The sequence below is a fragment of the Salvia hispanica genome, chromosome 2, assembly GCF_029641045.1.
Source record: "Salvia hispanica isolate PSC_SH4W2 chromosome 2, Shi_PSC_v1, whole genome shotgun sequence".
NCBI classification, from domain to species: Eukaryota; Viridiplantae; Streptophyta; class Magnoliopsida; order Lamiales; family Lamiaceae; genus Salvia; species Salvia hispanica.
The window spans coordinates 33,983,707-34,038,056 of NC_142693.1; the positions used below are offsets into that span (position 1 = coordinate 33,983,707).

General features: G+C 34.9%; 8 protein-coding genes and 1 pseudogene across 15 annotated transcripts in view; 7 read left to right on the forward strand and 2 right to left on the reverse strand.

Moving 5' to 3' along the window:
• Window positions 1–2,142, forward strand: part of LOC125211973 (purple acid phosphatase 17-like) — a 2,714-nt gene extending 572 nt beyond the window's left edge. Inside the window, exons 2-7 of the mRNA XM_048111953.2 lie at window positions 1–47; window positions 328–435; window positions 654–781; window positions 1,239–1,367; window positions 1,473–1,540; window positions 1,786–2,142. The exon at window positions 1–47 is cut by the window's left edge and continues 110 nt beyond it. Coding sequence (XP_047967910.2) covers window positions 1–47; window positions 328–435; window positions 654–781; window positions 1,239–1,367; window positions 1,473–1,540; window positions 1,786–2,002 — 697 coding nt within the window. The 3' untranslated portion in view covers window positions 2,003–2,142. The remainder of the gene's footprint in view (window positions 48–327; window positions 436–653; window positions 782–1,238; window positions 1,368–1,472; window positions 1,541–1,785) is intronic.
• Window positions 2,143–6,200: 4,058 nt separating this feature from the next.
• Window positions 6,201–12,282, forward strand: LOC125221807 (alpha/beta-Hydrolases superfamily protein). The gene is made up of 7 exons (XM_048124071.2): window positions 6,201–7,085; window positions 9,218–9,256; window positions 9,373–9,443; window positions 10,978–11,042; window positions 11,142–11,231; window positions 11,326–11,418; window positions 11,593–12,282. Exons 1-7 carry the CDS (start codon window positions 6,454–6,456, stop codon window positions 11,992–11,994), a joined length of 1,392 nt encoding a protein of 463 aa, XP_047980028.2. The 5' UTR covers window positions 6,201–6,453; the 3' UTR covers window positions 11,995–12,282.
• Window positions 12,283–25,479: 13,197 nt separating this feature from the next.
• On the forward strand, window positions 25,480–27,440 carry LOC125219271 (type IV inositol polyphosphate 5-phosphatase 9-like). Of its 5 annotated transcripts, none has more exons than XM_048121202.2 (7): window positions 25,480–25,625; window positions 25,700–25,807; window positions 25,890–26,229; window positions 26,459–26,643; window positions 26,711–26,819; window positions 26,875–27,047; window positions 27,135–27,440. In XM_048121202.2, exons 1-7 carry the CDS (start codon window positions 25,552–25,554, stop codon window positions 27,271–27,273), a joined length of 1,128 nt encoding a protein of 375 aa, XP_047977159.2. In that variant the 5' UTR covers window positions 25,480–25,551; the 3' UTR covers window positions 27,274–27,440. The 5 variants fall into 5 exon arrangements, with proteins under 5 accessions (XP_047977159.2, XP_047977177.2, XP_047977168.2 ...); XM_048121220.2 differs by having other exon boundaries at window positions 26,896–27,047; XM_048121211.2 differs by having other exon boundaries at window positions 26,714–26,819.
• A 368-nt stretch (window positions 27,441–27,808) lies between these two features.
• On the forward strand, window positions 27,809–31,543 carry LOC125202557 (cyclin-dependent kinase D-3-like). 2 transcript variants are annotated; one of them, XM_089063510.1, is made up of 8 exons: window positions 27,809–28,181; window positions 28,538–28,836; window positions 28,907–29,015; window positions 29,184–29,309; window positions 29,438–29,673; window positions 29,742–30,056; window positions 30,774–30,852; window positions 30,955–31,138. In XM_089063510.1, the coding sequence occupies exons 1-7, from the start codon at window positions 28,071–28,073 to the stop codon at window positions 30,781–30,783; spliced, it is 1,206 nt and encodes a 401-aa protein (XP_088919636.1). In that variant the 5' UTR covers window positions 27,809–28,070; the 3' UTR covers window positions 30,784–30,852; window positions 30,955–31,138. The 2 variants fall into 2 exon arrangements, with proteins under 2 accessions (XP_088919636.1, XP_047956930.2); XM_048100973.2 differs by lacking the exon at window positions 30,774–30,852 and adding an exon at window positions 31,171–31,543 and having other exon boundaries at window positions 27,813–28,181; window positions 30,955–31,087.
• Window positions 31,544–33,646: 2,103 nt separating this feature from the next.
• Window positions 33,647–35,254, forward strand: LOC125193351 (alpha-1,3-arabinosyltransferase XAT3-like; annotated as a pseudogene).
• A 2,479-nt stretch (window positions 35,255–37,733) lies between these two features.
• Window positions 37,734–38,949, forward strand: LOC125222031 (uncharacterized). The gene is made up of 2 exons (XM_048124425.2): window positions 37,734–37,926; window positions 38,320–38,949. Exons 1-2 carry the CDS (start codon window positions 37,765–37,767, stop codon window positions 38,854–38,856), a joined length of 699 nt encoding a protein of 232 aa, XP_047980382.2. The 5' UTR covers window positions 37,734–37,764; the 3' UTR covers window positions 38,857–38,949.
• A 65-nt stretch (window positions 38,950–39,014) lies between these two features.
• LOC125222023 (small ribosomal subunit protein RACK1-like) lies at window positions 39,015–41,114 on the reverse strand. The gene is made up of 2 exons (XM_048124411.2): window positions 40,156–41,114; window positions 39,015–39,315 (listed from the first exon to the last, which is right to left on the reverse strand). The coding sequence occupies exons 1-2, from the start codon at window positions 41,041–41,043 to the stop codon at window positions 39,211–39,213; spliced, it is 993 nt and encodes a 330-aa protein (XP_047980368.1). The 5' UTR covers window positions 41,044–41,114; the 3' UTR covers window positions 39,015–39,210.
• A 2,911-nt stretch (window positions 41,115–44,025) lies between these two features.
• Window positions 44,026–47,597, forward strand: LOC125202412 (5'-3' exonuclease family protein). Its single transcript, XM_089064438.1, has 12 exons — window positions 44,026–44,221; window positions 44,314–44,350; window positions 44,455–44,633; window positions 44,720–44,794; window positions 45,323–45,367; window positions 45,610–45,759; window positions 45,851–45,965; window positions 46,060–46,160; window positions 46,372–46,469; window positions 46,561–46,653; window positions 46,769–46,989; window positions 47,108–47,597. Exons 1-12 carry the CDS (start codon window positions 44,144–44,146, stop codon window positions 47,557–47,559), a joined length of 1,644 nt encoding a protein of 547 aa, XP_088920564.1. The 5' UTR covers window positions 44,026–44,143; the 3' UTR covers window positions 47,560–47,597.
• Window positions 47,598–51,386: 3,789 nt separating this feature from the next.
• On the reverse strand, window positions 51,387–53,468 carry LOC125210702 (zinc finger (C2H2 type) family protein). 3 transcript variants are annotated; one of them, XM_048110279.2, is made up of 4 exons: window positions 53,348–53,468; window positions 53,074–53,152; window positions 52,913–52,968; window positions 51,387–52,833 (listed from the first exon to the last, which is right to left on the reverse strand). In XM_048110279.2, exon 4 carries the CDS (start codon window positions 52,790–52,792, stop codon window positions 51,692–51,694), a length of 1,101 nt encoding a protein of 366 aa, XP_047966236.2. In that variant the 5' UTR covers window positions 52,793–52,833; window positions 52,913–52,968; window positions 53,074–53,152; window positions 53,348–53,468; the 3' UTR covers window positions 51,387–51,691. The 3 variants fall into 3 exon arrangements, with proteins under 3 accessions (XP_047966236.2, XP_088920250.1, XP_088920249.1); XM_089064124.1 differs by having other exon boundaries at window positions 51,387–52,803; window positions 53,074–53,465; XM_089064123.1 differs by having other exon boundaries at window positions 51,387–52,808; window positions 53,074–53,465.
• Window positions 53,469–54,350: the final 882 nt, after the last annotated feature.

Genomic DNA, 54,350 nt, shown 5'->3' on the forward strand with positions numbered 1-54,350 from the left:
TACAAATGTTTACACGCCCAAGAGCCTCCAAAAGCAGTGGTTTAGTGGTAATAATTATTACTACTGCAATTTCTATTATTTTATTTGAAATGGTCAAATAAATTATGATACTACTCCTTGTTTATGTGATTGGTGATGTTTTTAAAATTGATTGGTACATTTTCACAAATTTCACTGAAAATAAAATGATGGGATGATCGTAAAATTTTCATCTTTCGTGATATAATTTTAAAATTTTGATTAGTGTAGGACGGATTGTGATTTATTTGATAATTTATTTTTGAATTTAATAGTTTAATAAAGAGTAATTGTTTAATTTGTATGCAGTTTTGGGGAACCATGATTACAGAGGCGATGCGGTGGCTCAGTTGAGCCCATTTCTTAGAAAAATCGACTCTAGATGGCTTTGCTTGAGGTCCTTTATTGTTAATGCAGGTACCTTTTCATATCAATATCATTATTTCTCGAACATAAGTGAGACGTTTCATTGGCACCAGAATTAAGATCACCGATGTGTAGTAAATCAACTGAGAATGAAAATAAAATCATATAACTTGGTACATATGTTTTCTTCATTTATTTTGGACAAAAAATGTGAATCAATTAACTAGGAAATGGTGTATACATGATTATGGTTGATTTATTTTGGACAGAGGTGGCAGAATTGTTCTTTGTGGACACATCTCCCTTTGTGGAAGAGTATTTCACAAATCCAGGTGATCATGTCTATGATTGGCGTGGCGTGTACCCTCCAGAAACCTATACTTCCCACTTACTAAAAGTAAGTTTCACCTTATCTTATCCACTTTATGTGCTACACCTCAAATACCACTAAATTATGTATCACTAGTATTGCTCTATGAAAAAGTTAAACTGGAAATGATCATAGAATTTTACTATTATAATGAAATTAGGTGCGGGTGGGGTGCATTCTGACAAATCTCAATTGTTTTTAGTGTCATTTTGGCAACTAAGTAAACAAAAGTAGTTAAGACATTGATGTATTAAATTGCAACACGTTTAGGATGCATTTATTGAATATAGCTCAATTAAACTTATCCAATTATGTCACACGTAACTCTTAAAAATAGACACGTTTATTGAATCTAGCCCAACATTTGTAATATTGAGGGCTCGCCTAAAAATGGGGTGAGCCTTTGGTTAAATTTAGCTGGATTTGGCTTTTTGATTAATTAAATTTCCCAATGCTAATTTTTATTTGTTGGTGAAAAAAATAGGATCTTGAATTAGCGTTGAAGAATTCGAAAGCAACATGGAAAATTGTGGTGGGTCATCATGCTATTCGAAGTGTGAGCCACCATGGCGACACTCAAGAGCTTGTGGATCGGCTTCTTCCAATTCTTGAGGTAAAATAATAGAAAAAGAATCATAATTGGGTAAATTTATTTGCTATTACACTTGCATAATTAATTAACCTATCAATGACTCTTAAATTTGGGATTAATCTACAGGCTAACGAAGTTGATCTTTATGTGAACGGACATGATCATTGTCTTCAGCGCATTAGCGACACCAAAAGGTAACACTCATCTTTTCATTCCACTTTAATCATAAATGTTATTCTATATTTAGTTACAGAAAAATCATTTGTTTCATAGTTTGTTTTAGTAAGCAAATGTGTGTTAAAGGACCCTTGTATCACACATTGGTTATATAAGATGTGGGTTTTAGACCAAATAAGCTATATTTCTTTTTTATACACGGATTATTTGTTATTATTATTGTTTAGTTTATAATGGTGTGTCGCATTGGACTTTATTGCAGCCCGATCCAATTTTTGACAAGTGGGGCCGGGTCAAAAGCGTGGAGGGGGGATGTGAATACAACCAACGAGCAAGGTTTGGAATTCTTTTACGACGGACAAGGATTCATGTCCGTTGAACTATCACCGAGTGATGTTGCAGTTGTATTTTACGACGTTTTTGGTGCGGTTTTGCATAGGTGGAATATGTTCAAATCCGTACTCCATTCGATTGTATAAATGTCTAATTCAGTTTCTAATTCACTCTTTTTTTCCCGTAAAGTGATTCGCTCTTCTTCTTTTTTTTTTTTTTTTTTTTTTTTTACCGTGACTCTGTTTATTATTTGTCTATCAATTTTATGATAGGAAAATATTTATAAGCTCTGAAAGGTGACATCAAAGCCTTGTACGATATAACTACAAAGTTTGAAGTTTGTCTAATAAATAAATGAATTGGGCTCCCCCAACAAACACAAACTATGGGTCGGTAACTGGTTAGAATTTATAAATTGGTTGATATGTAATCGGCCCACGTTTCATGTTAAAATTGAAAATTTATTGCGCACGATTAATTTCATGGTCTACCGTCTACTACACTGCCGACCACTTTCCCATTTTATTAAAAAATGTTTAATTAAATAAATTTTATTTTGAAGTTAACTATATATTCTAATTAAGAAGTAATTAGTTGGAAGTAACTTAAGTAATTGTTAATTTATAATTCCTGCCGACCACACCAAAGTGTTTCCTAACATCACGACCAGTGACCATATAAAATTATAAATATTGTATAGCTGTCTTTTGCAAACCATGACTTAAAAGAGCCATGTTTGACACTTAACTGAAGTACCATTATTATAGAAACAGAGAAAAAAATACTCAATCCGTCCATAAATAAGAGTCTCATTTTTTCATTTTAGTCTGCCCATGAATTATAGTCCCGATTCATGTATACTACTATAAATAGTAATAAAATCTCATATTCCACCAACTCATCTCATTCACATTTCATTTAAAACTAATACATATAAAAGTGAGACTTATATTCCATCAACTTATTTCCATCAATTTTTTTTAACATTTCTTAAAACTCGTGCCACTGTGAAATGAGACTCCTAATGATAGACGGATGAAGTATTTTAAAAGAATATTTATTAGAAGAGAATTCATTTAATAAACCATATATGAGTTGTTTCCTACAATTGATTTGAGATATTTCACTACAACAAAAAGAATCACTTAAGAATATTTTTAGTGCAATTAAGGATACTAATTTGTGTATCTAAATTAGGGCTGGGGAAAAATACCAAAAAAATGATATATCGCTCGTATCGTATTGAAAAATATCAAAAAATTATCGAATTTTCGATATATCGTAATTTTCGATACGATACGATATCGTATCGTAAGTTTTCGATACGATAACGATATGAATTTCCTTATATCGCGATATATCGTTTTATATCGAAAATACGCTATATATCGAAAATACGACAACGATATGAATTTTCGATATATCGATATTTTATTTTCGATAAATATCGATATTTAACGATATATCGAATTTCGGTACGATATATCGAAATATCGATACGATAACGATATGAAATTTTTTTATATCGAAACTTTCGATATGATAACGATATGAAATTCTTTCATATCGATATTTTCGATACGATACACGATACAACGTTTTCGATACGATACATCGTATCGACCCACCCCTTCTAAATATACCACAAACGCTTCAAAAAGCGTCATTATTATTAGTGTCTCAACTAAAATTAAAGGACACAAGTGGAAGCATCCTTATAATGCAAAAGATTAAGTTAATTTATCTTTCATTTAGGAACGCTTTCTTTTGCATCCTAAATTGTTGTTATTTTAAAAAATTTCCAACGCAGTTATTGGGTTGCAATTTTTAAGTCCCAATTTTTGTAGTGTTCCCTATATGTAATCAATTTTCTATTTTGAATTATCTCAATTCAAATGATTGATTTCATTTTTTTTTTAAAAAGCAACACTGTATATTCTCGTAGTTTATTGATTCGTTTATTTTATTATCTCTTTATTTCACTTATTTTATTCTTTTTATTTAACTTAATAAATCATTATATGACGTGTTAGAAAAGAAATTGACCATTTGCGGCGGGATGAAGATATAGTATCAAAGAAAGACATCACGTCTTAAATAAGGAGTGGAGTTTATGGATTCCTTTTCTTTATTTGTTGGAGGGGAATCGGGACTTGGACGGCGCCAATTAAAAGCAGTGTTAAAGTATAGATTTCACTACACAATTGTGGGTTCACTAAAGTCATTCATCAATAAATTTTCACCCATAAGTGGGAGTAGTAGATTATAGGATAAGGATCACGATTCCTATACTACTAATAGTATTTATCTAAAATCTCATTTTCATTGTCTTTTCATATACACGGCTTCTAATTTTCATCATCATTTCTTCTCTCTCTTACTGTCATTGTTTCTTATCCTTATTCTTATTCTTATTCTTTGTTGTTTTTAAATGAACCGTTGATCAATGCTAGATTTATTAAAAGAATCTTTAGTTCCATATCCAAGCACCTACGAATATGAACAAACCATATGGTGTGAATGCGAAATTTCTAGTTATATTTATGACTTATTTATTTTCCAAAGAAAATAGTACTGTAATGATTTCAAACGTGATAAATCTCATTTTTGTTATGGCGATGCTACTTTAATAGATGCGTCCTAGATCACAATTTTTTTTAGTGGCGTAAAAAATGAGGGTCTACCATGGAGGCCCATAGTGCATTATACAAATGAGCATCTATATTTTGTTACTTACAAACTCTAAATAATCAATATTATTAAAACGCACTTGATAAGCAATGATTTAAGCAATTAAACTGGTTTGATCACGGAACTAACCGGAATATTTTAGAACACAAATCTTATACTTCATCACCTTAAATTAAATGCCAACTAAGTCTACATTTTACAAATAAAGTTCAAATGATCACGTATTAACCCTTATTTCCAACTTAGATTATAAACTCAAACCATGATAATTCAATAATCACGCATTCACTCTCATTTCCGACATGGTTACAAAAGTCAAGTAGTCAACCAAATTATTATTAGACTACTGTGAGAAGAAAAAAAAAAGGTTAAATCGTCGAACATTAACATCAAAAATGTATTTTTATAAAAATACCCTTATAAAATAATTAAAATTATTTTTCACATCCCTCCTAAATAATAGCATCACATTTTTCAAAAATCATACCAGTATTCTATTTATTCATGAAATACTAATATTTATATACATCATTTTAGGTCGTCAATGATTAAAAAATATACGGAGTACTAAACAATATTTCTCTTTTTTCATACTTTACTTTATTACTGAGAGACAATGGGAGTACTTTATTTGCATTTCATAATATTAATTAGACGTGGCCACAGTTCAAAGACCGCCAGTTCCGGTTCGTCGAATGCTGGAACCGTAACCGGCCTGGATACTGGTTATCCGGAACCGGAGGTCCTGTTCGGTTTCGGTTCTTTTATTTATTTGTTTATTTAAATCTTATAGTTATGTGAGTAGAAGTGATGAAGAAGGGGATATTTATAGATGAAAAATGGGGGGAAAATCTGATATTAAAAAAAAATTGATTTTCAAAATTTGAAAATGGTCGAAAACTGTCGGTTTTCTGACCGAACCGCCGGTTTGTGTCAGAAAACCGGCGGTTTCCGACACCTTTTCAGACCCTACGCTGCAATCCTACGCCTACGCCTGAACCCTAGCCCTGAACCGTCGGGAACCGGTGGTTTTGTGTCAGAAACCGCCCGTTTTCCAACACAAACCGGCGGTTTTCCGACCTTTTTTAGCCATACGCCTGCAACCCTAGGAACTTACCGGCGACGGCTACATATTCCCGATTAACCGGCGGTTAACCGCCAATTCCGATTGCGTATTTTTTGACCCGTAACCGGCCCGTTATAACCGTGAAACCGGATTTCGAACCGGAACCGTCGTCGGTTTTAATTCGGCTCTGACCCGCCGGTTGGGTTTGGCCACCTCTAAATTATTAATGCGAGTTAGTTAAGTTGATAATCACTATTCTATTTTTTCAATATGTCGAGATAGTTCCACAGAAATGTATATACACATAATCAGACAATAATACCCCTACATATCACCCAAATTTCCAATCATGCCCACTCAACCCTCACCACGAGATGGTATGACGCACCATCTCCTCAACCCCCACAAATCCACTACACCACCGCCACGTGTCCTCCAAAAATCCATCATCCCTCCTTTTTCCCATAAAAATAAATAAAAAATAAATACCGACCGCCGCGTAATTCGAACACGTGGCAGACCGTGGGCCATCGCCCGGTATGCTGACCCACATTGTTCTCCCACCTATTTATTCCGCTTCCCAATTTTTTTCGGCCCCAAAAACAGAAATCAAAATTTGATTTCTCCTCTCCATTCATATCCGAATCAATCTCAATTTTTTTCCTCTGCATTTTATCACAGGAGGAATTCGTAAAGCGGTGGTTTTTGTGTTTTGTGTTTTTGTTTATGTTTTTTAATCCGTTGTTTTCACGTCCGCTACAGTAGAATCTAAAAATTCGCTGCCAGTTTTTGTTGTTCGTTAAAATCGCGACAATTTCTCCCCCAATTTTCTGGTAGTATATGATTTGCTCAGCATTTCCGAAACCTAGAATTTCAATTCCGAATGATCGTGTTTCCCGATCAAGTACCAGCGCAATTTTAAATCCGAGATTAGAATTCAACAAAGCTCCATTAATCGCGAAAAACTGTTACCTCAAACGGCCGGAGGCGATTGTGGTTGAAACCGGGATGGTGACGACAGTAACCGACGGAGCCACCGTAATGCTGACCTCAGGCGCGAGCGGGAGAATCAATGCGCTGCTGTCTCTGCGCGCGCTGAGGAGCGTGTTGCGGCTGATCAGCGCGTTTTTCCTGATCCTCCTCCTGCCGTTCCGCGGGAGGAAGCGCTGCGCCGTGGTGGGGGCGGCGCCGGAGTCTCCGGAGAAAGGCGGCGGGAGGGAGGAAAAGGCGGTGGCTGCGACGGGTAAGGTGGTGAGGGTGCCGGCGGCGATGGTGCCGGCGGCGATGGTGCCGATGAAGAGCGCGGCGGCGGTTGTGGACAAGGATGTGGCGGCGCGGAGGGCGCTGGCGATTAAGAGGGTGGAGGAGGATAATGGAGGCGGCGATACGGCGAGGGATTATTCGTTGTTTGTTACGTCGAGAGGTGACACCATTTTTACTCAATCATGGACGCCCATCATGGTTCAAGTCAGGTAATATTAAATTGCTGAAATTCTCTGTGAATTGTGGATTACTTTATATAATGATTTGATTTACGTTTTGCTTGCGTACCGTCATTAATTGTGTTTCTGTTTATGCATCATTAAAATTAACCAAATTTAGTTAAGAATATATTAATTCCTTATTAAAAACATACTAATAAATGTAATTTAACAATACAATGAAAATAGTGTAATGGGGGCACGTTTAGATAGTGTGAAAAGAAATGTTGTTTGTTTCCTTTTCTTTTCTGGTAGTATTATCAATATTACTGGATATACTTCATTTTAATGTCTTTTTCTTTCCCAGTCTTGGATATATCTCTTTTTGTCTTGTCTCTTTGAAGTGTGGCCGCATTTGAAGCTGCTAGAATAATATCAGCTAATTCATGGTCCCGTTTCAGCTTCACCGTCTATTTTGGAATCTTACCAATTTAAAGTTACTTGACTGTAAAAAGCATTGATGGCGAATTGGCAATATCAGTTGGTAGTAAAAGTTAACGAACAGAGGAGTGAAAATTGATGCTTATAAGGAATAAAATGTCGCAAAATGCACATTTTAGATAGAGCGAAGGCGAAACAATTAGCATATGAACTGATTAAACTAAACAACTCAAATATAAGGGTTCATGTGCCAGGGCCTAACTAATTAAGAAACTAAAATATTGAACTTAATAATTACAAATAACCAACAACTTATATAAGGAAATAATCTTCTGTTCTAGGTGTTGTTCTTGCGCTGCCCCCTGCTACCATTTTACTTAGTTGAATAGTATTGCTAGAAAGAATACATTATAGGCTTCTTTTGTTTTGGTAACTGCAGCATTAAATTTAAGTCCGCCACATATTTTGTCCACACTACAGGTTGATGCTAAAGTCATTGCAAATATCTATGCGTGAAGGTCATTACTGAAAACAAGAATATTCTCCGAATAAATTGATACAGACAGACTTAAACTGATGTTCATGTTTTTACTTTTTAGACACCTACTAACCAACATGATCCAAGATCCCTAGAGTTTGCATGATTCAAACAGCTTTTCATGAGGCTGTCTCTTGTTTCTTCCACAAAAGATATTGTACAGCATACTGAAACTGAAATATTTGTATCTACTCCATTTAAACACCTATTCCTTAACATATCAAAAAGGGTGCATAATCTTGTAATTTACGATGATGTTTCTTGTTTTCTTCATCAAAGTAATTTCATTTCTTTGGAATAATTCCTGGGATTTCACTTTGGGAGCAATTGTTATTGCCATTTTGACATTATCCTACTTCTAAAAGTCAAGGAAAACAACAAGCTGGTCACAACCCTCCCGTGCTGTTAACATAGTTTTCACTTCCACTGATTTTAATGGTGTTAGTGTTCTACACTTCTTTTCATGACCAAGTCGTCCTAGCCTATCATTTTTATAAAACGTAACAATTTGGAAATGTTAACAATGAATTTCCAACATACATTGCACTGTAATTGCATTTGTACTCCTCAGGTCCTAGTTGACTGGTAGAAAGTGATGCTCAATATCAAACTGGAAGTTAGATTCCAGTCTTACATCATTGTACATGTCATGCATTTTTGAATTAATTGGTTCTCATATCTACTTAATTGTGAAGATCTTGTAGTTTTAACAGCTTTAGGAAAAGTAACTTTTGTGTTGTAGATAACTCGAGTTCCCAATGTAATTAGCATCCTAGTGCAAGTCTGCACAATAGAGTGAGTTCCCAATGTAATTAGCATCCTAGTGCAAGTTTGCACTAATAGAGTATTCAAATTACATATCTTATTCCTCTATTTAGTAAAAAACTGAAAGTTTGAGGAAAACGAATCGAATAAGCACCACAATTCAGTGCTCTATTAACTGGAGCATGTTAAGGATAGCCAGGGATATATGATTCACGCCATGACTACTAAATGAATTCAAGGGGTAATTGCATGTAATGGTGCACAATTCTATTCACATTTCTAATAATAACTTGTGATAAAACTTGCACCTTGTTGGTTCAATACCTTTCTGCCTTCAATTGTGGTTCCATCTGTCACACACATTATCTTGAATTTGTATCCCTAACATTTTTCTTGGTATCCAGAATATTTCAAGTCTATTTTGTTTTCTGATGTGCAGGGGACTGGTTGTTCTCTTGCATGGTCTAAATGAACACAGGTCTGAGCGTTGCTCTAGAATCATAGTAATGGGTCTGATGCAATATTATTTCATTTTGATTTGTCGTTTTTCATCTTCCTTATATGTGTTAAATGTTTGTATTTGTTTTCAAACAGTGGAAGATATGATGCTTTCGCCAAGAAACTGAATGCAAATGGTTTCAAAGTTTATGGAATGGACTGGATTGGTGAGTTGAAATTACTGAATTGATTTGATATTATGCAGAAATAATTTCATTGTGAGTAGTACTGAAAAAGAATTCTATTCTAATTTGGATTATGAGAAGGAAGAGCAGAGTAATGATTACTATTTTCTATATTTCTTACTTTCCGCACCATGTGTTTCTACTTCATGCTCATTATTTTTTGGCTATCCAACAAAGGCGCGAGAACTACATAACAGCAGAGGTAGATGTCGTACTACCTTTAATATGATCTGGTATCTAACTGTGCTAGTAAAATTGATATTTCTTGAGAGCTGTCTCAAATGTGGTGCAACAAGAAACACCATTTTTGGTATGACAGAGGATGCATCTTGCATGTGCCCCTTTTACTCAAATCGTTCAGCCAATCTCCTCGAACTCTATTTTCAATGTAAAATGTTCACTCTGGGCACTTTCTTCCCAATGTAAGAAAGTAAAACTTGTCGAGTAGGGGAAGGGAGACCTTTTCTGTAACTTTTGTAGCCATTGAGGACCTGGTAAAATTGGGTATTTCCTGGTCAAGTACTGCACAATTTATGGATCTTTGTGCATTAACTTGGAGAATATGTATATGTTTGTGTTGGGGTGTTTTTTTTGTGTGCGTGTGAGAGAGAGAGAGCGCAATGACGATCATGAACACAATTATCATCCTTGCTGTTTTAAAATTAAAATATTCATCATATTTTCTATGATGGTACTTGCGATCATTTCAACACTAGGTGAAGATTAATCTTTTTCCTGAATTTCCCAATTTTCACAATCCTTTCCAACAAGTATTCTTTGCCTTCTTCAACTACTGGATGATCACAGTGAAAGCCCTGTTTGTTTTACTGTTTTATAGTCTAGAATCTAGATGTAATAGAATTCAACCATGCACATATATTTGGATGATGCAGGGTATGAATAATTTTCAATGTGGATGCAATTGGTGCCTAAAAGTAACATGCAAAGGCTCCTTCATGAGTAAGCTTGTTATTTGAGTCTTTACATCTACCTTAAATGTAACAATTGGTGGAAGAAGTCGTGCTTCTGACATTTGGACAAGGAATACTTTACAAGAAAAGGAAAAGCGAAATGAATATCTGCTTAAACATACATAGTTATTAGTACTTATTACCGCACTGGCCAATGCATGTAGCAATGTAACAACTGCCCCTATTAAGTGAATTTGTCCAAGTCCGGGAATTGCAATTTACTGGAAGAAATAGGCCAGTCTTTGTTGATGAATAAAATTACCATGACCCAAAACCCACCTTCATGGTAACTCAGTCCACAGCCTTAGACTTTGGTCTTATGTGTTGTTTGGTTTTTGCTGTGATTCGTTGGCGTAAATGTGTTAAGGTTACCTCTGTTCTTTCGTTTAATGAACAACAATTCAGTGACTAATGAGTGAGACACTTGTATGTGCATAGATTGCAGCAAATTTTGTGGGTGTGCTCATTTTGCTTGCTTTATAATACAAGTTCTGTATACGAGATAGATCTATGCCTCATTAGCTCAATCCGTAACCTCATTGCAGGACATGGTGGCAGTGATGGATTGCACGCCTATGTTCATTCTCTGGATGATGCAGTTAGTGATATGGTATGATATTCACTTGTGTACAAATATCTACTTGGTTTTGCAAATACGTAGATCACTTCATAGATTTTGCTGATTTTCCCCATCTTCTACGGTCAACAGAAATCGTTCCTCAGCAAGGTTTTAACTGATAATCCAGGACTTTCATGCTTCTGCTTTGGACATTCAACTGGTGGAGCTATAATCTTGAAGGTAGTATATGGATATGATATTGATATTTATATTTTATACTGTCGTGGTTATGAGTCTGTTAATATTACACCTGACGAATTTACTACGCATGCAGGCATTACTTGATCCAAAAGTGAAACAGCGCGTAGCAGGCATTGTATTGACTTCGCCTGCCATAGGAGTTCAGCCATCCCATCCAATTTTTGCTGTAAGTTCAACTCTTTGACATTTACTCATCGATCGTTCAAAAACAACAAATTATCAAACCTAAAATTCCTAATAGACCTATTTGGATAAATGTGATCACATGTTCCTTCACATATATTTCTGGAAAACTTTATATGTAGCTTTAGCATGAAGCATTGTTCCTCCATGGTTTCAGGTGCTTGCTCCTGTGTTTTCCTACTTGTTTCCTCGGTTCCAATTAAGTGCAGCAAACAAGAGGGGCATCGCAGTCTCAAGAGATCCAGAAGCATTAGTGGCAAAGTATTCCGATCCACTAGTATTCACTGGATCCATTAGAGTAAGAACGGGCTACGAAATTCTCAGGATAACGGCGTACTTGCAGCAGAACCTAAGCAGGTTGACAGTGCCATTTCTTGTCCTCCACGGCAGTGATGATTCAGTAACTGATCCTGAAGCAACCATGAAGCTGTACAAGGAAGCTTCATCGAGCGACAAAAATATTGTGCTCTATGAAGGTCTCCTGCATGATCTACTTTTCGAACGAGAGAAGGAAGAGATCATGGAGAACATAGTTTCATGGCTAAACAGCAGAGTGTAAGAGTAGGGATGGAGAAGTGGGCATCGATATGCAAAGAGGCACTTGGGAGTCGAGAAGGCGATGAAACACCGGTCTTGATGAATAACATCCCTCCTCCATATATAAAGCCTTGTTAAATTATGTGTAGAGGAGCAGAGCAATCTTTGCTCCTATTTTTTCCTGGGTAGGAATCCCAGGGAATGTAAACTGAATTTATCTTGTATTAGAAAGGTATAGAGTAATCGATGATGCTCATTCATCAAGATTGATTTGGTTTTAAATTACAAATTTTTTATTTTGTTAGCTGAATTTGCAGAGCCCATGAATGCCTTGCAAGAAGCCAAGTACTTCAAGTTTGTGCATGTGATTTTAGAATAAAGGTTCTGAATAAGAAATGTTTTTTGTATTCTAAAAAAATGTAGTAGGCACAGCCCAAATTCTATAAAAAACTTATCTTAATATGTAAAAGGAAATGGCTATTTGGATTAATATACTAACAACGGTAGATATGGATATGTTAATTGGCTATGTCAAAAGATATCTAATACTACTGCTATTATAGTAGAAACCTTAAAAAACAAAATTTAAATTTGAGTTCTATCACTACACTACACTCATCGATGGAACGCACACAATGACTTTGTATTTGTAACAAATTATGCAATGCCACGTTACTACAATATATATGATCTTGATCATAGTAATAATATTTTGTTTATAAATACTTGAGAATTCGGCTACATTATTAATATTATCTGAACCATTAAATGGTCCTCACAGTGTCATCCCAACCACATATTTTATAAATTATAACCACTTGACATTTCATATTGTGTTTTATAAAACATACATTTCATATTGTGTTTTATTTTTATTTTTACTTTTTTTTAACTCAAAAAGATTATTGATGATTAGCCGATTAGGTAAGCAATGACGTGAAGGCCTTGGCTTGCACCTGTTCTTCTAAGTGTTGGATTTGTGTAGTGATTATGTTAATGCTTATTAAAATAAATATAATGTGACATGTTATTTTAATGTGTGTTCTATTTGTTGATAATACTATCAATTACTGGCAGGGGCGGACGCAAAAATAATCATCCATGGAGGCTGAGATTTCTAAATTTTACTTTGATGTATATGTTGAGTAATTTAGATAATTTGTAGGGACTTTTACACTAAACTTGATTAAATTTTTAAAAAAATAATGAAAAAAAGTTTTAAAAATGTTTCATTGAGGGCTTAAGCCCCTCCCCCTTACACTTTGGGTCCGCCCATGAATTTACTGGAGTACCAAAGAAAAAATTATGTATATTATAAATTTTTTTGTAAAAGAAAGGGATTATGAAACAAAACTTTAAGGGGAGAATTCTCTTATCCTTGATCTGATGATAAATTTACAATCAAAGCGAGTACTAATATAATATTGTTAGGTCACACATGTTGACATAGCTTGTAGTAATTGTTAGTAAGCGAATTATTAACATTCTAATTTACAACTCATACGCATCTGAGAAAATTTGAGCTTTCGACTTTTTGATTGAAGAGAAACGTTTGATCAACTAAGTGCAATATATGAATATAGAAAATTGAAATTTGTTTAATTAGAAATACATACTAGTATATTGTATATCATGACTATGCATGAGTGGGATATTTCCTTTCTTTTTACGTATATATTTTTAAGACGCTAGATATTTGCATGGTCAATGTGAAATTGATGTCTGCATAAGGATATGTATAGGTTTATTCAAATTTTTTATTTTTTTTTAATAAATATCTTCGTATGCCCTTAAATTATCCTTCATTCCTTCTTCTTCTTTGACGGATTAAACTTATCTTATACTACTCCACTAGTTATATATATATTGGAGGTTGGCTAAATTATGAAAATTGATTGGTTGAAATGCATAGAAATTGACCCAATACTTTCTTATATCTAAGGTAAAAAATATCAAGAAAATATTGAACTTTTTGGAAATCCCAAAGTTGATACTTGATAGCTTGTACCCCCATTGGCTTAATGAAACTATTAGAATGTTTCATGCACTGAAAAGAACATATACATATATCATATTCCATGATTTAAACCTTTTAATTACTTAATATATATTGACTTAACATATGTCGTTATAATCAACTTTATGAGTATTTTAAACATGGTCCCCTCTCCATAATCCATCCTATCAAATCGCCTTTTTTTGTCTTACTTTCGTTTTTTAATTTTAAAAATTCATTAACTTTCTCCAAACTTTCTGATCTCTGTGATGATTGGACTATCCACATAAAGAAAATATTTTCTTAGCCAATAGCAAAATTAGTTTTAGTAAGACAATACATCAACTGTTTCACTAGTGGTGATGGTGATTGGCTTGATTTGAATTTTAATGCAAATTTTAACGTCAAAAATTAAATTAATCCCACCACCATCATTATGTCTTAAGTAATAATATTAATATATCTGCACTTTTATGGTTACCGGCCAGCCAATCAGATTGCAAGAATTACATAAAATGACAATAATGGTCTATACTGCATGAAATCAAACAGAGTAATCTGATTTGCTGAATAGTTGCCAGATTGTCGATTGGTGATTGGTTGTTCATTACTTTAATAAGCACAATCACATTAAAAAAATATATAATCATTTTTAAATGGAAAGTGGAGGCATAAAATATGCATTGTAATAATATAATTCAAATCCGACAAACTTCTAAGAAAAGAGATATCAGATAGTCAAAGATGATATTTATCAAAAGTAAAAGCTCATAATTATCTAAGGAGGAAAAGTAAGTACACGCTTGGTACGAAGAAATAAAATGGAACGAAGATATATGATGTGATCATCATAGCCCCCAAATCATATAATAACTCTATAATCAAATCTGGACCATACATATTTGATAATCTTGTGGTTGAGATTCAAACTTAGATTTACTTTATAAAAAAGGCGCAGAGGGATAAAATGTAATTTCCTCATTTAATTTCTGAATTTTACTCTAAACGCGCGATTCACGCTTTCATTCTGTTTGAACTCAATTCTCTCACCTTCATCTTCATCTTCATCTTCACAATTAACAGATCGATTCTCTCATCTTCATCTTCCATATTTCTCGCCTATTTTATTTCAACATCTCCAGATTTTCTTCGATTTGTTCATTATTCCGTAGTCTCCAGATTTTGTTTCCATATTTCTCGCATAATTGTGATCGGGAAGATGTTTTGAATTTTGCGTTCTTATTTTCATTGATTACCTCTTCAATTGCTGTGAAAATTTGCTTCGATGGAATCTGTAGCAAATAACGAAGGTAACAATCATTATTGATTGTGTTCATATTCATGTATTGAATTTGATTTTAGATTAATATTAGTTGTCGATTGGTTTATGTTTCTGATGTACTGAAATTCTTATTTGATTATATTATGTATTGTCGATTATGTGTTAAAATGATACTTTTGGCTTATAAATATTAGGTTTACTGCATAACATGATAGTTTTGTCGGATAAAATGATACTATGATAAAATGATACTATGATAAAATGATACTTTGGGCTGATAAAATGATAGTCATAGCTGATAAAATGATACTTTTCAGACGTGTCATAGCTGATAAAATGATAGTCCTAGGTGATAAAATGATAGTTTTGGCTGATAAAATGATAGTCATAGCTGATAAAATGATACTTTTGGCTGATAAAATGATAGTCATAGGTGATAAAATGATACTTTTGGCTGATAAAATGATAGTCATAGTAGTTGATAAAATGATACTTCTTACTAATAAAATGATACTTTTGGCTGATAACATGATACTTTTTGGCTGATAAAATGAGCAACCTTGGAACAGAGTTTCTACAACGGTTTACATCTACAAGGAAACTTCTATGACAAACTATCTTTGAAGAGGGCTTCCAAAATAATTTCAATTGAACAATATAGAAGAGTTCTCTTCACATTGCACAGACCTACAAATGAAAAGTCTAATCTAGTTCAAATTGAACCACAAACAATGGCAAAATAATGTTTAAAGCCTACATAAGTAAATGTCTACCAATAGAATCTATGCTGAAGTATGGTAATTAAAACAAGCGCTGAGTTTCAGTTAGAGATCCTATCATGCTCGCGCTTGGCTTCACCATCTACGCACTTCATGCCTGTTGGGCGGCATCTTCCTGGGCGCCATTAACAGCAGGCGCTGGCTGTTCACTGTCAGCGACAACAGCTTCTGTTTTCTTCCGCTTTGTGGCGGACTTCTTTCTCGTTTGAGCCACAGGACTCTTCGAAGGCTGCGGAAGCAATAAGCACCAAAATATTCAGGAAGCAGAAAAATCTTGAAAGAAGAATTCAACATCACGAATGTTCTTACCTAATAAACAAAAGATTTCAGTGTGTTAAACAGTTTATGTAATTATATAAAGTCAAAGTATTCACAAATTATCATTTTATCATTTTCAGAAACTATCATTTTATGCACCCAAAGTATCATTTTATCAAGCAAAAGCACAATTTCTACATTTAAACAGATCATCCAAACACAAAGCAACACACACACACACAAAAACACAGAGACACACACAACAACACACACAAACACAGCAGCAGTAGCCTCAGGACACACACACACAAACATAAAGTATCATATTATCCCATGAAACTATCATTTTATAATCTGAAACTATCATTTTATCTTCTGAAACTATCATTTTATCAAGGGCAATTATCATTTTATCAACTATCATTTTATAATCTGAAACTATCATTTTATCCCATGAAACTATCATTTTATCTTCTGAAACTATCATTTTATCAAGGGCAATTATCATTTTATCTTCTGAAACTATCATTTTCTAAATTTCAATGAGTTCAAAAAAGCAGAGAGGGCATAACTTGTCACTTAAGTAGAACAAAACACTATTCACAAAGTATCATTTTATCATTTTCAGAAACTATTATTTTATGCACCCAAAGTATCATTTTATCAAGCAAAAGCACAATTTCTACATTTAAACAGATCATCCAAACACATAACAACACACACACACAGCAAAACACACATAAACAAAGCAAAACACACACACAAACGCAGAAAAACACACACCAGCAGCACACACAACAAAATGTAAATCTAAATATATAGATTGTTCTCAATATTATTATGCATGAATGATATTGTATAAATATAAGAAATATCTACACTAAAAAACTACAGAATCTAAAAAAATCGAGAAAATCTCCAGCAAAATGATAAATCGAGCAAAATCAAAAGTGAAATAAGTAATAAACTTCATCCAACCTTTCTTCGATGATGCTTGATCGTTTTCCTTCGACATTTTCCAGAATCGGATGATTTTTCCTTCGATTCGAAGGCTTTGAAACGCGATTCAGAGGGTTTGATTGTGAGAGAAATTGATGCAGGGTTTGAGTGTGTGAGAAATCGAATGGAACGTTTGAGTCAAGTTTCCTTCTTTCCCACCAAATTTTAAAACGAAATGACAATTTTGCCCTTAATATATCCGAAAATGATAGTTTTATTTGATAAAATGATAGTTTTGTTAGATTAAATCTAGACCACATATTTTAAAAATGTGTGGTGGAGATTTAGTTATAGGGTTATCACACAAATTGGGGTTATCATTATAATGCACCCCTATATATATATATATATAGTCTCATTATCCACAAACCCACTCTTAAAGACCGAACCATCGAACCCTACCAAATTAGGGCTTTTAGATCTAGTTTTTTATGGATGAGATTCACAAATTTATAAATTATTTTCTCCTTCATCACCAGTCTATTTTTATTCATCCGAAGGTAAATAAGTCATACTAACATGTTACGAAGATTTAACTTCGTCCAGAATATATTACTTCATTCTAGTAGGTTTTTACTTCATTCTAGTAGGTTTTTACTTCATTCCAGTAGGTTTTTACTTCATTCCAGTACGTAAATGTGGTTTCGCCGTCGCGTGCCGTTCTTTCTCTCTACAATATCTATCACCACCGCCATGGCGCTAATATGGTTTAATAAACACATGGAATAATATAATAAATTATTGGAATGAAGTATGTGTAGAAGCATTTGAAGTCCTACTGGAATGAAGTAAAAATCTTATCCAATGAAGTAATAACGTTTCTGAATGAAGTAATAAACTTACTTGAATAAATTGCATATTTAAATGTTAATCAAGCAAAAACCCACGTCAATGAATTTGAATGAAGCATATAAACCTACTGGAAGCAAGTAAAAACATGTTGTAGTTTCAAGGTATTACGTACAGAATGAAGTAATAAATCTATACAATGAAGTAAAATGGGCTAGTAATGAAGCAGAAAAAAATTTCACAGCAGCACATCTCATCAAAAAAACTAGATCTAATGGCCCAGATTTAGTCTCTAGTTCGTTCTTTAAAATTGGTTCGACATTGATCACAACTGAGGAGTGATCAAGGTCTAACTAATTTAAGTGTATAACTAGAGAATAAATCTCAGCCACACATCTTGTTACTCCAATTTAATCTTAAAGGTTAAACAAATTTTCAGATTTTTGTTAAAAATAATAGCCCAAGGGCATTTTTGGAAATTGAATGTCAACATCTCAAACTCAAGCAACGATTTCTCCCAAATTCAAAGTGCAATTTCTTCCAAAATTCAAGCATAGATTCCTCCAGAATTCAAGCGCCGATTTCTTCCAATCTTCACCAAATTTGTTCGCAAAATTAACGTGAATTGTGTTGCGTGATTTCTAAACCAAATTCAGCTTCCTGTCCAAATTCGTTCACGTTTGATCGCGACGTCACTTCCCGGTCGAATCGCGACGTCTGGAGTCAGGACTGACGGCGGGCATCATCCAATGGCCGAAGCAAGAAGGACAGGATGGCGTACCGGCGGCTGGCTCAAATGCCACAGCCAAGCTTCGTCTCTGATTCGCAATGAGGCAGGAGACCAACACCGTGCGCTGCCGCTCACCGACGACGGTGGCGGTGTCGACTAGGCCTGCGTTGAGGTCGAGAGAGAAATAGTGATAGAGTGAGAGAGAGGGCAGTCGGGGGAAAGAGGAGGGAGACGCCCGCATCGCCACACGCCGGTGACGGCGGTGGTCCTCCGCGACCAGGCGAAAGAGAAAAGAGGCGTTGTTGTTGTGAGAGAGAGAGATAAAAGTTTGGGTGCATTGTTCAAGGTTTAGGAATATACTTCACTCTATGAGAATATACTTCACTATATGAACAATATACTTCACTGAAATGAAAAAAACGGTACATTATAAGGCATGCAAAATATACTTCACTATAATCATAATATACATCACTATATAAAAAATATACTTCACTGAAATGAAAAAGGGTACATTATAAGGGATGCAGAATATACTTCACTATAAACACAATATACATCACTATATGCTCAATATACTTCACTGAAATGAAAAAATTGTACACTGTAAATTATATTCTTCGCTGAAATATTAAACATCATATTTTTAGTTCACTTCTTACTTATTTTTAGTTCACTGTGTACATATTTTAGTCCACTAAACGTGAGTTTTATTTCATTGTCAGCTTATTTTTAATTCACTTTTTACTGGTTTTTAGTTCAATGGGTACATGTTATGTACGTGAGTTTTATTTTGTTGCAAACTTGTTTTTTGTTAACTTCTTACATATGTATAGTTCACTGCGTACTTGTTTTAGTTCACTACTATAGTTGTTCACTTCGTACCAAAACTTATCAGATTACAATTTAAGTTGTGAACTATAGTTTGTTAAATAATTAACAAGTATTCATACGTGAACTAAATAGATTGGACATAAAGTGAAGTATATTGTGCATATAGTGAAGTATATTGAGCATAAAGTGAAGTAAATTGAACATGCCTTATAGTTTACTATTTTTTTAACTACAGTGAAGTATATTGTGCATATAATGAACTATTATATGCTTATAGTGAAGTATAATAATTTTACAGTGAATTACAGTGAAGTAAATATGTTTTATAGTGATGCAAATATGTTCTACAGGAAGTATATAGTCTAACATAATATTGAATTTAATTGAAAATGATGAGCTTTATATTGAACTAAATGACACATATTATGAACTATATCAGTTTCATACAAATGGTCATGAACGCTTGAAGTTTACAATCATTTTTCCACATCTATCTCCATGTTGTTGCTACATTCTCGATAATGTTTTGATGTTGTTGTCAAGATATTCAATGACTCATGGTTTGTTTCCAACAACATTAATGCGCTGCAATTCTTTGCTCTTAGCCTTTGGATATTTCCTTGCTGCTTCTTTTAGGCAATACATTTCCAATCTTGTTCCCGCTCACCATAGTAACAATCATCATATACTTCACTCTAAGGTCTATTCACTTCACTGAAATAAGAAAACACAAAACACTGTAAGACATACATCGTATACTTCACTCTAAACATAAACTGAATCACGGCAAAGGTAAAACACTTCACTCTTAACATTTATTAGTTCACTTTAAGCTTTATACACTATAATCATGGAATACTTCACTCTATGCACGTTTTACTTCACTGAGATGAAAAAATAGTGCACTTTAAGCAAGGATCACAAACACTTCACTCTAACCATGGAATACTTCACTCTATGCACGTTTTACTTCATTGAGATGAAAAAATAGTCCACTATAAGCAAAGATCATAAACACTTCACTCTAAGCATGAAATACTTCACTCTATGCACGTTTTACTTCATTGAGATGAAAAAATAGTTCACTATAAGCAAGGATCACAAACACTTCACTCTAACCATGAAATACTTCACTCTAAGCAAGTTTTACTTCACTGAAATGGAAAAACAAAGCACTTTAAGCATGGATCACAAACACTTCACTCTAACACTAGAATACTTCACTCTAAGCAAGTTTTACTTCACTGAAATGGAAAAACAAAGCACTACAAGCATGGATCACAAACACTTCACTCTAACACTATAATACTTCATTTTAATCATGTTTTACTTCACTGAAATGGAAAAAAAAACACTATAAGCATGGATGACAAACATTTCACGCTAACACTAGAATACCTCACTCTAAGCAAGTTTTACTTCACTGAAATGGAAAAACAAAGCACTATAAGCATGGATCACAAACACTTCACTCTAACACTAGAATACTTCACTTTAATCATGTTTTACGTCACTGAAATGGAAAAAAAAAGCATGGATGACAAACATTTCACTCTAACACTAGAATATTTCACTCTAAGCAAGTTTTACTTCACTGAAATGGAAAAACAAAACACTATAAGCATGAATCACAAACACTTCACTCTAACACTAGAATACTTCACTTTAATCATGTTTTACTTCACTGAAATGGAAAAACAAAACACTATAAGCATGGATGACAAACACTTCACTCTAACATTAGAATACTTCACTCTAAGCATGTTCCGATCAGAAACCCTAGATTCAATGATTCCTCATCCGATTTGCCGATAAATAATTCAACTTAAGAATCAGAAGATGCAGTTCGATTGACGCAGACAGAAAAACCAGAGGGAAAAAAAAAGGAGAAATAGAATCAATGAAACAATAGTCGTTTAATTTAACGAAAAGCTTCGAAACTCAAAAATATCAGTGAATGCTTGTTAATCAGAGTTTTACTGTATTAAAGAAATGGATTGAAATCGGAATGAGAAATATAAATCAGTTGAAGAAACCAGTTAAAAAACTCACATTTTGAAAAAAAATTCTGATTTTAATCCACCTGTTTGACGACAGATTGCAGCGACGGGAACACGGCAGCGATTGCAGCGACAAAATTTCGAGAATGGAAGAGAAGACGGGAAGAGGAGTGATGGCGGGAGATGAATTCTGCAAATGAGAAATTAATTCAAATGTTAACCCTATTTTTATTTGTGAAATGTCCATTATACCCCCGCCTTCTTATAGTGAAGTAAATCTGTGATAGAGTGAAGTGATTTCTCTTTCAAATTCAAAAATTACATGTGTTAATACTAGCCCTGCAGCCCAAATCTTGGCCCTAGGATTAGATGATCTAATGGTCAATAATTAACCTAAAACACTGAAGGTCATAATTAAGTAGTTTTAGGTCATATTATAATATTTGGATTTATGTCATGTTAAGATCATTTTAGGTCATGCTTTGTTAGCATGACCTAAAAATAAACTAACTATGACCTAAAAATGCCTTACGTATGACCGTGTTCTGTGTTTCTGTATTAAAATCTGGTCTTCATAGATCAAAACCCTATATATATATATATATATATATATATATATATAAATGTAGTAAATGAATGACAAATTGGGTGAGTTTTTTCTGCTCGGAAGGTAAATACCAAAGTAAATGAATGGAAGCAATATCAATATTTAGAATACAATAAATCAATATTTATAAGAGCATCTCCAAGGGCTTGGAGAAATGTATATTGAGAAGGTATATTTTTTATTTATCTTCTCAAAAAGGTATATTTCTTGTTTAACTTCATAAAAAGGTAATTATACCTTTTTAAAAAGTAATGGACTCCAAAGAGAGAAGGTAAAATAAAAAGGCAAACAAAATAACTAATTTTTTACCTTTTCTATCAAGAGATAAAGATACCTTCTCAAAATGAAAGAAGGTATATTACCTCCTCAAATACACTTTCCTTTGGAGCAAGAAATTTTAAAAAGAAAAGGTAAATATGATAGTTATTTCTCTTTACCTCTTCATTTACCATTTCCCTTGGAATCTTAAAATAGTAGTAGGATAATTTTATCGGAGAACAAAATTTGAAAGACAAGAAATGACTATTCTAATGAAATGACAAATCTTGCAAAAATTACTGTACCAATAAAAAAAAGAGTAGTGCTAAATGGCCACATTATGGCCAGCCATAAACTTAAAATATTAATAAAAAATTGTACATTTATTGCTGATTCACTTTAATTTATTTCATCTAGAAAGAAGCAATTTATTTTGGACTATATTATCCGTTAACATTAACACTCCAATACATAACAAAGAGAAATTTAACCCTCTTTTCAATTCTTTTAAGTTGATTTCGTATCACTTTTTATATTTTTTTATTATTTTAGTATTGTTATTTAAATTTTGAGTAAAATTAATTTTAAAGTAATAATATAAATATCTAATGATATTAGAATTCAATTGTTACTAATTATTTTTGTTCTCCTTTATACTCCATAAAATAAGTCAACTATTAATAATTAGTATTTACATAATTATAACAAAATATATGTAAATATTATATTAGTATACAATGCATTTATAAAAAAGGTAATTCATTTTTTAGAGGGGACAATGTTTCAAGACTAAAAGTATACATAGAAAATATCTTATCCTGGAAACATAAATTTGAAAAATGGAAATTACTTAATTGAAATCCATTAAATAAATTTTAAAATCCTAGATAATTTATAAAGCTAAGTTATGACAAAGACTCATATATAGTTTATAATCAGTTTAATATATTCAACAATTCAATTTAATAAAAAATGAGTAGTATACATTATTATTTGAAATTAATATCGTTCAATTATATCTTAATCAGTATAAACCCTCAATTGTTATGACGTCACATCTTAATATTATCAATTAAAATGTTGAATTGAAACATAATCATCCAATTAAATAAATTAAATTAAATCTCCCGTTGAATCTAAGATCAATATAAAACCATAATTATTATTATTATTTGTATATCATAAATTCATAATACAACGTCATATATACTAGTCCAGTTTAACCATATATTAACTCAATTAGTAATTGGAACGATCACACACTTATACCAAGATAAGTAGATTAATCATATTTAGTTTCAATTTTGATCACTAATTTAATTACATGTTTCGATGATTATAATTTATAGGTTATTTATTACTAAGAGATTAATTCAATTTTTACAACAAAAATATTGTTAAAGATATTTTTAATACAACTAAACTAAAAACAGTTAATTTGTGTTCTTAATAAAATGATCTTTTGTAGTGTATGAATCATTATAGTTTGTGAATATCACCATTTTATATTTATAAGTCAAACTAATTATCGATAATTTAATTTACTATCACTCATGTTAATTAGGATATCAATTTGAGTAGTATATAATATTTTTATTAAGTTATATAATATCATGATATGAAATTTCCTCAAAGAGAGAGTTTTTATTTTTAAGAGACGACGAATTAAAAAGGAATGTTTTTTTTGGGGGGACTGAGGGAGTACTTTAAATCAACGATAGTTTTATTCAAATAGTTTAATCAACAGTAATAATACTACTATTATTACATCTAATACACTAATTATCATGTACATTATGTAATAAGAAATTTTAGTTGATCTTATCTTTTATGGAGAATTTATATTAATCACAGATTTATTCAAATAATGGAGTGTTTAAACAATTCACAAAATATTAAATAGTACTAATATATGCGTATGTAATACTAGTAGTTAGTATATACATATCACTAGTATACAAATAAATATATTGATTTCGAAGCTATTTTAATATATATTTCAATGATTAATAACAAATATTTATTGTTATAAATAAATTCAATCAATATAAAACTATATTAATCAAAAAAAAAAACTGAGTTGAAAACAAAAGAAATATAAATAACAGATTGTAGAATTTGAAATTTACTACTGCAGTTAAATAAAAGGATAATAGTGGAAATATTGTTTGAGCATTAAATAAAGTAATTAAATGATTTCAATTCATAGTCTTTATATTTACTAAAATGCCATTTTATGGTCAGCCACATTATGGCCACATAGCATTTCCCTAAAAAAAATAGAATGAAATGAAATGGTAGTAGAGAAATGGTCAGTTCATTCTCAATCCTGTTATACTCCCTCCGTCTCATTCAAGATGTTCACATTTCCTTTTTAGTTTGTCTCATTTAAGATGTCTACTTTCTATATTTGGAATTAAATCTCTCTCTCTCTCTTTATTAAAATATTCAATCACTTTTTTCACTCTATTTTATAACAACTAACTATTCCACCTAAAACTCCACGCCACTCAAGTAAGCACGACATAAGGTGTTTGGTATGGCAGAATGTATAAGGAAAGGAATATAATGAAGGTTGAATGAAATGAAGATAGACTATTTCCATGGATTAAGGAAGAAATGACTATACATAATCTAGTAGGAATGGCGAAAGAGTCATACCAAACAAATAAACGAAATAAAGGTAGAATCAGCGATGCATTCCCATCTTCATTCCATCATACCAAACGAAAGAGCTCCAAGACTCTGATCTAGGCTATTGAGATCATTGAATGCAAGTTAGTCCTTCTTCCAAGTTGAGGTTGTCTAATTTTCTTCTACATCACTTTCACTAATAGTAGTTTATCTTCTATTGCTATAACAACATTAACTTATCCTTTCTATAGGAGCCCACTGACAAAAAAAAAAGCATCTTCCAACAGCCCAAATAGATCCCTTTCCATCTCTATAAAGAATACTTCTTCACAACACAAAAACCCCATCACAGAAGTAGGAGAATGCAGCTTGTCTCTACTTAAAAAAACACAGCTTACCCGTCTTTGAACACCATGGTCGCAGAGGCAAGTAAAATCCTCACAAAAAGAGTGATAGATGATCATACTTGTATTCAACAATCATTCAAGTAGGTTCAACTTCTACATGCTCAAGGCTACCTATAACCATTATGTTAGTTCTAACTGTCTCATCTTTGAAAAGACTCTTTGTAGGCTCATGGAATGTAGGAGGCATCCCACCTCCACACAACTTCAACCTTGACAACTTTCTCCACACTCAAGACTCCATGGCAGATATATATGTGTTGGGGTAATCTTCAACTTTCATCAACATGTGAAGGAAATTACATAGACTATGGTTTATTTTTTTAAAAACAAATAACTCATGGCAGGTTTCAAGAAATTGTACCTCTCAATGCTGGAAACATATTGGCAGCAGAACACAGTAACATTTCTATCAAGTGGAACTCTCTAATCAAAGCTGCCCTCAACAAGAGAACACCAACAGAAGATGCATTCCACAAGACAGAAGCAGGAGAGTCGCAGAGGGTTTATCCATTAACAACACAGAGCTCCATCAAGCCCGGTGCCATGGATTATAAATGCATAATAAGTAAACAAATGGTGGGAATATACATCACCATATGGGCAAGAACTGAGATAAGCCAATATATCAGCTATCCGAGTGCCTCGTGTGTCGGATGTGGTATCTTGGGACGCCTCGGAAACAAGGTAGAATTTTCATGAAATCTTTTAAAATGAGAACTTATCAGTTAGCAACACAAAATATATCAGTTGTTCCAACTGATATGTTTGCACTGGAAACTGATATGATTTGTGCCACCAAGTGATATGTTTTGTACTTCCAACAGATAAGTTCTTAAGTTCTCATTTTAAGATAGTTCTCAACTGAACCATTCGTTGGTATAATATAACTAAGTGAAGCTATATGATATGACAGGGTTCAGTCTCCATCAGATTTTGTTTGCATGAAACAAGCTTCTGCTTTGTATGTAGCCATTTGGCTTCAGGTGGTAAAGAAGGCGACGAGAGGCACCGGAACGCAGATGCAGCAAATATATTATCGCGCACCCTATTCCCGCCCGAGCCCCTCCAGCATTTGCCCAGAAAAATTCTAGACCATGAGTATGTACATCAGATTAACTCCATACAAATTAGAAAACATTACTTAACGTCGATCCTCGATTCACAGCAGGGTGATTTGGTTAGGGGACTTAAACTACCGGATTCAACTGCCTGAGGAAACAACAAGATCACTGGTGAAGAACAAAGATTGGAACCTGTTGTTACAAAGTGATCAGGTAAAGAAAAATAAAACCACAGTGGATTGATTGTGTGCTTATCCTAATAATTCAGTTGTGCAAAAATGAAATAAAGCTGAGAGCTGAGATGAGCAAAGGGCATGTCTTTGAGGAATGGAATGAGGGAATAATTGAGTTTGCACCCACATATAAATATGAGCAGAACACAGATGAGTATTACGGATCCGGTCACAAAGGGAAGGTGAAGAGGATGAGAGCTCCGGCATGGTGAGTGTCGTTTCGTTTCGTTTAGCCCTTTAAATTTTCTACTCAGCTAAGTGTTTGCAAGATGTGATAGAGGGAGAAGTTTTGCAGGTGTGATAGAATAATTTGGTTTGGGAAAGGGCTGAAGCAGATCCAATACAACAGAGTTGAATCAAGATTGTCTGATCATAGACCTGTTTATGGAAGGTTTATTGCATATGTAGAAGTGCCTACACTTCCAGGAATATAAGTGTGTCTGAATGCTAATTCCTATGTTTTGTAGCCACCTAGATTGTACTATAAATTATGATGTAAAAAGTAGAGAGAATCATCTACAAACAAACTTCTGATTTGTTGAAAGTTCAAGTTGAGCTTTTCCAGAAATGATAAATGAAAGAGTACAAAGTTGTCAATTAACTGTTTTTCACAATCAATTCGAGACGCTTCTTTTAAACACTTATGTAATTGTTTTAGGAAAATAATTTAATAGTCAAAAGTAGAGAGAGTAATGTATGAATATTACTCGATTCAATCAAGTTGATTATCTAATTTTATGTTACACGCCCTTTGTCCGTGATTAAGAATCTAATTTTCCTTTTTGTCTGTCTCATCAATAAATTTCTTATTTCACTTTTATCATTTCAAAAAATGGGATGTTTGTTGTATTATCTTTTTCTACATAATATTTTTTTAAAATTTTGTCAGATAGTCGAAACTCCTATTCGCGGACGGAACTAATCCGAGACTCTAATCTCCAAGCTAGGGAATAGTTGAATGATGGTGCTACCGAAATTGAGAATCATCATCAAACCTTATTTGTTTTGGCAAAGTGCAAGAACCCAATTAAAGAAGTTGAGAGTTGAAGCACAGACCCACACGCCTACACACAGTCACACACTACGCTCCCTCCCCAATCGCATTTGCATTTGCATATATACTCACACGATTTGCAGCTCAGCTCCATCGCATGATGAGAACTCGCATCATTCTGATACATCGAAAACCCCACGAATTTGACTAGCAAGTTCCTCAATCTCCAAGACAAAAATGGGGGACATGGATCAGCTGTTGCCGAAGAAAGTAGCCGATCGCTATCTTAAGCGCGAAGTCCTTGGTGAAGGTACATACGGTGTCGTTTACAAAGCCATCGATACTCAGGTACCATCCCTACTCAAGTTCTATCCTGCCTATTTCGAAATTTCTTTTAATCCGTCAGCTATTTGATATTCTAGGGTTTGGGGGGAATTGAGTAATCAGGCAGCTTTTATCCTATTCCTAATTTTGTGTATGTTTAATTTGCTGGTGTGAGGATAGCATCTATTGATGATTCTGAATTTGGGGGAAGGAGATGAATATTTCAATTATTTAGGGGTTTTGGGGCTGGAGGTTTCATACCGGTATGCAATATCATTTTGTGGCAATTTCCTGTGATGATGGAGATTTTTAACTCAAATTCTGCAATTAGCATAGTTTGGAGTTGACTGCTGTAACTTTGGTTGCAATTAACTGTGCAGACTGGGCAAGTAGTTGCTATCAAGAAAATTCGATTGGGGAAGCAGAAGGAAGGTGTCAATTTCACAGCTTTGAGGGAAATTAAGTTGCTCAAAGAGCTTAAGGATCCTAATATCATCGAGTTGATTGATGCATTCCCGCACAAGGGGAACTTGAACCTTGTGTTTGAGTTCATGGAGACAGATCTTGAAGCTGTTATTCGTGATAGAAACATTGTTCTCTCCCCAGCTGACATCAAGTCTTACATCCAGATGACACTGAAGGGGCTTTCTTTTGTCCATAAAAAATGGGTCCTGCACAGGTTAGTTTTTTTTAAAGCTACTCAAGTTCAAGTTTTTGATCGTTTGGGTTTCTTATATCAGTTTGAACAGGGACATGAAACCGAACAACCTGCTAATTGGACCTGGTGGGCAACTTAAACTTGCAGATTTTGGGTTAGCTCGTATATTTGGGAGCCCTGATCGAAAGTTCACACATCAGGTATTATGTTTCTGGTAATCTAACCTCGATTACATAATACATATAAACTTGCCACGTGCAATAATTATTTTGAAGCGTATCGTATGTCTTACTCCGACCTTTGGGTTAATTGTCTATACACGGTTTTATGGAAAAATTGTAGTATTGAACTTTAAACTATCATGTTAGGTTTTTGCTAGATGGTACAGAGCTCCTGAGCTTCTGTTTGGTGCCAAACAATATGGTCCAGGGGTGGATGTATGGGCTGCTGCATGTATATTTGCTGAGCTGCTTTTACGTCGACCTTTTCTGCAGGTGAAATTCAATATTCTTATATCATCTTCTCATTCGTTTTTACTAATCAAGAAATTCTGGAAGGCAGAGTAACTTCGGTAGTCTTCATTTGTGGTTGAGTTATGGGCCTCAAACTAGATTTTCTGCAGGGAAACAGTGATATTGATCAACTGGGAAAGATCTTTGCGGCTTTTGGGACGCCAAAGCCATCACAATGGTCTGATATGGTCTATCTTCCAGATTATGTGGAATATCAGCATGTGCCTGGTCAACCACTTCGTACGCTGTTTCCCATGGCTAGTGATGATTGTTTGGACCTTTTAGGGAAGATGTTCATGTATGATCCTAAAGCAAGAATCTCAGCACAACAGGCTCTGGAGCATAGGTACTCTTATACAACTCTATTAAAGTTAATTGAAAAACATTGAAATTTATCTTTTGCTTTTCTTCTAGGTATTTTTCTTCCATACCTCCACCTACAGAACCTGCTTTGCTTCCAAGACCTCCGCCGAAGAAGGAACCCATCAATCCAAATGTTTTGGAACTTAATCCTCTGGAGGGACCAACAGTATTGTCTCCTCCCAGAAAACAAAGAAGAGTCATGCCTCATCGTGAGGGCTTTGATGCAAATGCTCACAATGTGATCAAGATGGATGACCATGGCAATGAGACCAGGCAAGCAGCTGGGGAGAGAAGTGAGCAAGCTCCAATGTCTTTGGATTTTTCAGTTTTTGGCATGAGGCCACCAAATAGACCAACTATTAACAGGTAGGCTCTTTATGTACACTTGATGATTATAATGTTGGTTCCTTGAATTTTAAGTTGCTTATTTGTATGTTTACGATTAAGGAGCAGCTGAGGGAGATATGCTCAAAAGTCATACCCACTGTTTGTTTGAAACTATAAATTGGGAAATGTAGTGAAACTAGGGATCTCCAGACATGGCATTAAATCATCATAAATATGCATTTGAGGATTATGTAGTCATAGTTTCTGGATTCGCTCATGCCCTTGGCCACTTTGCTATGTGCGACCGACTTCATGCTTATCTGGAGAACCAGGGATTCCATGGAACTTGACCTGGATTGTGAGGAGAGCATAATAGGGCTTTACTTTTATGTTAGTTAAGGACTGGCCTTTTATTTTTCATTTTCTATCGGGCCCTCTTCTATGAAGACAAATATTCCATCTCCCTTATAAGTGTGCTCACACTTTTTGGCACAAGTTTTAGTAAATATAGCTAAGCGTGTGAAAAAGGACCGACAGTTGTCGTATGTTAAGTCAGAGCTTGGTACTATCTGTTAACTCATTCTAAATGTCCCTTTTGTATGTGAAAACAAGCCTGTATCATGGTTTAATTGAAACATTTTGCTTTCTAAATGAAAAGTTCAACTCCGGCCTGGATAAATGAGTTTATTGCATCCTCTTCTGGTTAAAATTTGGTTTGAGAAGAGAGGAGATTGGGATCTGATCTGTTTTTGTTAGTATTTCATGAAGAGACAGGGAGGGTTGATATTCTGGTGGTCCCTCTGCAGAGAAGTGCAGTTGGTCGCAGATTATCGGAGTAAGGGTGTAAAATGGAATAGGAATTAGTTGAGGCCCAAGAACTGATTAGTCATCAACTGTTCTCTCATGTAATGTTTGGAACTGACATCTTTCCTTTCAGTGCTGACAGATCACATCTAAAGAAGAAACTCGATCTTCAATTTGAACTACCCGAAGAAGAAGAAGAATAACATATAGACAAGCACGCATGTATCATCTGATTTCAGCACCATGTATAAAGCTTCCTACCCGAGGTTTGTACCACCCCCCTCCATGATGATATTGTCATTGCATCTTTTAGTTCATCGGCGTTCTTATATATTTCCCGTCAAATCAGCATTTCCTTCATAGGCCTGGGAATGGATTATGTCCGAGGAGTAGCCATGGCTGATTGGAGTTAACAATGACTGTGTAGCTCTGTACTCCTTAACCAATTATATCATACGTAAGACAGATCATAGTGACAGTATTTTTGCTTTTTCTTTCCTTCTCTCAATTAATTGATGGTTGGCCTAAGTTCAACATACAAATGATCTATCTATTCTTGTATTTGTGAGAGATTTGGATGTTTTGCGGCAATTTGCATCTATTCTTTTAAAAGAAAATGGGATATGATGTTCCAGATCAACTCTTCTATATTCATGTACTAATAGTAAAAATGATAATATTATATGTATCTAAATTTATACTATGATCCATGGTTTTTGGTATGGTGATCTCTCAGCCCTTTTTATATTTGAAAGTAGAAAATATAATATCCCCTCCACCATCACCTAAAAGTTAGTTATCCAGTCTTGATGGTGGAATTAAAAATTTTATGATATGCCTCAAACAAAAGTGGGGGTTAATTGTTGATGAGGTGACATTGTTAAATGTACTAGAATTTCACATTGGTATAGGGATACAAAATAACAAAAGTGGGGTTTAATAATCATGGTTTAATGTAATTTCATATATATACAGTTCAGGTTCAAGATATTGTAAAGTTCATATATAGAATAATTGTAATGTAGAATATATATTAACAGTGGGAAAGCCACCTAAATTGTAAACTAATGTGGAGATTCTGAGTGCTAATGATAACTTTAAAAAATAATTACATATGGACAAAAATATCATTTACAATACGATTTTGAACTTTTTATGCGATTTGGAATGCAACTCATTGCCCACTGTTAAACAGTTAGCATCTGACTTCTCTACCACACTAATTAAGTTGATTCGATTTATATAATCTTAATTAACATCATTTAAAAAATCGGAATGGTAAATCATCAAGTTTAAAAAATTCACAATCATTCTATATTTTTTATTTTGGTGAAATATACGTTGGTGTCAACCGAAATATCTGCGTGAATAAAACCATAAAATTTAGACCAAACTTCACAATATATTTGGTAATTTGCCATTATATTACTCCACTACTATTTATCTAGCTATCTAGCTACAACATTCTTACACATTCATAAATACAGATTACAATGTCAATGTGACATTGAGAATTGACCTCAAAGAAAAAATCACTCACTGAAAGCATCATTTCTAATCAACTTAATTACTACTACCGATTAACAACCATGCCACCTAAACATAATCAGAGGAATATTATTTTTAAAATGGCATTAGCAGATTTGAGAATCCTCCCTAAACTCACATATTAATAAAATGTAAATTATAAATATCATCCCTAAATAATTAATTTTAAATAGACAAAATCATGGTTATATATTACTACAATATCTACTCGAAAATACTTTTTATTACCATGAATCACGTTTAATTTATCTTCTTATATTCGAAAACTGCAAATGCACTTATAGATATATCAATATAGACGCTTGACAACTAGACAACTGAATGAGCAATAGTAAATTTAACTTTATTCTTTAAAAAAAGAGTTTGGTGGATGATAAATGCAATAGGATGACGACAACATTGCATATACATACACCTACACAATGTGTAAAGAGACAGAGAGAGAATCTTTATAAGTCGAATCTGAGATACAATGCAACTATATCCTACAAATCAATTATTAATATGGGGATCACGAAAAGAGTAAGTAAGTTGTACGTATATAATCATATACAATTAAGAATTTAGTGGTTAGGATATAGTATTACTCCCTCCATTCTCAAAAAATATGCACTTTGAGTTCGGCACGGTTTTTAATACAAAATTGGTAAAGTAAGAGAGATGTAGAGAGAAAAAGTAAATTAAGTTTGTTAGTGGAGAATGAGTCTCACCTCATTAGAGATAAAATAGTTCTAAAAATAGAAAGTATATATTCTTGTAAGACGGACTAAAAAGGAAACAGTGTATATTCTTGTGGGACGGAGTGAGTATTACATCTTGTTAAAAGAAAAAAAAATAGAAAAGTGATTTATTATTGATTGGTTGGACATAGAGATGCCTAATGTTTGCAGTTCGGACAGTTAACTGCGAAACCATAACCGCGAAAAACTATAAAACTGGGCCGGAACCGCAAAAAACTGCCGGTTCGGAACTATGAAAAATGGCCAAAAAAAACATCGATTTAAAATCAAAACCGAAACCGGCAATTTTAGAACCGGAAGTAACCGCGAAACACCCTCACGGGTTCCGGTTCCCAATTTTCAAAAACCATAATTGTCGGTTTTGGAACCGTGAGCATCTCTAGTTGGACGCAACAAGCTAACAATAGGTCCGAATCACTCAATTTTCATTCCTATATAAACACACACACACATACAATACATATATACACTACTCCGTATATAGAACTAAAACTCTCCATGAAACACGAAGATATTTTTAGCAGAGAGCAAGTAACGATGAACGATCCCATTTTCGCCGCGAGCTTCAGCCGCTACGATCGCCGTCGCTTTGGATGCTTCGCTCTCACTATCTCTCTCATCGTCGCGCTTACCGTTTTCTCCACTTTCAAGCCTACTTTGCATCCATTAACACGCAGTTTGCACCCTCTCTTTCCCTCTCTCTATTGATTTTTTTATCCTAGGGAGAGGAAGTACTGAAAAACTTGTGTTTGTGTGTTTCTCAGCTGGCGATACTTTCAGTTTGCATCTATCGATCAGTGCTGTGGAAAACATTCTCATGGATGATTCGATTATCAATAATACTATCACTGCTGAAACAGGTTGTGTTAATTTCTTAATTATGTTGTTGCAGAATTTGATATGATTGTGAAAAGTTTAAAGCAATGCACCTTGTGTTTTTCAGAAATTGCACAGCATGCTTGTGATCAACAATGCCGAGCCGTTGAATGTTGCGATGAATAAGGCAGAGACGAAATCAGCAGCTCAAATCGATCGAAAATGGAGGAATTACGCGGATCTGGAGCCATTATGCAGAGCTCTGAAACCAGGTGCGAATTACTGCGAGATTGAAGGAGACGTCAGAATCGATCCAAATTCATCGACGATTTTCGTCGTCAAGCCGATTTTGGAGACTAGCGCGGCTTCTAATTGGATAATCGAGCCTTATCCAAGAAGAGGAACCGGATCCGTGAAGAAATGGACGTTGAAATTAGCGGCGGAAGACGCCGTCCCCAAATGCGATCAATTTCATTCTCTCCCCGCACTGCTCTTCTCAATCGGCGGATTCACCGGAAATCACTTCCACGATTTCGCCGATCTGTTAGTTCCGCTCTTCACCACCTCATTCCGTTTCAAAGAGACGTGCAATTTCTCGCCACCGACTACAAGCCGTGGTGGCCGGCGAAATTCCGCCCCCTCATCCGCCGCCTCAGCGGCGGAGAAATCCTCGACATCGACCGCGAAAAAACCACACACTGCTACAGTCGACTAATCGCCGGTCTCAAATTCCACAGCGAGCTAGTGGTGGATTCCGATTCCGATTCCGCCTCCGGCGCAACCATGCCTCAATTCCGGCGACTCCTCCGGCAAATATACTCCCTCGCCAGAGAGAAAACGATCGCCAATCGCCGCCGCAGGCCTCGCCTGATGCTCATTTCAAGGAAAAAAACTCGAATACTGACGAACGAGGAGCAGATCTCGGGCGCGGCGGAGAATCTGACGGAATTCGCGCAGCTGGTGAATTCCTGCGACGCGATGGCGGGGGTGCACGGAGCGGGGCTGACGAACATGGTGTTCCTGCCGGAGAAGGCGGTGGTGGTGCAGATAGTGCCGCTGGGCGCCATTGATGCGTTAGCGAAGCTCGATTTCGGGAAGCCGGCGGCGGGGATGAGGCTGAGGTATCTGGATTATAAGATTGGGGTGACGGAGAGCTCGCTGATTCGGCGATATCCGGGCGATCATGCGGTGATTAGAGATCCGATGTCGATACACCGGCAGGGATGGGGAAAGCTGAGGGAGGTTTATTTGGATAATCAGAACGTCACCATTGATGTACGGAGGTTTCGAGCTACTTTGGCTAAGGCGATTAAGCTTTTGCGTCGTTGATTTTTTTTCTTAAAATCATTCTTTGTATATGTATTTTGGAATAATTTAATTTTGATTTACGGTTCAAATTTGATTAACTTTTTAAATTTGTTGTGATAAATTTTTTAAGTTACACTCAGAATGTCACATGCATGCAAAATGAATGCTTCTCGCAACGTATTTGATATCATTGTTTAGAATTATGGGTTGAGAAACATGTTTTTATGGGTGATCCTGCATTCCTACTCCTTATTACACAAGACCAAATTACTTAATGCGGATTATATAATAAAAAAAGTTCGTATTCAAATGATTGATTTTTTTAGGTAGAAAACTTTTTCATTAGCTGACGTAGATTCTCTCTTTTATTTGCAAATGAGGAAATTAAAAGGTAATCTTGTGAATTCATGCGTGCTGATGTGTATTTTGTTTTATTCATTTTTAAAAAATGTTATGGTACATATATTATGTTAGTACCGTGTTTGACGCACTTTTAGTATTGTTCATTTCAATTTATATATTTAATTTGATTCTAATATATTAAAAAATTTTATTAAAATTTCTAATTATACAAAATTCATAAAAATCAAAGCTTGATTTATTCATTTTTAGCTGATGGAATAAAGTAAAAATTATTGGAATTTGGTTTTTTTAATAAAAGAAATTATTCAACTTAGTTGGAATTTTTCAAAATAAATACGAATCAACTTAGTTAGGCAGATAGAGTATTTTGTATTTTGTATTTTTTTTTAGTTATATTAATTGAGTCAAATACTATATATAAGTTTGCCATTAATAGTTGACGGTCAATAAATGGCAAAAAATGGACCAAATTTATATATTTGCTCGGTTCCCCTATAAATAAATAAAAAACCTATTCTTTTCGGTTTGTCCCCTAAAAATAGAAACTTTGCTTTGTGGGGTAAAAAAATTTTCTCTCTAATAAGGTGGGACCCATTATTTACTAACTAGCTTTTCTCTCAATCTCTCTTTACTTTACCAATTTTACATTAAAACACGTGTCGTTACGAAGGGAGTATTAGGGACATAGAGATATCAAACATAATGTTCCGGACTAAATTCGTAAAATAGTCATATGTCTAATTAATTACCAATTTTGAATCTTAGTGTTAAGTGAATATTTCACGGTTAACACTTAACATTACAATTCAGATTATGAAATTAAAAAAATATTATACTCTCTTGTCCCAAAGAAGATGACCCCTTCCTTGGGCGGCATGGGATTTTATGCAGTTATATTTTGTGTGTTAAGAGGAGAGAGTACAGTAAGAAATAGGGAATAATGTAGAGATAAAGGTGTTTCCATTTTTAGTAATGTGTCATCTTGATTGAGACAAGCCAAAAAGAAAAGCGGGTCATCTTCAATGAGACAGAGGGAGTACATGTTTGACCAACTTCATAAGATTGATTCTTTCACTTTTTTATAAATTTACTAGATATAAAGATTGATTCTTTCACTGTTTTATAAATTTATAGATATAATTCTTTCTAACTATTAAGACTTACTCCATTTAGATATGCTTCACTATCATATTTGTTAATTATCAGATTAAATTTAGAACATGCAAGCTAAAAAGCAAATAATTATGGCGTCGCCCGGACATCATGATACCATGATTATTGAATTTATTAACATGATATTTTCAAGGACAATTATTTCAAAATATTTATGGAGACTTGCTTTAACTCAAAATGTATCTCGAGTCATTGCCCTCTAAAAATATGGTAGTACCAGATTACTCTTAATAATTAATCAGCGAACAGGCCCACTCTGTGAAGAGGCCTTTTATAGGATTGGGTATGGACGGCCCATACAAAATTGAACATTCTGGTTCAGACTCTGCCCAAGGCCCAATATATGAAAGTCGAAATAGAAAATAAAATACTATTTATGTGTGAAAATGGAAATTTTCAAATGCGGCACAATTTCGTCAACAGATTCAATTTATTTTTGCATTAGTTATAATATTGATTCAACATTAAAACTCAAAAATTGGCTCACAAAACTGAATGAATTGCTCGACTTTAAGAAATACTACTTGGGAAATATAGATACAAAATTTATAGTACTATACTAATGTAATGGCATGTATTACAAAATATTTGGCGGAGTATAATCTTAAACTCACTTAAATCATAAGCTATTTGATGTTTTTGTTATCTTTTTCTCAATTAATTTTATTTATAATTCAATATTAAATTGTTTGAATAATAAAGTAATTTTCAAACTTCATTTAATTAACTTAATTTTATTGAAACAGAATTATAACATAATAAAAAAATCTATGATAAAAAGGCAGAATTATAAAATGTGAATTCCACAGAATAGTGTATTTAAAATTTGAAATAAATTAAGATTTTCGAATTTGAATTTTTGGACACATAAATAACGGATTTTTCTTTTGCTATATTCTAAATTCTAATGATGCCCCACCTCAACTGTAGCCAACTTAATTGGTATATTTAAGAAATGGTTCCCACTTCCCATGACCTGACAAAGCAAATAAGAAATGGAGGAGAAGCAGCTTGATTCTGTGCTGGTGCCCTTAGGGTTGGCTCTATTTCTGGGCTATCATCTTTGGCTTCTCTTCACCATCATCCGCAGCCCTACAAGAACTGTCATCGGCATCAATTCTCAGACCCGCCATAAATGGGTCTTCTGCTTGATGGCTGTTACTTTTCTTCCTCTTTATTCCCTTTAATTTCCCAAAACAAAAAACAATCATTTTGATTTTTCTTAAAGGTTGATGATATGCAACTATATATTCTCTGCTGTGTATGAATTCATAAGCATATGGAGGTTTTTTAGAGTTTGGGAAAGTTGGGGAGGAGGGACTCATTAGGAATTACTATATAAAGTGAAAGTCACATGTTTAAGCATTCCAGTTTGTTGTGTTGTGATGGTGTATTAGTTTTGGTAATTTACAAAATAAGAATTTAGTGAATGATTTAGAAATTTAGATGCAAATAACCATAATTTTATGCTTGCAAGCTACGATAACAGACAGCATCTAGTGGTTGATCATTCTTAGTTTCTTACCACCTTATGTTTGATAAATTGATAGGATCCACTCAAAAATGGTGTATTGGCCGTTCAAACGATACGGAACAACATAATGGCGTCGACACTCTTGGCAACCACGGCCATCACCCTGAGCTCACTGATAAGCGTATACGTCAGCAACAAGTCGAGCTCGCCCTCGTCCAAACTGATCTACGGGAACAAGTCCCCCGTCATGTCCTCTGTCAAGTTCTTCGCCATCTTGCTCTGCTTCCTCATGGCATTCCTCTGCAACGTGCAGTCCATAAGGTACTACGCGCACGTCAGCTTCCTTGCCACCGTGCCCACGTCCCAGGGCAGAAGGGACGCGATTGAGTACGTGGCGAGGAACTTGAACAGGGGGAGCTTCTTCTGGTCGCTGGGGCTGAGGGCTTTCTACTTGTCCTTCCCTCTCTTCCTCTGGGTGTTCGGGCCAATACCAATGTTCGTTTGCTGCTTCATTATGTCGTTCGTTCTCTATTTCTTGGACACTACCACTACCTTCACTAGAGATCTGCACTCTCATTCTATCAAGCAGGAAGCCGTTGCTGAAGATCTGTAGCCTGTACTTGTTCATGTGCACATGAACCTTTTTCTTTCTAGACTGGTGTATAAATGCAGAATTTAATAAAACTATTAGAGGTATTTTTTTTCATTTTAAGCTGTTAATGCTCATTTTCATTGAAGCAGTCTGTTGAAAATGACAAAATGTCAAAATACTTTACTCAATGAAGAAATGCAATATAATGAAACTCATGTGAATCCTTCAGAGCACATATTATAAAAACTCAAACATGAGTAGACACAGAAAAAAATCCAGACATAATTATGTGTATATGAAGCTAGAATTGGCAAAATCCCAAATGATCAAAAAACATAGTCAAAATATTTCCACACAATTATGAGTATCTCATTCCTAGTATCGGCCGCCGATACCCCAAACTCGGATGACGCCATCGGTGTAACCACTGAAAAGGGTGCTTCCATCAGCTTTCCAGCCAAGACTGGTGCAGTATATGACCTACAGCAAACGATTAAAGTTTAAACTACTACATTAAAGTTTAATTGACACAACCATAAATTCATACATTTAATTGACACAACATTTCATGTGGCACATTAAAGTTTAAACTACTACACAAATTCAAGCCAAATTGCCTGTCAACTCTTATACATTGATTCAAAATAAAGAGCTTCAAAAAAGTTCCAACTCTTTTCCTGAATGAAACTATAATCATTTGAAAAGTATACACAATAAGCTTGTGGAACATAGTACAAAGGCTTGGCCATAAACTAAGACACTCTTAACAGAATGTATGGTGGATTTGAGGAGGACAAATGAGAACAGAGTGACTTTGGTTGCATGAATACTTGGGAGTGTTTGAGTACATAAATGGTTACACCCTTCCCATTACCCTCGAATACCAATAGAACAATAAATTCTTATGTTAGACGAGACAAATTCTATGATGTAAAAAAGATTGTTACTAATCTCAGCACAAAAATAGGGACATGATTAAATGATCAGGCAGACAAAATTTAACACAACTCAAAAATATGATAAACAAGGGATTATACCCTTCATATAAAATTTGCCATCTGTATTAGAACTGAAACTGCTCAAAATTCCATTGTGATGTTCTAAAATACTCTACTAGCCAAATATTAACAACATGATAATCAGAAGAAGTACAATCTTAATTATCAAAAAAATATCTAAAATTATCAAAAAAACATGTTAATCTTTGATTATCTAGCCAAATCTCATAAAGGCAGGCAAAGATATATAGATGACAAAAAGCATGAACAAAACACATGACAAAATTCATAATGAACAAAGAAATAAAAACTGAAAATTGACCTTATTTTTGCATGATTGGCCAGCATCATCTCTGGCCAGTTCACTCTCATGCTTCAAATCCACCTTCAGGTCCGCAACAACACTCTTGCTCTCCAAATCCCAAATTTTGATACCGGACTCGGTGGCAGCGCACAGCCAATACCTATTAGGGCTAAATGTGAGAGCATTAACAATCGAGCCAGCCTCCAACGAGTAGAGCATCTTCCCCTCCGACAGATCCCAAAGCAAAATCACACCATCCTTCCCCCCGCTCGCGCACAGAGATCCATCCGGCGACACCACCACTGTGTTAACATAACCAGTGTGTCCAGTCAGCGTGGCGCGGAGCTTGCAATTGGTCAAATTCCAGACCTTGACAGACTTATCCCACGAGCCCGAGACGACGGTGGGCTGGCTGTTGTCGGGGGAGAATCGGACGCAGGAGACCCAATCGGAGTGGGATTCGCCCTCCTGGATGGTGTACTTGCACTCCCCGAGCGTGTTCCAGAGCTTGATCGTGCGGTCGCGCGAGGCGGAGACGATCTGGCGGTTGTCGGCGGAGAAGGCGACGGAGAGGACGTCCTTGGCGTGGCCGACGAAGCGGCGGGCGGTTTCGCCGGTCTGGAGGTCCCAGAGGCGGAGCTCGGCGTCCCAGGAGGCGGAGAGGGCGAATTGGCCGTCGGAGGAGAGGACGACGTCCTGGACGAAGTGAGAGTGGCCGGTGAAGCGGCGGGTGGCGACGCCGAAGGAGGAGTCGTCCTTGGTGAGGGTCCAGAGGATTAGGGATTTGTCGCGGGAGGAGGTGACGATGGTGTCGGAGTTGTCGATTGGGGCGGCGATGGCCGTCACCCAGTCGGTGTGGCCGCGCATTGTGCCGCGGAGGACGAGCTGTTCCTGCCCCGTTGCCATGGCTGCTGCTGCTGCTAGGGTTTGGCGAAGGGTTTTTGAGAGGGAGTAGAAGAGGCAGCCGATGCCAATGGCCGCCGAATTTATATCTTCGGGGAAAAAATTAGGGTTTTCAAAATTGGCGAAGAACAAAAATGTTAAATTGAAAATACACCCCCCTAAATCCGAATTTTCCCTTACAAAACCACATAAATTTTATTAAATTTAATATACACCCCTAGGTAAAAAAATCATATTGGTTTCTCATTGAGAGTGTATGAATTTTAAAAATATAAGTAAAAGTGTATGAAAAAAGTTAGTGTAACTTATGTGTTTCATTTTGAGCAAACATAGTTAAAGTAAAATTAACTTTAATAGCAATAAAAAAAAAAGTGGAACGCATAATAGGAGACATGGAAGGTATATTTTATCACTTTTTCTCATTTGCATGTCAATGTTACATGTAATCCTTTGATATTGATTTGATCTGAATAGCTTAGTATCATATACGGGTGTTTTTGAAGAGGACCAGAATTTTTTTTAAAACTTGTCAAATTATTGTTAGTCTTACCATTTTAAAAATTAATTGAAAAAAAACAATTGTATTTGGATTTTATTACAATTTTATTAACGTACAGTTAAACAAATATGATCATCTACGTGCAATATATTATTACGGGTTTTATACCAAATGATATGAATTTTTTTATAAATGACACTAGGGATGTCAATTCAATCTGAAACCCGTGGGCTGGCCCGAACAATCTGATAATATAAGTGGGTTAGGGCCGTAATTTTATTACCCAAATACAAAACGGGCTAAACGGGTTGGCCAGGATGGGTTGACGGGTTAAACGGGTCGGCCCGATGGGTTGTGAGTTTTAGGGGTTTTTTATATTTTTGAATCCTCAGTCTTCATTCTACACAATCATTAGTCTTATTCAATCTTCATTCTACACTTTTTCACTCGATCCTACAATATCAGCTTTCAAGTTCCATCTCAACTCATTATTGCACCGTCCCATCATCTGTCACTAGTGTCTTACCACCACCAAAGTCAATCAAGACAAAATTAAGAACTAACCCATCAAAATCTTAATATATTTATCATTTTAATAATGATTCGTGTAAGATATGATTTTTAATTTTCATAAAGAATTAGTAACGAACAATGCCATAATAATGACAGGAACACAAGCTTTAATTTATATTGTAGTTGATCGAGATGAAAGGCTTCTTTTCAAGTACTATTATTGAAGAAAACTATGAAAATTTGAAGATTTTATACGATTCTAAACTAAAAAGAAAAAAGTATCTAAAATTTAAAATCATTTTATAGAAGAAAATTTTGATACTAGAGATTATTTTCGAAAGCTTTTAGGCCCGAATAGCCCGATGGGTTAGCCCAAAACCCGACGGGTTAGGGTTAGGGTTGAAAATTTATGACCCGAAAAATCCATAAACCGAATGGCCCGCACCCAAATAGCCCGGCAACCCGAGTGGGCTGGCCCGAACCCGAACGGGTTAGCCCGATTAACATCCCTAAATGACACCATTGTTTAACTAATCACGCATAATATGGTTTTTTTTTTACTATCTTAAGCTATACAGTTTCACTAAAAATTCTCCTTATATAAATAAATAGGCATTTATCCTCGCACTTCACGTAACATATGAATTCATCTCCATTCAATCATATCCTCCCAATTCTTGAACATCTTAACCCAAAAAAATCAGATATTATTATGCATCTAGACAGTTGCAAGTCGATCATTCAATCCCAATCCAAATTTGCTCACAAATTCTTGAATTATTGCAAATGGCATCATCCAAACACAATATATTTTGAATTTCTTATTTTTTTTCATTCACAATTTCACATAGTCCAATATCAGTAGACCTGGACTCTCTGAGATCCATCACAGTGATAAAAGAAACGTTATGATGATGGCAACGACAATGAAATCGAAGATTTAGATCAATTTTCAGAGGTTGCAAAAATAGATTTGATGAGTGAGGTACAAATAATGGATATGTTACATATGTATCACAAAGCATTGTCCAAACTCTAAATATAAGTTGAGGATGACCGAGACCCAACGACAAAAGCATTGTCGACCAATTTGGGCTCAAAATAAGATTCATGTGATTTGTAATTTTGTATTTGCAATTATGGACTAGTTATTTTTCCTTTTAAATATGTAATTTTCTATTTAAGTTATGGTATTTCAAAACTCTAGTACTGTATTTTACTCCCTCCGTCCACCAATACAAGACACGAGGACGAGTTTTAAGAAATGTAGTAGAAAGTAAGTGGAAAATGTTATTGGGAGGTGAGTCCTACTTTTATATATTCCCTCCGTTCATGAAATGTTGTCCAATTTTGCCATTTCGGTACATCCATGAAATGTTGACCACTTTGCTCTTTTTTTTTTCTTTTTTTTTTTTTTTTTTTCCATTTTTGGTAAATGCACCCTACTTTTCACCAACTCATTGCACTCATATTCTATTATAAAACTAATATATAAATGTGAGACATACATTCCACTAATTTTTCTTCACATTTCTTAAACCCGCGTCAAGTCAAATATGAACAATATTTTGCGAACGGAGGGAGTATAAGTTTTATATCGAGTGAAATAAAATTATTGAAATGTGGAATTTATTACCAAAAATAGTAAAAAGAACAAATGAAATATTTATTGATGGACGAATGAAAATGATAAAATATAATTGAGTGACAAGGATTCAAAAGTAAGTGAATTGTAGTATAGATTTGGACATCTTTTTTACTTAAATTGTGAATATTTGTGGCAAGAAGATATGAAAAATTGTTCTGACACAACTGAACGCGGGTATTATACAACCCGCCAAATTTTAAATTTTTTTCGCGGTTTGCATTATTTGATATTGCCTCGCCCGCGTGACAGACCAATAGGAATCAACATATCCTACCACGTGGTTAAATGTGATTGGTCTTCTAACTTAAAACGTCACAGACCTATTGCGTGTGAACACAAAATCCCTCTTTTCTCAACACTCAACATTTCCCCGATCCATTCTTCAGCAGATAAGCTGATTCAACAAATTCATTTCATACAAATAAATCCCGCTAAAGCGAGAAATGGGCATAAACAACCTCCTGAAATTCATGAAGCCCTATGTTGAATCCGTCCACATCAAGAAATATGCTGGGAAACGGGTAATGTCTGGCTTCATCTCAATCCATTTATCGATAGTTTTGCATTTTGATAAAATTATCACTCTTTTTTTGACTTTTGGTTTATGATTTAGGTGGGCATTGATGCATATTCGTGGCTTCACAAAGGAGGTAGCTTTGCAGTTTCTACATTATTTTCAATTAATGTGCTTAATCATTTTCATTTAAGGGTTTGGATGGAGTACATTAGTGATGAGGTTTTGGGGATTTTGTAGCGTATTCATGTAGTATGGAGGTATGCCTGGACATGGAAGGGGATAAGAAAAACCGGTTCTTGCAGTATTTTATGCATCGGATAAGCATGCTTCGACACTACAAGATTACTCCGGTGGTTGTTTTCGATGGGGGCAGCACCCCTTGTAAGGCCGCCACTGAAGATGGGAGGCATAGGCATGTCTAATGTATCTGCTCATGATTCTGCCATTTTCTTTACTTAACTCAACTTGAATTTATCTCGTTTGAATTCGTCGATTCAGGAAGAGAAAGGCTAATCGAGATCTGGCTATGGAGAAGTTGAAGGAGGGTGATACGGATGCAGCTTCCGAGCTTTTCCAGGTTCTAAAATCACTTGTGGGGGGAGGGGTACTTTAGATGCAATGCATTTTTTTCACATTCTTCTTGGATGAGTGGTGTTGGTGAGCAAATTATGGTTCTTGCAATGCTGTCTACATCTGAACTAATTGAGGTGGTTAAATCTTTAGAAATGTTAGATCATGCAGCTTGTGGTAAGTTCAGCAAGTTGGATTTATTGTTAGTGTTTGTGGATTTCTAGCTTGATGGAGACATAATAATCTCTCATTTTTGGGTTCTTGATGTGGATACTTTAATCAAACAGCATATAATGCTGAGCTTTGAATGTAGTCATTGAAACATAATTTTGATTTCTGGGATATACGGCTAATATTTCACAGGAAAACTTTAGCGCCACATTTTTCGTCTCTGTATAATATAACATTCATCAGTTTACATATGACTTGTACAACTTTTTTTTTGCCTACATGAGGTGGAAGCTTACTTTTTATATTAAATTATACTAGTAGCAAATTAAAGGATCCTTTCTCAAATCACTTAATTCATATGCAGAAAGCTGTGAGCATAACCCCTCAGATGGCACACCAACTGATCCAGGTACCGCTTTCATATGCAGAGAGCTTCCATTTTTTTACCAAAATGTGGAAATAAACAGGCATTTTAAAATATCTAGGACGCAACAGCCAAAATACTGCACTCTGATTAATGAATAGTTTTAAAATTTCTTTGTTTCTCTGTTTCTTTTTTAACCTCTGTGGCTAGCAGAAAGGTTTTTCAAAGTTATCTATGCAAACAAGACCTTTACTTACTAGTTACTACCAAAAATTGTTAATTTTCAGATTTTAAGATCAGAGAATGTTGAATTTGTTGTAGCTCCATATGAGGCAGATGCTCAACTGGCATATCTTGCAAGTCTTGAAACTGAAAAAGGTGGCATTGTAGCAATCATTTCAGAGGACAGTGATTTGCTGGCTTACAATTGCCCAGCTGTAAGTTACTTGCTGATATCAGAAACAAATTGTTGATTTCTGAGGTCTGTTGTTATTTTGTGATCTCACGCTTTTTCCATGGAACGGGCAGGTCGTATTTAAGATGGACCGATATGGCAAGGGTGAAGAGATAATCCTAAAAAATGCTCTTAATGTTGCTGGTCGTAAACCATCCTTCATGAATTTCGACCGAGAATTGTTCACAGGTATTTCAGACTTCGCAGAATTGTGCTTGCCTTTTGCTTTTTGCATCCATTCAATACTAAATATAGTTCCGTTTTTTCCCCCAAAATTTTTCAGGTATGTGTATATTGGCTGGTTGTGATTTCCTTCCATCCGTGCCTGGGATAGGAATTGTCAAAGCTTACAACTTGGTTGCCAAGTATCGAAATTTAGACCGTGTAAGTAAAATCTCACTCGAACAGTTCATGATCTCCAAACCATATCAAATTTTACAAATTGTAGCACTGGTGAATTCTGTACCTATGTTAGAAGATTCAACAGCAGAGAGTTGGCTCTGTTTGTGGCATATAGCTAAATTAATTTTAATCATATTATATGAAAACTCAAAGAAATGATGATGAAACTGATGAATGCTTGAAATTTTTGCAGGTTCTGTCAGTGTTGAAGCTTGAAAAGGGAAAAGTAGTGCCTGAAGATTATCCCACAGCTTTCAGACAAGCGTTGGCCGTCTTCCAACATGCACGAGTGTATGATACAGAACACATCTCACCACATTCTTTTCTGCTGAGCTGTCTGATAGCATATAACTCATGCATCTTTGTATACCATTCTTGACAGTTATGATGCAGCTTCAAAGAAACTCAAACCTCTCAATCCTCTGACGCCTGAGCTGTTGCAGGGTGAGAATGGGGACCTCGATTTCTTGGGGCCGTATCCTTTTATCTTTCGATTCTTTGTGCCAGAATAATGAGCCTTTGCATTTTCTCAAAGTTGAGTTAGTTATGCAGCAGTCTGGTTATTATTCTCTTTCCTTCACTCGAGATAGAGACTTGTCCCCTTCCATAGCAGTTGCGATTGCAGAAGGTAACCTGGACCCTTGTACAATGGAGGCGTTTAACCACTTTCCTCAATCCGGATATAAGCACAGTCTCAGTTTCACAGATTCTGCAAGCCAACTCTCGACTCAAGAAGAAGCTACTGGCTCGATGCAAGAAGGATGTTTCACTGTAGTTTCGTGCCACAAAACTGTCAAAAAGAGAATTAGAGGTCAGTAGTTCTCACCTTTTAAGCATTCAACTCTGCATTCTGGTTTTATTGAAGAAATGGTGTTCCGGTCTTGAATATTTCAAGCTCCATGTTGCTGATTGCTTCATCGACCTTATAGGTGATATGCCACTTGATGGAATGAAAAGTTCATCAGAAGGGAAGCAAATGACAGTTATCAGTGAGGAAGTACTGAACGAAAGTGAAACATCAGCCCTCAAAAAGCTCGGTTTCCCTTCCAGAAACGAAGCGTTCGCACAAAAAGAACCAGCGCCGCTTAGATCCACTCTAAACATCCCATCCAACAACCCCTTCAAGAAACAGAAAAGAGACGATGAAGTGCAGCTGAATGAGGCCATGTCTACTGTAGAACAAGCTTCTGAAGTGACTGAGGTTGAGAAGCCAGAAATTTTTTCTGCAACTCAGAAATCAGAAGAAAGCATAGATTCTAAACTAATCAAGCCAAAAGCCAAAAGAATAGCTGAAAAGCTATCAAAACAAAGTACTCCCAAACATGTAATATCATCTAAAGTAGGAGAATGTAGCATACTCAATTTCTTCTCTCGAGTGTAATATCTTATCCTTGGTTAATTTAATAGGATTTTTTTCTATACATTTTTCATTCTTTAAAAAGTAGCAAATCACTTGATTCCTACCAAAAGGGTCATATCATCTTAATTGTGTATATATGTTCAAAATTTGTATTCCTAGGGACAAGGTTCTCCACCTTCGTGCAAATCATCACATACCGAGCTCGACTTTCATGAAGGAAAGATATATACTGGGCCGATCTTTTTGTGATTTCGTATCTTTTGCTACTTTGGTCCGTCCCATAAAATAATACTCCATTTCTATTTTAGTACACTTTTTCTAGTGGCATTCATCTCATTCTTCACTAATAATACTTCAATCACTTTTTTCGTATTTTACGAATTGTATATTAATACTTGTAGCGTTTTTAAATGGTCTATTTTTATGGGCGTGTGTATAATAGTACATCATTTTTTTTCACAAGTTTGTCATAGTTTTCAATGTGCGTTTTTGGATATTTATTACTACTATTTTATCCCTTGTTAGATGTTTTTATTCAGTGTTTTTTTTTTACATGGAATTTTGATCCAATGTCGGTTTATTGTAATACTTGTCATAGGTGTTGAATGATAGTAGTCCTCCTCATCCATAAAATTATTAATTTTATTTTTAGATAAGTGAAATTTATGTCAAAAATGGGAGGGGCAACAACCATCAAACGTCAACATACAAAATTCACTATAAAATAGATGAGAAATTGTGCAAATTGTTTCGTGCATTATCATCAATAATCTTGAATTAATACAAATAATCACAAAATCAAACCAAAACGGTTTGAAACAATTCATTCTGAATTCGAGAAAACAAAAACTTTACAATTGATTGAAACAAACTAGTCTAGCACAAGAGCCCTACAAAGAGGGCAAGTGTTGTTCCGCAAGAGCCATTCGCCGATGCAGTGGCCGTGAAAAGCATGGCGGCAGCGGAGAACCCCGAGCGTCGGATCACGTCGATGTAGATCCTCCATACACACGGCGCACACTTCCACATCATCATCATCACCAATATCTAACGCGTGTTGATGTTGTTGGTGCATGATTTGTTGTTGGAGAGTTGCGTTGAAGAGTTGGTGGGGAAGAACAGCCATGTTTCGGGTTTGGTGGGGAAGAGCAGCAGCCATGTTTTGGTGTTGTTGGCTGATCAAGATTTGATGCGGCAGAAGAGGAAGAGCGGAAGCCATGATCGAAGAGAGAATTGTAGGTTTTTAGCGTAATGGCCAAGCTTTATATTGAACTCCATATTTAAGATATGGTAACTCTTGCATAAACATGGTACCATATCCAATATCATAACGGCTAACACTCACTACATTTTATTTGTTGCTTTTATTTCATGGATTCCATACAACCCTAAAATTAAATTAATACTAGTATTTAATTTCCACCCATGTGCTTTCCTAAAATTAATACTTCATCGGTATTTATATTAGTAAATAGTAAGTATATTAATTTGTATAATGAAATCCATCCATATATTTCAGTCATATCTTAACAGTTAGTACACCTTTATTAAATTAAATTGACTAAAACTGAATCATTGTTTATTATATAATCAAATAGTAATATTAAATATTAGTTATATTTAATCAACTATGTAGTATTTATTATAAAGTCTATTTAGTACTAATGTAAATATCATTCCAGATAGATTAATCATACATAAGACTCATTAAATCCGATTTCCATAAGATAATTGTAGATAAATCTTATTCCTAAATAACATGCATTAACCTTAATTTAGATTTTGGAGCCTAGCAAAATCCAATTTATGAAATATTATAACCAAGCCTAATTTTTTACTTAGTGACGACAGAAAACGCTACATCGTCGCCCCTATCTACAAATTTGTTTTTGGAAAAAAATTGTCACTATTAGATCTTTAATTAACTTTTTTTCGTAAATTGACAATTTTATCCCATGTTAAAGTAAAGAAAAGAAGTTTTAATCATTCAATCCTCCAAAATTAATTCATTAATCCGCCACTGTAAAATTGTGGGGTATCTTTTGCTTTTGAATTTACGAATGTTATAGGAAATAAAATCCAACAACATGTAATACGAAATAGATATAGAAACAATCAATCAACATGCAGTGGGATAGAAGAAATTGTAGATGAATAAAACAGTACTAGAAGATTAGGTAGGTTTAAGAGATGGATCAAAATCATAAACATGATCCAAACTGTGTTAATATGGTGATACTAAACTCAAGCAAATTGCCATATTAATCTAGCACCAAATATCGAGTAACACAAAATAATTGAATCATGCACCGCAACCACCACCACATGCCGCGGCGCAACCGCTCCCTCCGTAGATATCTGCGACGTCGGCTTCTTTTTGTTGAACACCTTGTGCACATTTCCATACAACGAGAGACATCATTGAAGCTGAAGCCAAAACTAACCACACCATTCTAAATATGCCTTCAACATCATCTTCACCTATCAACCTTTTCATAGTCGATATCTGTGTGTGTTTTTGGTTTTGAGATGAATTGATGAAATGAAATAAATCCTTTAGTTTCCACTTGTATATATGGATAGTAGTATCAGATTAAATTTGACTTGTGTAACACTATAAGTCATCGACTCCCCACTTCCGCCAAGGGCCATTTGCCTTTTATTATCAAATTTTTTTTGTTATATTGTTACATACAAATTATGTTTAATAACAACTTCGTGTATCTTTATTGTTAATTTAATAGGAAAAAGCAAGGTATTCGATCAAGTTATTTGCATCATTCTCCAAGTGCACTCTCATTTTTAGGTCACACACACATAAATACATAATCTATGTCATGTAGTATCATGCATGTGAGTTTTTCTTGTAGTGATATATGAATTCGATTACACTTCACATACTAGTATACTTTAACATAACTTTGTTTATTATGTTAACATCGTTGATCTCCATTTGAACTTGATCCACTTGTATGACTATATGAATATATATGATCCCTGTAAATGAAATGTTTCTAAAAGGGGATTTAGGAATGATTAAGTGCATTTGTTTTCTTGATATAATGATACACACTAATTAACCTTTTTATTCTGAAAAAGCAAGAACCAAACAAAGGGTAACATATCACATTGAAATGTTGGACATAAGACTTGTAACCATTAATATCCACAAATTTATGTTTGAGTGTGATTTCCATTAAAAAATCCCACTGCTATAGTGCTGCTACCACAATATATATCCACGTAATACAGTAGTTCATTTTTAATGGGTGGAAAACAATTACTACTAGTCTCTACTAACTATTTAAATTGCGGAAGAGAATAACCCATTTTCTGCATCTCATGTAGTATCATTTTTATTTTTTCACATATTATTTGTCATAATTTGCTTTAATTTTAATTTTATATGCTTAATTTAAACTTAATTTGTACTTATTATCAATAGTTTATTGCATCAAAAGTAAGATATATACAAATAATTATTTATAATGTATTTATATAATAAATTTTATACTTTATAAGAAATGGAGTGTTATACAAATGAAATAATAAATTTATTAATGAGATACGGTGCATGGATGAGACCAAAAAAATGAAACACCAAATCACAATATTTTAAGTTGTGAGCAAGAAATGATTAAATTCAAGAACGACAGAAATTCTGACCCCTAACCGGAATTATTTGTGGGTCTTGAACAACTATATATAGTAATTGTAATTGGACCTAATTTTATAGTAACAGAAAATTTATAGAGAAGTTAAAGTATCGTAGTGGACCTATGGTGTTTGATGTGCTACTTTTACCATCATCACAAAATTAGGATATAGTACAACTTGAAGCCAAAAAATTCCAGAAATATTTGTACCTAATGATAATCTCATTCATTTTCTATTAATCAAATAATATTATTGGTGTAACGAAAGCAAAAAATTTCCAAGTAAACTACTTCCAATTACAACTGTCAAACAAAAAAATCCTACCTCCGGCCCATAATAGTCGAAAATTCCACTAAATTTGGTCTTTAGAGCTGCCGCCTCACAATGCACACCCAAACTCAGAAAGTGAGATTTAGCAGGCTATTGCCCATCGGATAGCAGCCGTGGATTATCCTCGTTCCTCGAGCTTCAACATAATTGAGTTCACCTCGATCGATCATTCTGGCGGCCTTTGATTTTGTCCCAGTTCCCACCACTCACCATTCTTTTCCTTGCCTAAATGAGATTCACCTTCATCAGAACTGAAGCAACCAATATCCGAATCCGAATCCCCGCTTTCAATAGCATGGAAATGCATTCTCTTGTCTCTCTCAGGATCATACGTCCACTCCAGTTTCTGCAGAACATTTCGGTCCTTCCACTTGCCAACGACTGCTACCGCCTCTTTCTTCGCCTTCCCAATCATGATCTCCTGCCACGAGAAAGCAGCATCCGCGGTCCTCTTGAGAGCACCATCGCTGATATCACCAACAACCACCGTTTTCAAGCACCTCATCCTTGCCTCCTTCAACACCTCCACGAAATCTGAATCATCCGACACAAGAACCAAGCATTCAACCATCCTCCTGTCCATCATATCCACCATTCGGTGCCTCAACTCAACATCAGCAGCCTGTGGCTTGTCTGAGACCGTCTTGACCCAGAATCCAGCTCGTTTCAGCTCATCCGCCAAACCATACCCGACCTTTGGGGTCAATATATCCCTAGCCGCATTCCTATACTTCTCCATCTTGACAGCATTCCTGGCCACCAAATTCAGCCTCCTCTTCCCCCTTGCAGACTCGATCTGATTCAACCGTTTCATCTGCTCGCGCTCATGAATCTGCCTGAAATGATTAATGAACCTCTCATTGTTGTGAAATCTCCTCCCACAGACTTTGCACACATATGGCTCCTTCGGCATCACAATGCCCTTGTTTTCCAACTGATTCAGTGATTTCCTCTCTTTCCTTTGTTCCCGAATCGCAGGAGGAACATAGCTGAATGCATGACTATTAGCATAAGCAATCATGTATTTAACAAAACCAAATTGTTGAGCAGCCTTCTTTATCCTAAGTGCTGCATCATACGCAGGAAATGATCTCGGTGGCTTGTTATCCAAATCCCAGAAAATTGCAACATTTTTATCTGCAATACTCTGCTCAAAATTTTGATTTGAAATTGAGGTAAAACCACCCCATCCACAAATCGAATAAGACGGGGCTAAAGCTCGAATCTTCTCGTATAAATGTAACTTGTATCTGATTGGATTCAGCATATTCAGAGGCTCTGTTCTGATGCAGAAACAAATCCACAAAGCTAATCAACATAGATTTTCTCAAATTCAATTAACTGAAGCAACATGTAGTGGTTAATAAGGAGAGAGCAAATTAAGCACCTGTGAATGAGCATGCCTCAATCCAGGTCGGAATCAAATGAATCCCAATGTATGACCTAGAACAATAACCACACCACCATCAATATTCAATGAACAACATTCATATTCAATCTACAGGATGTAAGCTACTTGAATTTTAGGTTTAGGGATGGGAATCTCACTCTGCCTCTCTTACTCTGTGTCTCGTTTCTCTTTGATCGTTGGCGCTTCTCTCTTTCTTTCTTGTTCTATAGCAATGGGCTATAACCAAAAGCTCAAATAATAAAGGAAGGTTCCAAAACTAACTTTTTAATCTGAGTTAAGATGGAAATTTGGATGGACAAAACAATTTCCTCAAGGGTTTAGTTTGAATTTCAATGATGTGAAAGTGCCTCGAATTCAGCTCGATTAATGAAGGTATTGAGTTCGAATCCTACTATTTCTATTCGCTATTACCGTCAGAGACTGAGAGGGGAGGCTTCGGGCGGCCGTGGCGGTGGCGGTGGCGGTGGCGGTGGGTGGAGAAAATAGCACTCCTGAGCTTGGCGTACTCCAATAGTCCAATCCAATTTGAGTTTTGTTTTGGGCCAAGATTAAATTTTTCTATTGAGGCCCAATATTTGAATTTTTGTATTTGGAGTTTTGGACATTATATTGCATGTTAGAAACTTGATATGTAAATTCAAGAAAGATACTACCAGTACTAATTTTATGTATGAAAAAATCAATGGTATTTTGATTTAGATTTTCCATGTAAATGAAGTGAATATTAAGAAGATTTAACATTAGATACTTATCCATGTGATGATGCATTGATGCCTACCACTTTAATAGTCATAGCAAATTATATTAGGGCAAATTGTCCAAAAAAATTTTATAGACTTTGGTTTAATTTTTATCCTATAATACTACTCACATTACCATATTTTTTCGCTGTCAGTGTAAAGATCATAAAGGTAGTATTTCCCAACAATAATCTAAAAGATATATTTTTTGAGAATTTAATTCTTAATTCCATATTAATATATTTTAAATGGTATGGTATATTTGTATCATGGTATGTACGCATTTGTCTAGTTTTATTGAAAAACTATACATATACACAGTGGCGGAACCAGAAATTTATACAAGCCGGGGCTGAAATTAAAAAAATACATAATACAAAATACTTCCTCCGTTCTGTCCGTCATAGTTGAATCATTTTCTATTTTGAAAAATTTTCTCATAGTTGAATCATTTGCATATATATAGAAATAATACACCTTTTCTCACTCTTATTTCACTCTCTTATTTTTTTATATATTTACTTAACAGTTAACACACTAAATATCTATTTTTTAAACACTATGCCGAAAAGTTTCGCCTCAACTATGAGGGAATGGATGTAGTATTAAATTTTACATGTAATATACGCACAATTTTTACGGACACTAGATGATAATAGTTTTGGACGAGTCGA

What these genes read in the sequence shown, in the direction of transcription:
- LOC125221807 (XM_048124071.2), top strand. Translation starts at nt 6,454, where the DNA reads ATGATTTGCTCAGCATTTCCGAAACCTAGAATTTCAATTCCGAATGAT. An exon ending in CATGGTCTAAATGAACACAG is followed by an intron (nt 9,257 to 9,372) that starts GTCTGAGCGTTG and finishes GTTTTCAAACAG; the next exon opens with TGGAAGATATGATGCTTTCG. An exon ending in CATCCCATCCAATTTTTGCT is followed by an intron (nt 11,419 to 11,592) that starts GTAAGTTCAACT and finishes CCATGGTTTCAG; the next exon opens with GTGCTTGCTCCTGTGTTTTC.
- LOC125219271 (XM_048121202.2), top strand. Translation starts at nt 25,552, where the DNA reads ATGGTCGCAGAGGCAAGTAAAATCCTCACAAAAAGAGTGATAGATGAT. An exon ending in AGAAAAATTCTAGACCATGA is followed by an intron (nt 26,644 to 26,710) that starts GTATGTACATCA and finishes CTCGATTCACAG; the next exon opens with CAGGGTGATTTGGTTAGGGG. An exon ending in AGGATGAGAGCTCCGGCATG is followed by an intron (nt 27,048 to 27,134) that starts GTGAGTGTCGTT and finishes GAAGTTTTGCAG; the next exon opens with GTGTGATAGAATAATTTGGT.
- LOC125202557 (XM_048100973.2), top strand. Translation starts at nt 28,071, where the DNA reads ATGGGGGACATGGATCAGCTGTTGCCGAAGAAAGTAGCCGATCGCTAT. An exon ending in ACAAAGCCATCGATACTCAG is followed by an intron (nt 28,182 to 28,537) that starts GTACCATCCCTA and finishes TTAACTGTGCAG; the next exon opens with ACTGGGCAAGTAGTTGCTAT. An exon ending in TACGTCGACCTTTTCTGCAG is followed by an intron (nt 29,310 to 29,437) that starts GTGAAATTCAAT and finishes GATTTTCTGCAG; the next exon opens with GGAAACAGTGATATTGATCA.
- LOC125222031 (XM_048124425.2), top strand. Translation starts at nt 37,765, where the DNA reads ATGGAGGAGAAGCAGCTTGATTCTGTGCTGGTGCCCTTAGGGTTGGCT. An exon ending in GGGTCTTCTGCTTGATGGCT is followed by an intron (nt 37,927 to 38,319) that starts GTTACTTTTCTT and finishes ATAAATTGATAG; the next exon opens with GATCCACTCAAAAATGGTGT.
- LOC125222023 (XM_048124411.2), bottom strand. Translation starts at nt 41,043, where the DNA reads ATGGCAACGGGGCAGGAACAGCTCGTCCTCCGCGGCACAATGCGCGGC. An exon ending in GCCAATCATGCAAAAATAAG is followed by an intron (nt 39,316 to 40,155) that starts GTCAATTTTCAG and finishes CGTTTGCTGTAG; the next exon opens with GTCATATACTGCACCAGTCT.
- LOC125202412 (XM_089064438.1), top strand. Translation starts at nt 44,144, where the DNA reads ATGGGCATAAACAACCTCCTGAAATTCATGAAGCCCTATGTTGAATCC. An exon ending in AGAAATATGCTGGGAAACGG is followed by an intron (nt 44,222 to 44,313) that starts GTAATGTCTGGC and finishes TTTATGATTTAG; the next exon opens with GTGGGCATTGATGCATATTC. An exon ending in TTCGTGGCTTCACAAAGGAG is followed by an intron (nt 44,351 to 44,454) that starts GTAGCTTTGCAG and finishes GGGATTTTGTAG; the next exon opens with CGTATTCATGTAGTATGGAG.